Below are 71,888 nucleotides of genomic sequence, written 5' to 3' on the forward strand. Positions count from 1 at the left end.
CCACCAGGGGAGGCCCTATCCTCCTAGTTTCTAATTGTTCTGTCTTTTTGGTAGCTGTGTAGCATTCTTGGACCCAATTCCAAAGTGAAGGCAAAAGAAGACAATGTAGTGTTACAGGGCAAACCCCAATATAAAATGGGGTTGCCTGACTGTGGGTCCTCACCTGCGTGCTTAAAGGGGACTTATTAATGTTAAACTGCAGACATACACAAAAGGTTGATAGAAGGTTTATTTACAAGGGAAGGGGAAATGGGAAATGAATAACTCAGGGAGAAAAAGAGGGAGATAAGTTCATAAATGCGTCCTACCCGTTCTGCTGACCTGGAATCCCAATGACCTGTCGAACTGGCCAGAAACCTAGCATGCCTCATGGCCAAGCCTGTGGTACTCCCCTCGCCCCCAACATGGCCAGTTAAATACCCAAACTGAGAGTGTTGCTTAACTCCACCCTCAGGTCCTCACAACCTTCCCTTTGGTGATCATGGGATTTGTAGTGTGGTGGGGGTGGAGTCCACAAAGCCTGCATGGAGTTTGCTCAGGACATCCTTTCTCCCTATCAGTCGGCTGGTTGAGAATGCAACTCAATTTTGACACCATCTACCAATGATCGTGTCACAGTGTACAGGTTAAGGGCTCAGTCTCCCAGGACAGGCTTCCACTTTAGATGCCATTGGCCAACCCAGGCAGTCACCCGTGCTTCTCACCAACAGACTATAAACCAGAGTGCCCATGACACTCAGGTTTTATTAATTTGCTAGAGCAGCAAACAGGAAATCTGTTTATTCATTAGACCACTGATTTATAATAAAGGATACAACTCATAAACAGCCAGAATGGAAGAGAGGGCTAGGGCAAGTTATGGGGGGAAAGTGTGGAGCTTTCATTCCCCCCAAATCTCCACAACCTGGAAGCTCTCTGAAGTCCCTTTTTTTGGGGGGGGGGGGAGGGAGGAGAGAGAGAGAGAGAGAGAGAGAGAGAGAGAGAGAGAGACCCTTTGTTACATAAGCATGATTGATTAAATATTGACCTTTGGCAATTAATTCAACCTTAACCCCTGCTTCCTCCCCAGAGGAACCCTCTAATCACAGGCTGATCCCCCAGGCAAATGGTATTCTCAGGGGTGGGCCCAAAGTCCCCTCATTAACATAACAATAGATACCTTTATCACGCTCAACACTGGAAATTCCAAGTCTTTTAGGAGCTGTGGGTCAGAAAATGTGAAAACCAAATATATATGAGAAATATATTCTTGTTCTTTTGAATGACCAAATGTATGTATTTTCCTATAAATTGTATTACCAAAGTAGTCAGAGTCTTTTGTCTTCACTTGTCTTTAAGAACTTCCGTATTTTACTTATTCAATTTGCACAATGATACCTATTTTATTTTTGAAGTTTTTGTTCCTGAGACCTGAATTCTAGTTTGACAGATTGTATTTTAGGCCTGCTGCATAACTGTCAGGTCAGAGTTTTTCAAATCTTTTCCTGCTTCACTTCCACTGTTCCTTGTTTCCCAAATCTTTTTTTCTGGACTCCTTTATCAAACTATTGGAATACATCCTCAAGTAAATTTTTTTAGAGTGGGTACCTGAGAAATATTTGTAGTTTCTACTTGTCTTCAAATGAAGACATTTGCCTTTATTTTTGCCTTCACATTGGCTTGACAGTATAGCTGGATATGGACAAAAATAATAATCTCCATACGAGTTTTGTGTAACAAATATATTAACAACTGGCACCAGTCCTGTCAAAGAAGTCAGAAAAATACACTGATAATCAGAAAAACATATTTTTGTGGGTAGAAAGGCAGGGGTGTTTGGGAGAGACCAGGGAGAAATGTAAATCAGCCCATTATGGGATGAGGGAGGAGAGAAACTTCTGGTTTGAGAGCAGAGTGGAGGTGTCTAGTGCCTGGTATGAAATGTAATGTGTTGCTACCAAGGTGCTTTTGAAACAATTATGTCCACAAAATCTTTGATACTCCTATCTTTAAGGGCCTATTAAGTGTAGGCTATACTTAGTGACCTGCTTCTGATGAATAGAATAATGCAGAAGTAATGGCATGTGACTTTGGAGACAGGTCATAAAAAGTCTCCATGGTTTCTGTCTTGATTGCATTTAAGAGGTCAGTTTCTTACTTCTTTTTTGGAATGCTTGCTCTAGGAGGAAGCCAGCTGCTATTCTGAGAGGATGCCCAAACTAGCCACGTGGAAAGGCAGCATCTCAGAAAGATGCCCAGCCTGTCTTCGGATATCCAACTGTTCACAGGTGCCAGACTGGAAATGAGGACCCATCTTAAACATTTTTGTTCCAGAAGACACATCATGGAGAATTGAGGGCCCAGACATGTGGCCCCAGTTGAGCAGGCCCAGCCATTGTTGGCCATCCCAGGCATCCTAGCTGATGTCTGATATCCAAACACAGAATGAGACAGCCATACTGTGCCTTGTCCATTTCTAACCTACAGACTCATTAGTATATAAAATGGTTGTTGTTTGATGCTACAAAGTATTGGGGGATAGCTTGTTATGCAGCAATAAACAAGTGGAAAAATCCCATCGCTAATACATTATAAACTAGCGCAGGCATTCTTTAAAAAAAAAAAATCTACCAAGCATTATTTTCCATTGCAAAAGTAACACTTACTGGTTATATCAAATTCAAATAACAGATGTACTGTTCAGGGTTGGGACCTAGTCTTACTTATCTCCCTAGCTGCAGGACCTAGCATAGGGCTGGGACTTGCAGAGGCTCAATGAAACCCTATTGGATGAATGATTCCTGCCACCCTTATTTTATCTTCTTCCTTTGTATTCATAATGAAAAGAAGGTCAAACCCTATTAAAGTTTTGGAATAGCGCTCAAGGAGTTGAGTTTCAATTGTTGTGAAGGCCAAGGGAGAATCAGACCTCATGGGTGGTGGGTTGGCTAGGTCTCAGTTGGGGTGCTGGCTTCCTTCCATTCCAAATTCCCTGAGCATTCCCCTCAATTAGGGGTGAGGCTATGACTTATACATGAACTCTGACAATAATTCCAAGGGCAATGGCTGTGGGGATAGATCAGTTAAACTACAATGTTATGAAGAATTTGGAGGGGGGAGAAGTCTCTGGATGAAGACAGGCATCTGGCCATGGGCATGTCCTCCCCTCTCTGGCCTCAGTTTCCTCTTTATAAGTCTCTTTGCCAAAGGACAGCCTCAGGAAAAAACCTGAGGTCATTAATAGTGGGGTCTGGCAAGGTACCAAAATGCCAGAACAAAATCACCCCTCTGATGCTTCAAATTCTTTAGAAAATGTGGGCTGACACTGTGGAAAGAGCAAGTTACAAAACAGTTCGTACAGAGTGTTCTCTGTTTGTAACTTTATCCAGCTTCTCTGCGTAGAACCAAGTTGGGAAAGGCTGTTTGCCAACAAGTTTTATCTATGGTTATCTGAGGGGGTAGGAGGAAATTATTCCTGGTAATTTTAATTTTCTTTTTGGCATATCTTCAAATTTTCTACAATGAACATCTATTACTTTTCATAATCAAGAAATTAAAAAAAAAAACAAACCACTTGAAAAAAAGCCAAGCAGTTGGGCACATGCCCTTGGTCATGCTTGGTAAGCCTACAACTTGCTTCCAGGTAGAAGTGGGAAAAAAAAAAAAAGGAATTTTCATTGTTAGTGGAGATTGTAGGTTTTAGAAACATTTGTTTTTCATTGCAGAGTAACAAATTAACACTGATTTATTATCTCAGTTTTTGTGGGTTGGGTATCCAGGCATAACTTAGCCGTGTCCTTTTCTCAGGGGCTCATAAGGTGTTGGCCAGGCTGCATTCTCATCTGGGGGCACAAATGGGGAAGAATCCATTTCCAAGGTCATTCAAGTTCTTGGTGGAATTCAGTTCCTAGTGGCTGTGGGACTGAGGGACCCAGTTTCTTGTTATCCTTTGGTTGGAAGCCACACTCAGCTCCTAGAGTCTGTCTGTATTTTCTTGACATATGGTTTCTTCTAACATGGCTACTTCAACAAGCTAGCAAGGACAGCCTCTAGAGCAAGCTCGTTAGCAAGATGGAGTCTTACTTCATGCAACTAATCAAAGAATGACACCTGTGATTAGGTGTTATCACCTTTGCCAGATACTACTGGATAGAAGTAAATCCCAAATCCCACTTCAGGGCAATGTCTGACTGAAGGGGAAAGGGTAACACAAAGATGTTGCTGTGGACTGAATGTTTATGATCCTCCAAGTTCATGTTGAAGCCTTACCCTCCAGTGTAGCTTGGAGGTGGGGCCTCTACTGAAGTAATTAAGGTGAAATATAATCATAAGGGGAGGGTCCTCAATGACAGGATTAGTATCCATAAAAGAAGAGATACCAGAGAGCTAGTTTTCTCTCTGCCTTCACACGGACACTTGAGAAAGGCCCTGTGAGCAAGAAGGCAGTCATCTGCAAGCCAGGGAGAGAGCCTCTTGACCTGATCTCAAACTTCCAATCCTGGAGCTGGGAAAAGAATAAATTTCTGTGGTTCTGTTATGGTAGCCTGAGCTGACTAAGGCTGGTGTGAATGGCAGGAAGCACTGATCACAGTGGGGGTGCCAAGGAGTCTGTCTGCCTTACTTCATATTGTGAGGTCTACTTCATATTGTGAGAATTGTTTTTTAAAGATTTATTTATTGGGCTCCCTGGTGGCATAAGGGGTTAAGCACAGCACTATGAAGCTATCCTCAGCTTCTGCAGCACAAGTTCAATCCCTGCCTGGTCAGGGAGCTACCCACATGGCGCAGCAGATCTCTCTTGCCTCACCCGCTGCTCCCCTCAGGAGTGTATTTCAGTCAATCTGTCTGTTCTGTTCCTCACTCTGTCTCTGGTGAATCCTCTCACCCCCTGCACCTCTAGCCTGTACCCCAGTTCTTGTATTCAGCAGTGGAACAGTCTCTCTATAGTGATTGCCATCATCGGGCATCACAATGAGCCCATAGCTAGCAAAAGCTAGCAGACAAGTTGACTCAGGGAGATAAAGGTATGGGAAAATTCTTGCAGTAGGGCTATGGAATAGAATTCCTACCAGAAACCTGTCAAATGATGCAGATACATTGCAGAGTACAGAGACTGGCACATACTGAGATTTTGATAAACCAAAGTTATTCTATTATGTTAAAATCTCCTCACTTGAGTGTCTAAAACACTTCTGTTCTTCTTTATCCACCACCACGGGTGACATCGTTTTAGGTTGAAAGAGATCTATGGTTTAGAGGATAGGGCTTTGGCTAAGAACCTGGGTAGAAGCCCACCTATAAGCCGAGGGATTGGTTTTTCTCCTCTGTAATGAGTGTTCTATTAACTGAGTTAATAAAGGCAGAGGAATTAGTTTTATTCCTAGTCCTAGCAAATGATCTTTGTTACCACTTATGTAATGATGCCAAATGCTGGCCAGAACTGGCAGATTGGGTGACATGGGTGTGTTTTAGGTTGTCAATCAAAGGATATTTCAGTGAAATAGCCCACTCCTAGACATACTGTCATGTAGGGACCCATTCTTAAAAAGGACCCCCTGCTGAGGAGGGTTTCACATTTGGTTTTATGTCCTGCTGTTACCATCTTGAAATTTTTAATTAAGGGCCCCTGCATTTTCATTTGACACTGAGTCCCACCAAATTAGGTAGCTGGTCCTGTAATATCACATCTTGGCTCAAGTTCTTAGCAGTGATCAGCATGTTTCTAAATTTGTACAGTCCTTTATCTTGTATGAGTCTTGATGTATCTTGAGCGGCCTTTCTCCCTATGAAATTTTACAAGGCAGGGGTAGGAGAAGGTAGGCACTATAGGACTGGAAAAAGGAAGGAATCAGTGCTGGGACAAAAGTGTAAGCTTCTCTTCCATATATATCTGGCACCCACCCATGGGTAAAAATGGTTTTCTGTAAGACCCGTGTGGGAGGCACATGGAAATCTGAGTTGAGTTTTCCATGTGGGAGAAAGACTGGGGAATGAGGGAGGGAAGTAGGTTCTGCGTCTCCTTCTTAGGCTATTACGTCCAAGAACAAGCATAGAAAGTTAAGCCAAGAGTGTATAGTTGTCATAAAACAGGTCCACATAGGCGAGGCCAGGCTCTGGGGGACAGAGGCTGTTAGAGCAGGGATCTTTGCCTTAAAAGAGGGAACTGGGAAAGGTATCCAGGCAAAGAGCCATAAATACAGCCTGAGCCCTCCTTCCCTTTTTGGGTGCCCCAGGCATGAGGAAACAAGAATCCAGTTGGCCAAATGCTAAGAACAACTTGGTATCAATTTGCTTTTCCGCTGAAGCCAAGGATGCCTGTTATTATAGACTCGAGGTTTCTTGAAACTTTTCCACATTCATTTTTGATCACAGCAAGTTTTCTCATCATTAGAGATAATAAAACGTCTCAATATAGTTGGGGGACTAGCTTTGGGCCAGTAAATGATGGGAAGAAGTTGTGTAACTAACTACTCAGTCCCTGGGTTGGGCCTTCAAGGAGATGTATTTCTCTCATACCACAGGATACTTTCACCAAGACCCCAGTGAGGTCCTGCCTCTGGGGCTGGTTTCCTGGGCTGTCTAAGCTCGGTAGTTTGCAGGAATGTGTGTGTGTGTGTGTGTGTGTGTGTGCGCACACGCACGTGCGCATGTGTGTGTTTTTATTGTAGCCCTGGACTCTGGTTTATGCTTGCTTTGTCAATACGCTCTAAAATTTGTGGTGTAACTTAAATGGTCATATTGGAAAATAAATATTGCAAAACACATATAGAATATCCTGCAATATAATTGTGAGGGTCACAAGCCAACCAGAAGGTTCACTTTAAAATGTCAATTCAGGGCCTCCCTGGTGGCACAGCGGTTGAGCACTGGGTTGCGAAGCTGTCTGCAGCCTCTGCAGTGCATGTTCGATCCCTGGCCACCGGCAAGTGTCCCACATAGCGTGCAGACCTCTCCTGCCGCCCGCTGCCCCCCTCAGCAGTGTACTTCGTCAGTCTGCCTGCTCTGCTCTCCCCTCTGGCTCTGGTGAATTCTCTCACCCTCCCGTGCTTCAGACTGTACCCAGTGCTTGTATAAATAAATAAATCTTTAGGAAAAAAAAAATCAATTCAGGGCCTCCCTGGTGGTGCAAGGGGTTTAGCACAACACTGTGAAGTTATCCGCACAGTATGAGTTCGATCCCCGGCCAGCCAGGAGCTAACCCACGTTTCGCAGCAGACCTCTCCTGTCTCCCCCGCCCGCTGCTCCCCTCAACAGTGTATTTCAGTCAATCTGCCTGTTCTGCTCCCCACTCTCTCTGGTGAATACTCTCACCCCCTGCACCTCTGGTCTGTACCCCAGTTCTATTTTTTTTTTAAAGATTTATTTATTTATACAAGCACTGGGTACATTCAGAAGCGCGGGAGGGTGAGAGGATTCACCAGAGCCAGAGCGGGGAGCAGAGCAGGCAGAAGGACCGAAGTACACTGCTGAGGGGAGCAGCGGGCAGCAGGATAGGTCTGCGCACCATGTGGGACCCTTGCCCGGCGGCCAGGGTTCAAACCGGCGCTGTAGAGGCTGCAGGCAGCTTCGCAGCCCAGCACTAAACTGCTGCGCCACCAGGGAAGGGCCCCCAGTTCTATTTTTTTTAAGATTTATTTATTCACACAAGAACTGGGGTACAGGTCAGAAGCACAGAAGGGTGAGAGAATTCACCAGAGAGAGCGGGGAGCAGAACAGGCAGACAGACCGAAGACACTGTGGAGCAGTGTGAGGGGAGCAGTGGACAAGGCAGGAGAGATCTGCCAATGCCATGTGGGTTTCTCCTGGCAGGCCGGGAATTGAACCTGCACTGCAGAGGCTGCGGACAGCTTCACAGCGCAGCGTGCAACCTGCTGCGCCACCGGGAAGGCCCTGTACCAGTTCTTGTATGCATAAATAAATAAATCTTTAAAAAATGTCAATTCATAGGACATGACATCAATATGTTCTGAAGTGGGATGTAGATTGAATGCCATTTTGAGGACTATTGTCATTGTCTTTTGATCTTGTCAGCCAATCTTTGTGATGGAAGTCTGGGTTTAATAGCCCTCCTCCAAACCCTATCCTATCCTAGTCCCTTATCTATATCTGCTCCAATGACTCTGAAGTCACGATCTGTGTGTGTCTCCCAAATCTGGGACCACCTAAAACAGAGTTTGGATTTAAATACTTTCTCTAGGCAAACAACAAACACCAAACAAATCCAAGGGATCTTCTGAAACTGCGAAATCAGAGTTCCTGTCCACAAAACCAAGTGTCAAATCAGGCAAACGTGACTGGGTAGTTTTTGTTTGAGGCTGTTACCTTAGGATGGCAAGGATGACCCCAGAGGTCCCCAGGCCCTGAGTGCTCACCACATGGTGAAATCTGGTTTTGGCCCATTCCCCTGATTCTAAGGTCTAGCAGTTCTGGATGGCAACCTAGGACAGAGCCATATTCTAGGGATATTCTGAATTATACCTGAACATAAAAATACTGGTATGAAGGATCGAGACTTTGACTTAAACAAACCTGTACTGTTTTAAAACAAGGAGCAGTCTGGAGCCCTGGCCAATGCAGGGGTGACTCACTTGTCCTTCTGGAATGTGCAGCCTCCCAAATGGGCTGCCTGCTCTGATATAGATGAGAAAGGTCATATTTCTAGCAATGACAATTGGACTCCTTCCTCTACACTTGCTAACAGGCCAACTGGCATGGAGGGCATCCAAGGACGGAAGCCCACAAGAGAAACTGAACATGACATGTTTTGCTGCCACCAGCACTCCCGAGGTGATAAGGAAACCAATTTTCCTTATAAGAGATTGGAATATGTGTGTGTCATGGACACTAGCAAGTTGAGGTGAAAAGGAGGCAAGGCTGAGTTGAGAGGTCTCCAGGTATTATCGCCTTAGTAACATTATTACTAACAACTGCCATTTACTGAGGGCTTACTAGATGCCAGAACAGTTTTAGTACTATGTTTTCATTATCTCTCCTAATCCTCCCAATCTGAAAACAGCTACTAAAAAAAAAAAAAAAAAAAAAAAAAAAAATTTGAATAGACAGGCTCAGAGAGGTTAAGTAACTTGTCAGCATCCTTAGCTTTGCTAGTGCAGCAACTTCTGTGGCTCAGTCTTTTGGAGTTAAGAGACTCTGTGTTTCTGCTTCTAATAAATTTATTTCATAATATTTCTTAAGCACTTTCTATATCCTGGGTGCTGGTAATAAGATGAAATGGATGGCATAGTCAGGACTAAACATTTCATGAAAAGAGTAGACCCCTCAAACTGAATAGGCAATAGTATTGGTAAAAAATGTCCAGGATTAGTTTAGCTTCAGGCATGGATGCATCCAGGGAACAATGTGTTTAGGATTTTGTTTTCTCTCTCAGTCCCCTATGTAAGTCCCACTTTCAGATAGGCAATCTCCTTGTGATGGGAAGTTAGTTGCCAGCAGTGCCAGGTATGCAATCTTATAATTTTAAATTCAGTGGATTTAAAAAAATAATTAAAAAGAAATCTTTTTCAGTTATTTAAACTTGTCATCCACAACCTCCCAGAATTAGCTGTTTGTATAAGGTTGGTTTGGCCTAGGAGTTATACTATACCTTTATTCAAGTGCCCACACCAAAGGGCTGCAGCACTCTGGTAGATCTGCCTAGGAGATGTGCTCACTCTGGAGCCAGAGGTAGCTAGCATACAAACAGGAAGTGGAGGAGGGCTGAAACCCAGAGGAAAACGGATGTGCAAAAGAAGTGGGGGTAGATGTTGGGAAGAAAAAAGCAAGAGCAGTAGGGTCTCTGAGCATAAAAGGAAAGGTGTCTTGCTAATAAAACAAAGGGCTCATTTATTAATTTATGATGGGAGGTATATGACTGGTTCATGACCCGATCAGTCATCCACCTAGGGCACTACCTTCTTGTCAGTGAATCCGAAGGGGTAGTTTACTCCAGTACTATAAAATTAGAACAAATGTAATTAGATGTTCCTAAGACATATTTCCATGAAATTATTTGTGGGAAGATCGGGCTCAGTTGTAAGGGAGAGAAAACCTCAAACACCAATTACGTAGAGTATAGAAGCCTATCTTGTAAACAAATTCCAGAGGTAAAGAGTTCAGGCCTGATATGAGGACTCCATTCATCAGGAACCTAGGCTCCTTCTAAATTGTTGCTCCATCATTATTTCACACAGCTTTATGTTTCAGCAGTGACATGCTCAAGTTCTAGCCATTAAACCCACATCTGCCTGACAGAACAAAAGGAAGAGGAGGTAGTCATACACTCTTTAAGCACAAATTTCCTAAATTGCTTATAACCCACTGGCAGAAATTTAGTACATGCATTCTGTCTATCAGAAAGGGAGGCTGGGAAATGTGGTATTTATTCTAGGAAGAACAGAACCAGAAGACAACCAGTTTTTGTTAGCATGTGGCACCCTCAAGGACAGTACTTTCTCTGCTGTATGGAGTGGCCTATCCAAGATAGAGGGCCAGTCACTCGGAACCGAAGATCTATCACAGACAACCCTAAAAATGTATGAACTAACCAACTGTCTTTTTTTTTTTTAAAACTTAAAAAAAATTTTTTTTTTTAAATTATGCATACAAGAACTGGGATGTAGGCCAGAGGTGTGGGGAGTTAGAGGATTCACCAGAGAGACAGTAGGGAGCAGAGCAGGTGGATCTACTGAAATACACTGCTAAGGGGAGCAACAGGTGAGACAGGAGAGGTCTACTGCACCATGTGGGTCAACTCCCTGGCCAGGAGTTGATTGGAATAATCCACATTTCCATCAACAATGTATAAACATTTTCATTTACCCTAATTCTTTCCAGCACATCAATACATCATTCTTTTAAATTTTACCACATTGATAGGTGACCAATGGTACCTTTGTTATTTGTTTTGATTCATCTCTCACTGACTACATTTCCACTTTGCCCTCTTTTATGTGAATTTAAATACCAAAGAGCATAATGGTTAGAGTGAGACCAACTGATTTTGAATCATAGCTCAAAATGAGTGAGCACCTATTGTCTAACTTGGAAAGTTACTTAATTCCTTTGAGACTGTTTCCTTTGGTATACAACAGGGATATTACCTGTATCATAGGGCAAACTGGGAGGATTAAAAAAATTAATCTTGTAAATCACCTGAATCTCATATAGTAAGCACCAAGTAAATGGGTAGTCACTATTACTCTGGGTCTTTCTTCTGAGTTCTCTATTGGGTGTTCTCTATTCGTGTGATTGTTTTATAGTTGTTTGTAGGAACTTTTTGTATATTAGGGATATGAACCATGAATCTGTCACTTATGTTGGAAATATTTCCCCATGCGTCTTTTATAAAGCTATTGTTTTCTCAAAATTTGCTTTATATAGTCAAATGTCTACAATTTCCTTTATGACTTGTAGTTTTCCTGTTTTGTTGATCACCCATTATAAAATTATACATTTCCCAAGAATTCTTCCAATATTTCACTTTAACATTTAAATTTGTAGACCTTCTAATATTTATTTTTGTATTATATTGTGAGGTAGGGATTTGGTTGCCTTCTAGGCACCTGCTATGGGTGTATGAAGTTACAAATCAGATTTAATTAAAAAATTTCATGGAAAGAGAATATTCGAAGAAAACCTGGAGCTATAGCAACAGTAAGTAACACGAATAGTTCTGAATTATTAATGGGTTCTGACTTTTCCCATCTTAATGGAACCTACTTGTGTTTTTAAAAATGTGTAATTTTCAAGTGAAATATCGCAGGAAACCCCAATATACAACATTGAACTATTCCTCTTTGAAATGGTAAAAGATGAGGCTTGAAAAGCAAGATAACAGACTCAGAAAGATAAAATCTCTGAAATAGTGGGAGAACTATTGAAAGGTTTCAGGCCGGGGAGTGACAAAATCAGATCTGCGTATCAAAAACTATTCCAGCACCTCTGCAGAAAATGGACTGTAGCTGGCTAACAGTGGAGGGAGTGACACCATTAGAAGGCATCACAATAGTCCTAGCAACACTTACTGTTCCCTTGAATGAGGGAAACAGAGTGGAAGTAGTTTTTAGGTTTATTTACATGACACACCAAGAGGATCTTATAACTAACAGGAATGTCTAGGGTAAGGGAGAAGCACTAAGGGACTCATTCATGCTGCACAGTAAGGCCCTGGATTTATTTGAAACCTGCAATAGTTTCTTCGGGTCTGAGCTTGTTCTCACTAAATTATCCAATGTAATCCAAGTAACCAGCCTGCCTCAATGATCTTGATCTTAATCACTTCAAATTGTCCTATGATCAACAGCTACCTGATTATCCAAATTTTGCCTTCAATTTTGTGTTACCTCTCCTAGGATGCAAAAGGCCTGGAGGGGGATTTTTTTTTTTTTAAAGATTTATTTATGCATACAAGAACTGGGGTATAAGCCAGAGGTGAGGAAGGGTGAGAGGATTCATCAGCGTGGGGAGCAGAACAGGCAGATTTACTGAAATACAATGCTGAGGAGAGCAGCGGGTGAGGTAGGCGAGGTCTGCTGTGCCATGTGGGTTAGCTCCCTGGCCAGCCAGGGATCCAACTCGTGCTGCAGTAGCTGGTGATGGCTTGATAGCTCTGTCTTTAACCCCTGCACCACCAGGGAGGCCCCCTGGAGGGGAATTTTGATTGGACAAGCTTGATCACAAGGCCAGAATACTGAACTATTTCCAGTAAAACCACAGAATGGGATGGAGTAGCATTACCACGGAAGAGTAGGGATCTACCACTAAAGGAAAGGGAAATGATTTGGGGAAGGCAAAACTCAATAGATGATCTACTAAGCCTATATTTAACTGATGGGAGGAAACTACAACGGGTAGCAGCCAGGATATATGTAGTGGATTTATCAATAAAAAAAGGCATTGTTGACCTTGATTGCGGTGAGATCAGAAAATTCAAGGATTTCAAAGAAAATGTGACTTTCTTTTTATGTACGGTGAACTAAGGAGTAGAGGTAGGTTAACACTGGGAACTAGAATAGTAACAAACTATGAAGTTCTGATAACCAAATACAATCATGCATTTAAAGAAATGTGCTCAAAAAATTACTGAATAATTAGAGTTCTGAAAATCTCAAAGTGCAAAATCTGATCGTTTGAATGGACGATGAACATATTAATCTAAATTCACTAATATAAAGGTAGATATTTTACATTTAACAAAACAGGCTCAATGATAAGCAGCTTGTCAAGGTAAACCATTAAGCACTGAATTTTAATAATTCCTTTAAAATAAAGTTTAAAGTAATGGGTAGTGTAAAAATATTCAAATACAGAAACGTATAAAGTTGAAAGTCTGTTGAAAGTCAATACTTTTCTATGCATTATAAGCACAAATTTTGAAATGAGTTCATACTATACACTTTTCTATTGTTTCGTTTAAGATATCCTAGCCATTTTTCCATGTCCACACACAATAACTGTACTTCATTCATGTCAATAGATTTTCTTTTATGGATGAGCCTTGTGTTAATTAACCCTTTACTGATGTTTAGTTTTTCTACCATGAAAGTATTTTTTATGCTTCTGTAGCATCTTAAACATTGTTAGTTTCTTTTGCCTTTCAGTTTGGAAAATTATTTCAGGGTAGCCATTACTTCTAGCTTACTAAATTCTTGGATCTTCCAAGTTTCAATACTGGTAGATACTATATTATTGAGGACTCAATTTCAAGCAATAGAAACCCAACTCAGAGTAACTTAAGCAAAAAAGGGCATTTATTGGTTCACATAACTGAAAAGTCCAGGGGGTTTTTAGCTTCAGGCACGGTTGGATCCAGGGGCACAAACATTGCCATCAAGACTCAAGTCTCTCCATCATTTGGCTCTGCTTTCCTCTGCACTGGCTTCATTCTTTCACAGGCTTGTTTGACATGGCGGCCCTGTTGGTTTGAGTTTTTTAATCCTACAAAATAACCTCAGTAAACAGAGCTCTGAGCATCTCCTCCACAGTTCAGTATAACTCCACAGTTGAGTGTCACTGGAGCAATCTGAATCACATGACCATTCCTGAACCAGTCATTATGGTCAAGGAGATGGACTATGCAGACTGATCAGGTTTGAATTACAAGCTCATCCATGAAGTCTAAGGTTGCGGTCAGAGAGTCTGACAAATGTGGCCTGAAAGTAAGGAGGTGGCTCTGGGAAACATCAGGAAGTTGTTACAAAGAGAGAGACATCAAAAATTGATGTCAATGAGACCAGATATTTAAAAAAAAAGGTTTAATCTCTGCTCATAAAGATGAATGGTAACAGCTGGCATTACTTCCTTGACAACAAAAGTTTTTGGAAAAACATCATGAGAACTAAGTTTGTCCTGTCCTCAGGAAGTTTGTAATCCATTTGAATGGAAAAATCATGCCCAGTAGTATACTTTGGATGTTACAATGATTTTATATAAGTAAACTCAGTGGTCATGAGTCTGCGAGCCCAACTATCTTGCTGATGTGAAGGACAAGAGCCTCCCAATGGCAAACAGTTCTGTGAGGCTATTCATGTCAGTGGTAAATTTAAGCTTAATGGAAAACTTAGTGTTCCTTCAAGTCCTTTGTCAAGTCAAAGTGGTACATTTCAGATTCATTGCTTTGTTATTGCAAGAGAGGAACATACAGTGCTTTTGATCGGCTATACTCCTTTAGTTCTGCTAGACAAGAGTTCCAGAGCTGAAAATGATCATATATAGGCATAGAGGCTTATTCTGCACTTAAAAAGGGAGGAGGGATGTGCTGCTGGTCAAGGAATGTACAGCATGATCCTTTCTTTTGTGAACATTAAGTCCTGGTACGGTGAAATGCAGGCTGTCTCTGTTCAAAAGTCCTTGGTGGAACTGGGTATGTTGTAGTCTTCTCAAGGCAAAGTCAGTCTGATTGCAGCAACATGCCAAGAAAAAAAAGGCAGGCAAGAGCAGAGTCAGGTAGAGGCAAGTAGGGTTCCTTCAGCAGGGCCAGCCATACCAATAATCAGGATATGATCTGGAAGAACAGGCAGATTAATATCGAAGCTCTGTAAACAAGTTTGTACCCTGATTAATTCAGGGTTAATCCATAGGGTTTATTCTGATCTTAAAGGGCCAATCAAGTGCAGTAGCTTTCAACTTCCTGCTCTGCCCCAAAACTTTCAGCTTGGAAGAAGTCTATATTATATCCTCAATACTGAACTGAGGTTGTGTTTAGAAGCCTATGCTACACCTGGGAGCCATAGGGTTGGGAGCGCCAGGTTCATCAAGGTTAGCCCTACTTTCTTTGGTAATCAAGTCTTCATCCTCTGTAACTCAGTTCATCTGAGAATCATCTTATAGTGTTATGGTCTCAGATTGGTTGAATGGTGCTGAGAGACTTAGATGAGTTCTGAGGCATGGAGATAGTAGGTCAGATGTCAGGTTTGAGTTGTAGGCATTTTTTTTCCTTTTTAATTAAACCATCAATTCTATATACAGCATACATTAGACTCTATCAGATCATCCTCACCATAAGCCCCTCATTTTGACAGGATTAAAGAGAATGACTGGTGGTATTGATCAGTTTTTCTGGAAAGTATGGGAGAGAAAACATTGAGCTGCTATTTGAAGGTAGCAGAGAAACAGTTTGTAGATGATTTCTTCTTTACAAATAATAGTTGTATATGTAAGGAGACTAGTTATCCAGAACTTATTTTCATTTGTTGAGGGTGGACAGTGTAACCACACTTAGGCGTTGTTTGACGATTTGTAGACTGAGTCATGTAATCACGATTCGTTTAAAGGATGAGACAGAAAGAAACCATTCCTAACATTTAACCAGTGCATTCATTATACTAGTTGAGGAAAGCTGGCCCGTAATTGGACTGAGAAGGAATGTGATTTTTCTCATGACATGCATCAAAGTTTACTTGTTTAATATGATCTGGTCTGGGAATTCAAATCCTTCCTGTAGAAACAGGTAAGTTGTCTTAATGCCTGAAAGTATCTTATGGCAAGGAATGAAGTCAGCCACTCTGAATCAGTATAAAAGTTTTGAGATGGATCAAACGCCATGAAAACATCTGCAAGAACAAAGGGCTGTGATCTTGTGACATTAGGAAGCAGCAGTATGAAGCTTGAGTCTGATAAAATCCTTAGCTGTAGGCGTTGTAGATTTTTTTCCAAGTCAGTGTACATTTCCAGCGAAAAGGTAAAGGATAATGCAATTTGAGATGTTCAGCAAGGAAGCTATCACGGCCTGGTCAAAGGGCTTACATCTAAATACCTAGCCCCGACAGTCACTGGTACCAGACATCAAAAGACCCATCTTAAAAGGACACCTTCTGATGGGCTAGATGAAAAATTTCTAATTGCCGCATTTTAAGTCACATACACAAGAATGGATGTTCAAAGCTTGTCTTTTCTGGATCCAGTGTTATGTGTAGTTAGAGCTGAGTATATATAATTTTGAAGCAGAATAGGCAGATACGTCAGTGATGAAGATTTTTTAATAAAAGGTTATTCACTCATTTACTTGGAAGCAGCAGCTAAACTGAATAGAAACCAAGGGGCAGTGCAACTGCCACTGGCTGAGTCATAGTGACTTATATTTTGAGAAACAGATGATAACCAGGTACTCTTTTAAGTAATGTCGCCAGTATTTTGAATTCTTTCATAATGGTTATCCCTTGCACATGAAGTACGGTACCATGGCCGAGGATGAGCTGTCCAATGTTCAAGTTGATCTAATATGGCCTCAATGAGGCATTAGCTTCACCACTTGGTGATTCAGGTACCAAGGAGGATTGAGACTTAGAAGTCATGTATTTCAAGTACCACGATAGTATCTGAAGTGTGTGAGGGAAGCTGACTAAGGAGCGGTTGTCAGTGTATGAACTGTTCTCTGGGTATGTCCAATCCCAGGAATCACTGGAAGTCCATCTTTGTAGAAAGCTGTTAATCTATGTCCATGTGACACCACTTTCAGTCCATATAACTACTCGGGGGGGGGGGTGCAAAAATATGATCATTTTCTTGCAATCTTCTGAATTTATACACAGTAAGTATTCCTAAGAATGTTTACCATGTTAGGTAGAGGTACAGATGAGAATGTCATTCAGATCAAAATATTGTTTGCAATGGCAGTAGTTTTCAAACTGTTCTCTGAAGAATTGTGAATGTTGTAAGAAGTCTCCTGAGGTCTCACCACGGCGGTAAAGATAGATGCTTGTGATGGGTTTCAGGCCCCCCACTCCTGCTTCATCCAGAGCAGCTTCATTTTTACTCTGGGCATCCACATGGTTTTCATTCAGTGGGCTTCATGGCCACAAAGCCTTTGGAAAACCAATGATCTAAGAGTAAGTTGTTCACAAAATGCTGAAATACAAAAAATAGATCATAGAAACCAGCAACTGTGTGAATAAAGCCTATGGTAAGCCAAGGTGTTCTATTAATCCTTCTCTAAAGTGGACCACATTACAAAATGGAGAGTTGAAATTGCACTTCTTGCAATGACTATCACAGAACAAGGCCATAGGTTTAAGTGATAACAGCCTTGGGGTTTTTGCATTTAGCATATAGCTGCAAAATGCACTCATTTCTTCATAAATTATCATTCCAATAGGCCCACAGTTGGATGACTTCAAGCGAAGCTCAAGTTTTAATAAGTATCTCCTCTACCCTTTTTCCTTTTCCTCCATCCTCCTCCTCCCACACCTAAGAATCAATGCCCTTGAACTACAATAGGTTGACATTTCAATTCTAGGGACAGAAAGTAGTACATTGATAAATGTCACAGAACTCATCCAATTTGGTGGCAGAATTAACTTTCCCCCATTTCCCCCCAAATTCCTACCCCTGCCCCATATTCCCCCCCAAGTCTTCTAAAGGTTCCTTTGACAGAAAATAATGGTCAAGATTCAGGTTTCTTAATGATGAAGACATACTAATTTAAGCAGTTAATGAAAAGGTAAAAGGGGGTTTCAAAGATGCTTATTCTTGGATCTCTATGGTAATCTGCTGGCAATTGTGAAGCACTGGCTATACTGCTCTAAAGCAGTCTCCCCATTCCATTAAAAAGAATGTTGCAAAACAAATATTCTGTGCTTGATTAAAACTTAGCACATACTGGACTAAGGAGCTCAATGAGGCTCTTTGTTACAAGCCTTCTGAGATTCTTCAACGTATTACACTGCATTATGAGGGCACACATATTTTACCAACTTACTGATCTACAGAAGTTCCTGCACAATATGTGTAGCTCATATATCCATCCATACATAAAAACAATACTACTCTAGGTATATGGCTCATTTTGAGTAAATATTAGTGTGGGTATAAAGGACCATATATATTTCACCAATTAGGCCATCTCTGGAACTCCATAAAGATGGATGAAAGCTCCAAAAGCAGGTTTATTTCATGCTGGGTAGTCTAATTAGATAAACAATTGTCTTGTAGACTAGGTAATCTATCACCGTGGAGACAGTCCTTAAACCTTAGGGGTGCTGCCACGGAATTCTGGTCTAGGTGCAGCTATCACATTTATGACATCTTGTCTGACTGAGGACAACAGATCAGGAAGTTGGAAACTTTTCTGGAGTTCCCAATCTCCAGATGTTTTTAACACTGTAGGTAAAGTAGAGGTTAATTCTAAAGAGAATACTGGACTGGGAGTCAGAAGGCCTGGTCTCTACCACTTTATAGCTGTGTTACCTTGGATAACCTTTTAGATTTCCATTTCCTTATTTACAAAAAGGGATTATAATTTCATAATTGAGATTAATGCATGTAAAAAGTGCTTGAAACTGTAAAGTGCTATATAAACATAAGGGATTACCATATGGGTTCTACCTGGATATATCAAGAGGTCTTTTCTGGAATCTGATTGGAGTTTTGTGAGATGCTGTTAGGTAAAGGGATTCCTTGGTAGAATTTCTCACATGTGTGAAAAGTTCTGGTTCCTGAGTAATCCCAATGAAGATGCTAGAGTTCACTGTGCCATTGTCTTAATCCCAATGGTCAGATTATCTGCTTTCTCATTCAGTAGGCTACTGCAAATATGAAATGGAAAAACAGGGTCCAGTAACCTTGATGGGATCCTAGATACTTCATGAGCTTTGATCATTTGAGAGTGCGGGGTGTGGCCCAATGATTCTTTCAAAAAGATGTTGCCATTCTTCAGTGTTGACAACTAAAAGTCCCCTGGTCCAAATTTACGTGTCTCTGAAGACTTTAACTTAAAAATGAAATGCACACTCATGGAACAAACTGGGCCGTTGTTGTAATAAAACAGCTTCAACTATTTGGCTTGAGTTTGACTTCACTATAAAGGGCGGTGCTGAATATGGGTAGAACAGGACAGGAGTTGAGGTGAAGGCCACATCATGATGGCTAAAAAGCCTCTTGAGTCACAGTGGTCCACTGGAATGGTGTCTTCTTCAGTAGTAAGGTGGTAGGAATCACCAAGGGCAAAAATCCAGGTACCCGACGTGTAGACTGATGGAACAACACAAGGAAGGTTGTCAGGATATCCAGGTGAACACTCAGCAATCAGGAGGCACAGGACTAGAAGGGACAAAATAAGTAACAAATGCACGGAGTTACAAACAGAAGACCCTTAACACAGGTAGGTCTGCTAGCAGCACATTAGCTGCCTGACAGGTATTACAAGCCTGGTTTAGAAGCTGACAGGTGATAGATGGGGAGGAAAATGTCTTATGATTAACAATCAGTAATGGTAAGAGCAGACAGTTCTCTGCAAACACTGTTTCCTGACTCTTGAGAATAAGCTGTCTCAGGGAAGTAACAGACAGGAACACATACTTTGGGGAGTAATTTGACTGTATTCAGACTGCTGGGCAATGAGTGGTGGGGGAGAAAATGGCTTCACAGGTGATATAAGTGCTTCCCTTAAATTTTCATCCTTTTAAAAGCTGCCCTTAATTTTCTCTTTAACAAGATTATATACTGAGTGGTAGATAATAAGGTATCCTGGCCCTGGTCCTTGTACCCATCTGCATGTAACATATTGGTTTCTCTTTGTTTTAGGGCTCCCTTACTGTTTTTAAATTTACAATTAAAAAATAAGAAAATGTGAAAAAAAGGAGGACACATGGCCCACATTGAGTGACTTGACTTCTCATTAAGAGTAATTAGGTGAAAACAGAGTTTATTCCTGCTCTCTAAATTTCTATCAAGTTCTTCACCAAGTGGTAGCAGGTGTGGACAAAGACCAGGCCCCTGCTTTCAAGGGACTGGCTTTTAGGAAAAAGAGCAAATGCATGCAAGTAAGTCATTTTGCAAAGTATTATATATATTAAATACCTTTGATATTATATGTATTGAATACAAGATACAGGACAAACGAGAGCACTCAATTAAAAAAAAGACCATTTCTGGGTAAAGGCATCTGAGTTGGATAGTGAGGAAACCAGAGTTCTGACAGCGAGGCATTCTGGGTTAAGAAGAGATCATGAATAGAAGTATAGAGATCTTGAATCCTCTCACCCTCCCACACATCTGGCCTATACCCTGATTCTTGTATAAATAGATAAATTAAAAAAAAAAAAAAAGCACAGAGATGGTAGAGTAAGGCATTTTGGAAAACGACAAGTACCGTAGTTCACTTTGGATGGAGTGTCGTCCTGTTTACACCAAGGGTGTGGCAGAAACTCAGGTTTCCTAATTCCCAGTAACAGTCATTGTTGGTGGCAGTGCTTGCTCAGTCGTCGTCTCTTTTCTCAAAGCAAGGTCGACAGATCCAAAATTCAGAAATAAAAATATCCAGTGCCAGAGTTTCTGCCACATCCTGATAAATTCTTCCAGGTGCCAGGTCCAGTTCTTGAAAATCTGGAATCCACCCTCTGGCTACTTTGAGAACTGTCTGCTTCAGGAAGTGCAGAGCACTGTAGAGAAACCTCCTATCCTGGACATCTCATGTTTTTTCACAGAATTTCAAGCTTTGAGTTCCAGTTGTTTTTTCTCCTCCTTTCTCATGAGGAAAGCATCTTATCAGTCTTACGATTCTTTGAGGTACATCCAGATAAAATTACAAAAGAGCTAAATGACCAACACATATTCCTCCCAAACAGTCATTTTTCTGGAAGTGAGGTCTTTTGTCTCTGCCCTTTAGGTAAAAGGAACAGTCAATTGATTTTTCAGACATTTGTATGAAATAGCAGAACTGGCTCACACCTAACCAGACGAAATACACTTAAATGTGTTTGTGTTCACGTGTTTAGAGCTGTACCACTGGTAAGCACCACTCCACAAAATGCAAATGTTTGAACTCCAAGTGTTCAAACATTTTTATAGTGTTTGCTGGATGATGGCCTAGAATTTGATAAAAGCGGGTGACAACAAAGAAGCAAAAAGTGGCGCTTTGGCCATCTTAGTAACACTTTTGCAAGCAATTAGAATACAAGGCAGGCCAGGAAAAAGTCAAGCTTTTTAACACTTCCAAATCTACTGATTTTGAGGTTCAGCATAAGTTCTAACAAAACTTTTCAGAGAATGTTAACCTTCAATTAATACAGACAAACACCCAAATAGCTTCAGGAATTCCCCAACTGGTTCAGTCTGAGTGAGCTGGCTTGCTAAAAGTCATCTGCACCATTAACTAACTGGACTTGGCAGCACCATTAAAATAAAATAAAATAGCCTGTTCACTATCAACCATCCAGAATAGGGACATAAAGTAGGAGCAAGTAACGGATGGCAACTATGGTGGTGGGAAATGGTCAGTGAAAGTCAGAAGGTCGTCAGGCACCAGTATAAGCAGCAGAAAACAGTTGTCGGGCCAAAGATTAAAACGGTTTCTTGGTACTAGAAAACACATCCACTCCTAGTTTTAGCTGCTTTTTAGAATAGGTGCCACTATGCCATATGCATCAGCCAACCTTCAGGCACCCCATGGTGAAAGCAAAGGACTCAGAATAGAAGCCAAGCAGTGGAGTGTTGTTACCCAGAATATTCATTATGCATAGAAACAGCTCACATATCTCAGGGATTCACATGGGGGCGTCAAATTGGTTGTGAAGGGTCCCAAAGGACATGTAGGCCTCAGTTTCCTCCCTGTGGCATAAAGGACTTGTGGTTCTTAACTTTTCTGGGTGACAGCCCCTTGAGAAAACTTGCTGGCGATGGATCCTCACTCCCCTAAGATGCATATTCCCACTAGCATCTGCATACAACTTCAGGGAGTTTGGGGGATATCCAACTCCAAGGTTTCCAGGTTCAAAAATCCAAGGAATGGGCAACTGCCAGGTTTTCTTACAACTTAAAACAAACAAACAATACCATCCCTTACGTACACTGGGCGCTTTACAGTTTACAAAGCGCTTTCAATCCCACAAACATCGACGGGCAGAGGAGGAAACTGAGGCGCAGACAAATTACAGAGTGACTTGCTTAAGGTCACTCGGCCAGCTGGTGGCTAGGCCCGGAAGCAAACCCAGCTCTTCCGACTCCGGAGCTTGTCTCCCCACCCCGGAGCTGCCGCCAGAGCTCCCGCCCCTCACTAAGGCGGCATGAGAAGGAAAAGGCAAAGCAGAAAGCCCACCACCAACCATCCCCCGGCTCCTTCTTGCCCCCCCAACTGGGTCCTAGCAGGCCCCGAAGGGTGGCGCCAGGCCTCCAGGCCGGCCGCGGCCACCCCCGCCTCCCCGGCCGCGCCAAATCCCGCCGCCGCCGCCTCCCCGGGAGCGGGGCGGAGCAGCTGCCCGCCGCCGCCGACCACCCGGACGACTCCTCGTCGAATCGCAAACGCATAGGCCGCCGCCCGAGTTCTGCGTACGAGAAGAAAGACGCGGCGCGAGCGCCAACGGCCACCGGGCGCGCGCCGCGGCGGCCGGGCCTGCGCCCCAAGAGCTGGATGCCAGAGCAGGAGAAAGAGCCGCCAACCGATCGCTCGATCGACCGCGCGCCCGCTCCTTCGCCCTACCAGACCCGGGAGGGGGGGAGGGCGCGCCAGGGCTTCTTCGAGTTAGGGGCCTGACTCCCCGGCGACGAGACAAGATGGCTCCTCCGGTCCGCGCCGCAGCTACCGTCCCGGCTGCGTCGCTCGGCCCGCCCCCGGTACTGTTTCTTTAAATGGCGGAGAGGGTCAGGAAAGCAGGAAGAGAGGCGCGCGCGCTCACGTGACAGGGGCGGGTCCGGCTAAGCAAGATCCGGTCACGCGACCACCCCCGCGCCACCAATCAGGAGGCGTCGCATCAGGGCGGGGGCGGGAGGAACTGCGGCTCCGCGATTGGCCGAAAGCGCCGCGGAGGCCTCGGGGGCTTGGGGCGTCGGGGAGTGCGCGAGGCGGCCCGGGTTGCGTGCGGGAGACAAAGCGGTGGTGGCGGTGGCTGCGGGAGTAGCAGCGGTGAAGCCCTAGACGCTGACTTTCGTGGTGCTGAGTCCTGCCCTCATCGCATCCTGCACGGCGCGCAGGCTGCTGGTTTCGCGGCGGCGGCGGCGGAGGCGGCGGCGGCGGCGGCAGCACATGGTTCCAAGAGCGCGCTGCGGTTGTTGGGTTCCAATTCTGTGGGGAGGGACAAAGGCAGCGGCGAGCGCTGGGCAACGCCCGGCCGGGGGGTGCGCTCGCCACTGCCCTCCATCCGGGCCTTGAACGCTGGGACTAACTCGTCTCCGCGAGGAGGACGCCGCGGGGCTGAGGCCCGGAAGGGCCCGGAGAGGCCGAGGCCGCGCGCTGAGGCGGTGGGGGAGGGGCGCGCCCGGCCTGAGGTGATTTGGGCGGGTCAATTCAGAGGCGTTGTGGCGGCGCCGTGTGAGGTCACGTCCCGGCGCCCGGAGGGGAGCGAGGCCGCGCGGTCGGCCGGTCGGGTGTGGGCTGGGCTTGGAGACAGGAGGCGGCCGTCGACGCGCAGAGGAGCTCGCTCTTTCGGTTGGGCGTGAAGCCGGGCCCGAGGCCGGATGTGCCCCGTCGACGGCGTGGCCGCCGGGCGAGGGCCAGTTTAAGCATCCCGGGATCACTGGTGCTGGAAGACATGGGTGATGTCAGAGTTTTGTGACACAAGTGGGTGCCGTTCCGGTTGGTAAGTTTCCGGATTGGTAAATTGCCCGAGGGAAACGAACAAAAAACGCTGGAAGAATGAGAAGATGGAACAGTGATAACATCTCCTACTCGAGGACCCCACGTCGGTTCTAGGACCGTCCACGCTGAACTCATTGAACTCCCGAAAGTTAACACGGAAGCTCCTTAAGACTACAGATTTATGACGTAGTTCTCTTCAAAATATTGCGTCATAGTCCTTGAGAAGATTTAAAAAATAAAGGGGAAATCGATTGTAGCTTCTGGCGTCTCTCTTATCTATTTTGGGTAGATACTAGGTAACGAACTGTAAAGCGCACAGACGTACCAACTTTTGCTGCAAGAAATCCTGGAAAAGCTATTAAAAGTTGATCTCCCAGTTAGCGAGTAAAGGACTGGAGAACTCACTGCACTCATGGCTTTCACAAATTACAGCAGTTTGAATCGAGCTCAACTAACTTTTGAATATCTGCATACAAATTCGTAAGTATCTTGTAGGTGCCACTGAGGTCACTGATAACTCATTCCTTGATAGTGATATGGAAATACTATCTCCATAAAATTTTGCTTTTTCCTTTATGGGATGTATCAGTGGATCAGTCTTGAGCTCTATAATGAAGAAGAGATCAGTGAAGTATTTGTTGCTAATCCAGAAGAATATGAGCTTCATTTATTGCATCAAAAATTTGAGCAGATGCAACGTTTATATCTTTGGAGTCACTATGTTGCTTTTGTAGTTGTTAGGAATTGAACAAGTACTATTCGTTGGATCTCCAAAAGTTGGACTCTAATCAGCTGGTTTTTCTCTTTAGTCATAACAGCCAAAGTAGTTGGGTTATAACAAACTTCTAAGCGGCACATATAAGTCCGTTTTTTTTGTGTTTTTTTTATAATTTTTATTTTTTTATTTTTTTTTAAGATTTTATTTATTTATCCAACCACTAGGTACAGTCAGAAGCGCGGGAGGGTGAGAGAATTCACCAGAGCCAGAGCAGGGAGCAGAGCAGGCAGAAGGACCGAAGTACACTGCTGAGGGGAGCAGCGGGCGGCAGGAGAGGTCTGCGTGCCATGTGGGACCCTCCTCCAGTGGCCGGGGAGCAGCCGGGGATCGAACCGGCTCTGCAGAGGCTGCGGGCAGCTTTGCAACCCAGCGCTCAACCGCTGCGCCACCAGGGAGGCCCTATAAGTCCGTTTTTTAACAGGGAAAAAAAGAAGATACCTAAATGACAACTTGTAACAAGAAATTGAAGTTTTATTCAGCAGTTGGCTGTGTCTTCTTGGGAAATCCTTCCCTACATCCAGTATAGTTTGTATAAGCTAAGCAAGAAATGGCAACTTTTAGTTTCCCCCAGTTTTTGTGCAAATCGCAGAACACATACTGTGTTCATGAAGAAATAATCACTCCACATTTGGTCTGGAATGTTGTAGTTTTAATCCTTATGCCTTCTCTCTTAGAAGTAATCAGAAGGTTAGTGATTATTTTGTGTTTTTATATGTTCATTATCCGTTTTGAGAGGAAGGTAAGTATGCTACCGTTTTCGAACCTGGAGAGATGATTGAATAAATGAATGGCTTCAAGTTACCTGAAGAACCATCTTCCGGATTCAGAACGTGCGCGTCAATGATCCAATACAATAATTTTTAGTACAATAATTTTTCGCCATTTATGGGAAAGGACATATTATTTGTGATGCCTATAATTTTTTGTTAGCTATTTTTTTCTATCAAGGAAACTTTTTGAGTAGTCAATTGCCAAACAATGAGAGCCTGGTTTTGCTTAGGAAACTTACTGAGCTTTAGAGCACATCAGAGTACCCACCCTTAGTGTCACCTAGGTGGATTATTATGCTTTGCCTGGTGAATCTGAAATCTAGCAATCCATTGTTGATCAGAGGTTTCTCAGCTAGCTGGAGCAGCACCTTGGGCAAAACCTTGGGTATCCTTTAATAAATATTTGAACTTCCACATTGAGAACAAGCAGTTCTCAATATTTGAACTTCCACATTGAGAACAAGCTCACTTAGAAATTCACAGATCATTGTGTTTGACACATTTTGGAACAAGGAGCCAAATTTGGATTGACTGTATGATAGCATTTGAAGACCACCAGCAGGAATTCTGCCTTTTCCAAAGGCTTTGTTAAAAAAAAAAAAATAACAGCTGCATCAGTTAAACATGGTCTAAAATACTCTTTATAGCCACCCTACTGGGATAAGGATTATAGCTTTGCATTTGAGGAAACTGAGGCTCAAAGAGATTACCTTACATGCTAAAGGTTTACATAAACTGCTGCTAAATGGTGGATTTAAGGCAGATTTATCTGGCCGCAATCTTGGTTCTGTCTTTAGGCAGTAGTGACTAGTCTGTTGCACCTTCAAGAACTTCTTTCCTTGTTTATTAAGATTTCTTTCCCACTTGAAAAGTCTTTAATTTTAGTTTATCTCAATAAGCCTCCAATATGGGGGTTCTGGGATATTTCTGTTCTTTTTAAAATTTCTTTTCCCATTTTATAGTTTATTACCAATAAATAGATGGAGCCATGGCAAAGAATCAGATGTCAGTTAAGACACTTGTTTAAAGTGAAGTTGAAAATTTTTCTGTGAATTTGACTTAACCATATTGAAGTAGAATTACCTTCTTGCCTGAATATTTGAAGGTTGGATATATGATTTTGGAAGCTCTGGAATTTCTTAATGGATCACATCTTTGAAATTGTCTACTTTTGAATGTGTACAGTCCTGCTGGAAGGAAATAACGAACCCAGAACAGGATAAGTTTCTGATTTGCAACTAATTTTAAGATTTTTTTTTAATAGTGGTGCCCTGATTGAAAGTTCATTTTTAGATGAAAACACTTTCAAGTTTCAAAAGCTGTGACTCATTACTTGAAGTGATGGTAGATGTATCATGCGTTAACTGTTGCAAAGTCAAATTCAGAAAAGGAAGGATTTGTCATAATACTTCCTCTTTTGTTGCAATTTTTAAAACAAAACTATTGTAAGGTGTCTAACATTTACATTATTACCAGACTATTAATTTTGAAAGAAGTAGCCCTTTCTTACCTCCTATTTAGTGTAGATTTGCAAGTGGAACTCAGACTAGAGTGGTGGCAATCTGTGGTGCAGTGGAAAGAGCATGGGATTGGGAGCCAGTCAGGCCTTGATTAGATTGCATCTTAACTGAGAATTTTGGCCAGGTCAACTGCTCAGAGCGTCAGTTTTTCTGTCTAAAATGGGGGCTAATCTGATTATGAGGATTGTATAAGTTTATAAAGTAGTTAATATTGTATGTAACATTGACTAGATGATGGTGATTATTTTTATAGTAATAGCTTATGTAAACCAAAAGTTGGTCACTGTGTTTGTGTTGGGTGCTCGTCATTACAGAGATAAGTTCTTAGTAAATTCTGGAGCATTTGTTGGAGTAATTGAACAGTAATTTAAACTTTTTTGGTATTGGGTTTGTAGTGATGCTTATTCTCTTGGTTACATTAAGGTTTAAAACAGAAATTAAGGGAAAGTCTCATTATCTTTGTCTTTTAATACTAGATTTTGCTTAGATGACAAAAGATTTATTTTAAATAAAAAGGGCTTTTAAATAAAATAAATATAATGCTGTTGCTGCTCTTTGGTGTACTAGGTTTTGAGATTGCTAATTGGAAGTGGAGCAATCTAGGTGATTGATTCCTGAGGCAATTGTAGTCATATTGCTTTGGTAGAAGATGCAGAAATAAATTCTCTCTTTGCTAAGTGGTTTGGTAGAGCAGGATGCTTCAATAAAGGATGCCTGCTTTCTATGGGAAAGGACATTCCTGTTGGCACATTTAATAACTTACTATCTTGGCCGTATCTTTTTGGTTGTTTCATCTGTTGAGTGAATGTAAAGAAACCCGTCAAGTTGTGAGACAATATTTCTCATGACTTACATAATCCTATTGAAATGTAGGTTTACACTCTAAATATATTAAAGCCGTTTGTATGTAAACTGTATCATCGTGATGAGATTGTGAATCTATTGATTTCATTTCAGGCTGAAATAAACAGGGAGACCATTTTCTTTACAAAATGAGTAGAGTTGCACCTCAATTTATCACTGCAAACATTGAGCTGCAGAACTGTTTTGGTCATACAACAACGTTCATAAAAGCCACAATCTGTTGAAAATGAAAGTGTTTGTTAAAAATCTTTGCAGATGATTGATCTTTTTTAGATCCCATGCAAAAGATATTTAGGTCTGTGAAGAAAAGAATTTCCTTTAATATTTATCCAGATATCTCTACTGCAAGTATTAGCTAGTTACGAGCACACTTTTTTGAATGTTATTTGGGTAAAAGGGGGAAATTAAACCACTGATATGTTTTTTGGGTCTTAGGATTTTAAGAGATAATTAGAACTCTGGCTTTAGCATTTGTTAGTAGAGCCACCATTAATCAGTTGCAGGTCTGGAGAAGATTCTGAGTATTATCTCTCCAAGAGTTGTCACAAAAGGCCCCTTTTATGATGTGTCAGTACATATCACAAAAGTACCACTTAGCAACATCTTGAAGATATTTGTTAATTTATATTTGTGGTACAGCATCAATACTGTGTGGAACAATAGAGACCATTGGGATATTTTCTTTAGTTTTTAAATGTACAGGCACATTTCTAAATATTGTGTAGAAACACTGAACATGGAGGTGTTTTTGTCCTTTCGAGATCTTACTAAATTCTGAATGTCTTTGGCTATGTGAAGCAGTTATAAATATATATTGCTGAGTAGTCGTCTGTATTTCTGCTTTTCATATCTTTGCCCTGATGGCAACGGGTATCAGAATTGGTTTTCCAGATTATTCATAGTCACCATTTTCTTCCAAATGCCAGATATTTCCTTCTTTCCTTTTACTATTCCAAACACACTGCATTCTGCATTCATGTTGTAGCCTCAGTTATGTTCTTTTTTTTTCCTGAGCTATAATTTCTGAGCATACTTCTGAAATTCCTTGGCAAGTTGAAGTACAGATGTTGAAATGAGAAGTAGTACAAAAAATTGGTTTATATTTGTACATAATAGTCCTAAAAATTAAAAAATACTATAGTATGGAAAACTAAATTCTCTAAGTTTCCAAGTCACTTCTAAGTCAAACAGAAAATGACTGGCTGAAAATTTGAGAGCAAATGTTTGTAACTTCAGCAAATCACATTAATTTTTAAACTTATTATTCCTTATTTCATGGAATAATCACAGGATACATTTCTTGTTTCTTTGGATGATAATCTAAAGAATTTAAGATGATTAAAAATATGGGTAGTTTTTTTTCCTTAATTGTTCTATTCCTTATAAACTGAGGATTGGATTTTGGTCAGAAGAATTTGAGCTTTATTTCCTAGACTAATTGCATGTAAAATTTCTACTTTTTGTTAAAATACTTAGGTGCTGCTTTTGGATTAGCAACAGACACATTCACTGATCTCATGGGGAAAAGTTCTTCCTAAAATTCCAAAAAGCTTGTCATTTTAATTCTAAATTTCCATTTTGAGGAGGAAAAACTGGTGTTCCTGAACAGTTCATTGTTGGGCATTCATTTTATAAAACGTTTTATAGTTTTAAACAGTAGTAGTAAGTGCTACTTATTTAATAAGTAGTTATTTAATATTGCTAGTTATTTAATATTGATATTTTTCATTCTAAATTTGCAGACATTTTCACTTTACTGGCTGAAACTTTATATACCAAAAAAAGATTAAGTTTTTTAAATTTGTTTAAAATTTTTTTTAAATTGATGGTAATATATGGGTTAATGATTTTATATTTATTTAGAAGTTAATGTTTCTAGGTAGACACATCCTGCTTTTATATTTGATGAAGACTGTTAGAGGAAATAGCACAAATTAAAGAGAATTTAAAGGATGTATCTTAAGCATAAATAACATTTTTATTTAGAGTTCTGAACAACATGGTAATTTGTGTTTTCACCCAGCCCAAACTTTGAGCAGCCTCACAGAAGAGATAATTGACTTCTTAACAGGGGCCTTAGGAGACCACTCCCAAGTTTTTGTGGAAAAAAATTGTTCAAGAGGAGTTTGGAATTCCTTTTTTTTTAAAGATTGATTTATTTATTTATACAAGCACTGGGTACAGTCAGAAGCGCAGGAAGGTGAGAGAATTCACCAGAGCCAGAGCGGGTAACAGAAGAGGCAGACCGATGAAGTACACTGCTGAGGGGAACAGCAGGCGGCAGGAGAGGTCTGCGTGCCATGTGGGACCCTCGTCAGGTGGCCGGGGATCGAACCAGTGCTGCAGAGGCTGCAGGCAGCTTCACAACTCAGCACAACTGCTGCGCCACCGGGGAGGCCTGGATTTCCTTTTTTTAATGTGGAAAATGTTCTGCTTTTAGCCAGAATTGGAGAAAGTTAGAGAAAGTTAATAGGTTATTCTTTTTTGTCTCACTTTGAAATGGAATGTTTTTGTTTATAAATTGCAAAAAGTGAATAGGTTTTCTTTCTTCATAGGTACATCACACACAAGATAATGGTAAAACAAATGCTAACAAATTATTCAGTAAGCATGCTTAGAGATTCGCAGAAACTGACAGCTGGTTACAGGCAATGAAAAGTAAAATACAGCATTTTTCCTAAGCAGAATGAGAATATTGCTCTTAGTACTTCTGAGAGGAATCTTCTAATGCTTTATAGTAGGTTTACTCACATAGTAAGAGTAAACATTTCTGAGTAGATAGGACTTGATTATTACTTGAGGATTAGTAAACTGTGGAAGGACTTGAATTGTGAAGTTTAAATTTCTGTAAATTGATAATGCAAATCTCACTTTCTGATTTTTTTTTCCTAAAAACTTTTTAGTATTTTATAACCTTGAATTTTATTAGAATTTGTCATTCAATTACATAATTCTTTGCTGATTCTTAGTATTATTTATCATTTCAGAACTACTCATGAATTCTTGTTTGGTGCTCTTGCTGAACTGGTTGATAATGCAAGGTAGGTAGTCTTAGGTATATAGTCTGTTCTTGAAACTTTTTGGGTAGCTGTGACCTTTGGTTTCTGAAGACCAGGAGGAAGCTAGCTCTGTAGTAGCTGCAACGCCTGAGAGGCTGCTTATCCAAAAAGTATTATTTTAATAAAAGCATATTAAATGATACTTGATGAACTGTAATTCATTCATTGCTCTGTGTTCTAGCCTAAAAATAGTGAACTTAGGCCCTCCAAAGCTACCTTCCCTTGTGTATTGTTATAACAAGATAATTATAGTGAAACAGAGGGAATTAATATAGACACTTAGGAATCAAATTAATAGGACAAATTGATTTAATTTGTGCTACCAGGACAGTACACCACCTCCTATTCTGCGTCTCCCCCCAAAATGTATTTTCTATTGTCAAATGACTCCAGTTCATCAAAACATCTTTGATTGTTGGCATCTGTGCTTGAAGAAATCCTTCAGCAATGTCTTATACAGTTCTTAGTGATGGAAGCTTTTAAATGTTACTGTGCAAGACAGAATAGAACTTAGGGTTGCTTTGGGGGTAAACAAATAGTGAAGTCCAAAACAAGATTCTGTAATTGTATTATGTTTGCAATTTTATTATGAAAATGCAGATAAAAGTCATAAAATTGAATGCAAATATAAAATTTTTTATTAACCAGGTGTTGGTGATTAGAAGAGGTTAAGAGTTAACAACTGAAGTATTTCTAAACAGATTCTCAGTAATGAGCTTGCTGATAATTTTCTGTCTATGTTAATACAAACCTATAGTAGTATTACTTTTATTATTATTAACTGGATTGCTTATGAGAGTGTGCTGCTTAATAAGCTCAACAAGACAATTCCCATTTTATTTCAATCCTGTTTGACTCATAATTTTTACATTCAAATTAAATATGTAGCTTAATGGAACTCTGAATTTGTTACTTGTTACCTTAGTGAGACCATAGTTTGCTGTGGCAGGCTGCTCTTTTGTGCACAGTATTGTAGACTAGAGATTCCTGGGAGTGTGTATATATGTGCAGATGCTCAAATTTTGCCAGCGTTCATACTTGAAAAAGATTTTTATAAGACTACATACCTCTAGAGCTATGTGGATTTGAGTGGGTTTTTGCATTTAAAAACTATTGAAAATCTCCATTCCTCATTTCCTTGACTGTAGTTAGCAGAATTGGATTAGTTACTTCCAATCCTTCACTGATGACTGAATTTCTGTTTCAGCTTATTGCTGGAGTCTAATGGGGAACCCCAACTTTTAAGGTTTGAGAGGATAAGATTATGTATAGGCTTGTGAGTCAGACTGCCGACTGTGATGTGTATACCACAAGACTTGATTTTTTTTATAGGCTTTGTGGCTTTTTTTTCCATTTAATAACTTTGTGAGAAAGATGATGGACAAGTTATTGGAAGATATTTTATGATTGCATTGAGCGGATGTTTTCACTATGACATCTCTATTAAAAAAAAAAAAAAGTTCATACCCCGTATGGCATGTGATTATTTTAAATTGAAACCTTAAAAGTGTTTCATAGATATATAAGGAAAATTGTGTTGCAAGGAAGTATAGCTTTAATGTACATAATTTTTGTGTGACTTCCTAAAATACACATTTTGATATTTCATATTCTTATTTGGATCTTGATTTTTCCCTTTTAATTTTGCAGAGATGCTGATGCCACAAGAATAGATATTTATGCAGGTAAGTCAGGTGTTAGTTCTTTTAATGTCCTGTTCCTTTCAATGCCTTTAGTGCTGTGTCTAAAAAGAAATGAGTGGGAAATAACTGGTTTCTGTAGCCTGGTTACTCAAGACACAATTACTTAAGCTCATAGGTAGAAATTGAGCATCCCTGGTCAGGCATGTAATAGAAATGAAGAATACTGGTGTAAATAAACTAACAGGGGTGCTGAGATCTATAGATCTGCGAAAATAGTATTTAGGAGATTTACGGGCATGATGGAGTAGTTAGGGAATGAATTATTATTGGCCTTGTAAAAAAGTTTGCCTTCTCCCTGTTCAATATTTGTGCCAGTATGGGTTTTTTTTTTTGTTTTTTTGTTTTTTTTTGTCATTTGAATGCTAAAATTTTGGAAGAAAAATAGAGGAGGATGGCTTTTGAATACCGTGTGACTAGCATGATCTGTTTTTCTGAAAAACTTTTCCTAAAGTCTTCTAAAGGTTTGAGGTGACTAACATTGACTGGCTTCTGAGAAGACTGGGGTATATTTTGTGGGGACTATGTAGTTATCAGTCCCCTCTTCATGGACCTATGTCATTTGATAGATTGGAACAAGGGTACAACTAAGAAGTAACTCAGAACCTCCAATGTCATAGTTACAAAAAAGTCTCCCCAGATACGATGAATTTCTCATGCCTGATAGACTTTGGAGCAAATAACAGCTAGAAGTCAGCTAAACTGCTTAAATTTTGAAAGCCTTCTGTTCAAAAGACTGCAAAAGCAATGAAAATAAGGCCTTTTTTATTTTTAGAAGAAAGTACAGGGAAAAGAGGGACTCCAGAAGAATGTTAGAAGAGGCTGTAAACCTTCAGGCCAGATGGAGATACCATTCCTAAAGCACAGTGACTTGCAGCTCAGTGTGCTTTAGTGGTAACAGCTCCTCTGAAGAAAATGGTGGCTGTTGTAATTATTGCACAGATGGCAAAGCAAGAGAATGGATTTCTACTCCAAATGACATGGAAGAGAGAAATCATAGACTTGTCTGTCTGGAAGAAGTTTTTAAAAAAGATCATCTGTGTTCCCTCTTACCACCTTTGTTCGGCGAATTTCAGCAAGGAAATTTAGTTTTTGACAATTAGAATACAGCAGAACAGTTGGATTTCAATTTAAGTGGAAAGGGTTCAGTGTGCATTCATTATGTGTGTAGCAGTTATTTTTGTGCTTTGGGAGGAATGAGAGGATAGATGTGACCTTTGCTCCAAGAATTTGGTCTCTAATTGGGAAGACAGTTACGGATGATTAGAGAACAATAATGTGCTCGTGTGGGAACTTTCAAGGCAATTAAGGATTAGATGGTGTGATAGAAGCACTAAACACTGTTGGATTTTGGTAAAAGACTTGATTTACTCCAGTTAACTTGATTGGGAGTCTTGACTGAGGTGTTCTTAACTTCATACATTTAGATCTCAATAAGATGAATAACAGAATCAGTAATATCTTAATATTGTGAAATTCTTGTTGGTGTATGGGAGAAAGTATTTTCCTTTCTCCAATTCTGAACTTGGTCTCCCCAAACATCAGATATATTGATACTTTGCAATCATCACAAAGTCACATTTGAAAAGGTTGTATTTAAACCTATGAAGGGTAAGAAAGGAACCAGACAACCAGTCTGGAGGTGATCATGTAACCAAACCAGTCCTACTAAATGGGTCCAGATCGTGATATGCCTGTCAGAAGTAGACTTTGGGTTCTTTTGACTTTCTTTAGTTCTTTGTATAGAAAGTGCCATCTCCTCAAAGAAAGATCTCTTTTGTGATGCCAACTTAATGTAAATAAATGGAAAATGAGAACAGTTGTAATGGAAATAAATACTGCTCAGATTATGAAGTATGATGAAAAACTTTTGGATATCATTTTATTATAGCTTTGAAAATGACATTTTAACACTGCTGACTTTTTACTTCTAGCTCCATTTTGCATCTTCACTCTCCCCACTTCTTTTCATTTCCCCAGTGGGAGTTGAATGGAGGAATGTCTTGTTAATTTGGAGAAGCGAGACTTGGGGGAAGCTTAAATCTGCAGGCTTCCAAGTTGGTTCTTTCATAGCCGTTAGCAGTATCTGAAGAACAACTTCAAAGAAGGCAGTTTGGTTTTGCCCTTTGGCTTTGCCCTCCCTCTAGCTTCCATGATGTGTCATGGGAAGGATGCACACAACCTGCAGCTGCTTAGACACTCTTCTCTAGAACGTCCCGCCTTTATCAAAATCCTTTTCTTGGAGTCTTCAGATAGCGCTTCTGGACTGATTAAAGTAATTATCAGGTGCTAGGAATGTATCTCTTAACTGGTAAAATGTCCGGGGAAATAGTTTTGACCAGGGAAGCCTTCTGGTTCTTGTGTGCTGTGACTCAGTTCTTCTCAGGAGTGGTTCACCAATGGATCACATGAGCATCACCTGGGAGCTTATTTGAAATGCAAATTCTCAGACCAATATTATTAGACCTCCCAGGATGGAGTCCAGAATCTGTATTTTAACAAGTTCTTCAGGTGATTTCTTATGCACTACATTTTTCTCTACCCAGTAATTCTTCTCAATCTCATTCTGCTTAAATAAATCTTCCTGGTTACCTGATTTGCTATAGATAGTCGTATCAACTGGACCGTAAGCTTCATGAAGGCAGTTATTTATGTTATCCTTATTACAGACCCAGGCATGCAGGAAATGGTCAGTAAATATTCATCAAGTAAACATGTGATTGGGATAAGTGTTCTAGCCAGCTGATGATGCCACAATACCTGTATGTAAAGTTGAAGAAGATTTTGTTGTGTCAACTTGTCTTTCTTTGGCCCTGAGACAATTACCATGGACCTAGATTCCACTGGTTATTTACAGGCTGTAGGACTGTGTGTCCAGGACACATCCCTCTTACGCCTCTTTAAATCACATAAAAAAGCTTTGAAATGAAGTCCTTGAGCTGAAAGTGATTCCAGACCCAGTGTTAAGTGATGATTGTGTTTTAAAACAACTTGTGAGTCCTGTTCTAACACAAGGGCCTAGAAGTAGTTCCTAGGTAGTATACAGGAATTGGTGGTAATTCTTGGGAACTTTTCAAATGCTCATACCAACTTCTAGATCTCAAAGCAGAATCTTCATGTACATTTTATGGCTGTTGTGTACAGCAAATAGCTCTTACCTAGAATTAGAATCGTTTACCATATCCTTTACCTGACCTCCTTTGTCTCCATGTGACACTTCCTCCAGATAGAAACTTTGAAACCCTTTTGCATTTTTCTTGTACTTACTCCTGCTTGCCAGATCTCATTTGGATTCTCTAGACTCAGGCATTGCCACAAAGAGAAATTTTCTTGTCTACCAGTAATACCCCCAGGAAGATCCTTGACCTTGAACTTTCAAGAAGCATGTGTTAATAAAAAAGTTCCAGCAAAGTTCATTTTCCTGAACACTGATACTTGAAAATCTTTGTGGTTTATAGTACTTCTGAAATAGCATTTTTTTTTTTAATAGAGGCATGTTTTTCTTTATTTGTTTGCTTGTTTGTTTTTTTTTGTTTTGTTTATACATGCACTGGGTACAGTCAGAGGCGCGGGAGGGTGAGAGAATTCACCAGAGCCAGAGCGGGGAGCAGAGCAGGCAGAAGGACTGAAGTACACTGCTGAGGGGAGCAGCGGGCGGCAGGAGAGGTCTGCGCACCATGTGGGACCCTCCTCCGGTGGCCAAGGAGCAGCCGGGGATTGAACCGGCGCCGCAGAGGCCGCGGGCAGCTTCGCAACCCAGCGCTCTACCGCTGCGCCACCGGGGAGGCCCTGAAATAGCATTTTATTTTATTTTATTTTTTTATTTTTTTTTTTTTAGAGGCATGTTTTATTTATTTATTTATTCATCTGTTTGTTTTGTTTATACATGCACTGGGTACAGTCAGAAGCACGGGAGGGTGAGAGGATTCACCAGAGCCAGAGCGGGGAGCAGAGCAGGCAGAAGGACTGAAGTACACTGCTGAGGGGAGCAGCGGGCGGCAGGAGAGGTCTGCGCGCCATGTGGGACCCCCCTCCGGTGGCCGGGGAGCAGCCGGGGATCGAACCGGCGCTGCAGAGGCTGCTGGCAGCTTCGCAACCCAGCGCTCAACCGCTGCGCCACCGGGGAGGCCCAGAAATAGCATTTTAAATTACATTAACTAGTTCAGTTAACAGAAGGTAGTCATGACTCACATGAATCTTTAGGCCAAGGGGAGGACAAAGAGATTGCCTAGATTTGTATAAACTTGGTGAGCTACAACTTGGAGGAGACTAAAAAGTCCTTTGGGGCCTCCCCGGTGGAGCAGCGGTTGAGCGCTGGGTTACGAAGCTGCCCACAGCCTCTGCAGCACTGGTTTGATCCCTGGCTGCTCCCTGGCCACCGGACGAGGGTCCCACATTTTGCATAGACCTCTCCTGCCTCCCGCTGCTCCCCTCGGCAGTGCCTGCTCTGCTCCCCGCTCTGGCTGTGGTGAATTCTCTCACCCTTCCGCGCTTCTGACGGTACCCAGTGCTTGTATAAATAAATCTTTGGGGGTGGGGGGGGAAGTCCTTTGACTAAAAAAGTCAAAGCAGTCTTGGGCTTGTCCCTTAGTACCTTACACAGATCTTCTTTTAGTAGAAGTGCTCTTCTAAGACCTGTATTGTTCCTCCTTTGCTTGCCTAGTCCTCAATATTGTGTCAAAAGGCACCTTGAAACTCCATTATCTCCCCGTCCCTGTTTGGGAGTCTCTTCTCCATTGCCTGTGACATGCTTGTATGAGGCAACCATGAGGTACCACTTGGTGCTGCAGGAGATATCCACTAGAATGCTGTAATCAGTTATGTTCCCTTCAGTTTTCTTTTAAAGATTTGTTTTTATTTTATTTATTTATTTATGAGAACTAGGGTTCTAGACCAGAGGTGCAAAGGGTGAGAGGATTCACCAGAGACAGAGTGGGGAGCAGAACAGGTGGATCTACTGAAATACACTGCTGAGGGGATCAGTGTGTGAGACAGGAGAGATCTGTTGCGCCATTTGTGGGTTAGCTCCCTGACTGGGGATTGAACTCAGGCCGCAGTGGTGACAGTGCTGAGACTTAATACCCTAAACCTCCAGGAAGGCCCTATGTTCCCTTCTAGATAGCAGCTGCCACCTCTTTGTTCATAGCCTGTCTTATTTTATTGCTTCGTCTGAAGGCTACCTCAGACTTAACCCACAGAGTAGATTTCCTTTTGAATTTGAGCACTAGTTGGAGTATTGTAGTAGCTTGTGGTTCATGGCAGAGAGCAGAGGTAGAAGAGGAGGTAGAGAAAGGCAGAAAAATGATTGTGGTATATATGAAATATATGCATATTCAGTGTGTTATGCATGGGTGTGATTAGATGCTGGTCAGTCTTCCCTGCCTCTCTTACAAATTCTCTCATGCTTTATCATGAACTGAAAAGCACTGGAGTATTTTTGATGGGAATTCCACCCCATAAGGGTCCTGATGTCTAACTCATCAACTAGGTCTAGAAGGAAAAGCTAGGTGTGACCTGACCTTTTTGAATCAAGCTTTACATTGGTTTACCTTGTGATCATAACCATGTTACCACCCTCTGGTGGGTAGTACTCTAGTAATGGCAGTTCTCTCTTTTTTTTTTTTTTTAACAGAAAGGCGAGATGACCTTCGAGGAGGATTTATGCTTTGCTTTTTGGATGATGGAGCAGGAATGGATCCAAGTAAGTGATGAGATGATTGTGTTGCTTTTGGGAAGATGTAATCATTTTTATAAAATAGTTATTGTATAACATTTTTCTGATCCCTCACTACTGTCTTTAGAAAATCCACCTGGGGAGAGTGCAGTCTCTTGCAACATCACAGGCTTAATTCCATTGGTGTATTTAGTGGGTCTTGTCCTAGTATGGGAGATTGGAAGATAGGCAACCAGAAGTAAATCAGTATACCTGTCTCTTGATATTGTATTTATTAACTTGTACAACTTCCTGGGGACAGAATGACAGAGGCCTCCACCAGCTTTATGGTATTCTAGTAACAGAACAAGATCATAATTAAGTCAGTACTGAGAGGCCAATCAGCGGTTGCCTCATTTGCCTCATGCTTGTGAATTTCCTTGAACAGAGGTAGCTGCACAGCCCTGCTTTAACAAGGGTATATCAAGACCTTTGATTTTTGAGGAGGCTGGAAAAGAAATGTAAATTTTTCACTTTTTCTTGTGCCCAACACTTCAGGTGATGCTGCCAGTGTGATCCAATTTGGGAAGTCAGCCAAACGAACACCTGAGTCCACTCAGATTGGGCAGTATGGGAATGGGTTAAAATCGTAAGTATACTAGAAACCTGTCATGGGGCCCAAAACAAAAATTAAGTGATGCTGGCCTACTTTTGTTTGTGAAAACATTCCTCCTCCTTGATCCTCCACTGTATGACTGAAACAGGAGGGAAGTCAGAAAAAAGTAGTGGCTTGGGGGCTTACTAGCTATTTTGCATCCTAAACTACTTGACAGATTGAAATATATGAATGTCTAAAGCCAGTTAGGGTGGAGAAGCTGTTGGTTTCTGTTGGCACTGTATTCTGGAACTTTACCTCTCCTACTGAAGATTTTTATTTTTCACCCTGTATTTGAGGGTGTTAGTGATTGTTTTGTGGTGTTAGGATTGAGAGGGTGAAGAGGGTATTTTCACAGCATAACAGTATTCCCTGAGCACCTGCCACCTGTCATACTTTGTGCCAGCTGTCGGGGACCCAGTGTGAGTAAGAGGCCTGTATGTGGTCTCCACATATGTCCTGTTAGCCCCTGTAGCAGAGACCTACCTAATGTCTTCAGATCTCTTGGGATTTCTTTCTCTGCCCTTGGTTCCCACTTGTTTGGTGTTTGGAATGTGTTGTTGTGGTTTTTAGTGAAGCCCCATGAGAAAGGTTTCTATTTCTGAAATGCTCACTTCCAGCTGTACATACCTTTGAATGGAATAAGATTTAGTGGAATTGGAGTTTGTACAAATGGAATTCTGAGTCAAGTTTCCAGTCTTGCTGTGGAAATGTCGTTTTCTTTTCACGAGGGGGGTGGTTTGGTAGTAACATCAGCAGTTAGGTTATTGTCTCAGGTGCAGAGTGCTTTGGGTGTGTGGGCAAGAAAGAGTTTTTCCAAAAACTTTTAAGGATCTGGTACCTGAATATTATGATTTGTCTGCAGGGCAGGAATGAAATCATAAGAACAAGCACTTATGTGTCAGGTGCACTGTGCTAAAAACCCATATAATCCTCACTGTAGCTCTATGAGGTATGAATATTGCTATTTTCATTTTGGAATGAAGAAATTGAGGTTTACTAACTGTTGACATCTGACTGCAAAATTGAGGCAACCAGAAAGGGGAGGGGCACGGTGGGAGTTGGGGAGGAAGGGACCCAATGGAGCATGGTAGAGGATTATTGGGGCTTGAAGGTGGGCATGGTCTGAAAACATATTTGTAGAGGTTTGAGCCTGTAGCCCCTAAAACAAATAAAATGATGTAAACCAACTTTGCCTCAATAAACATAATTGGGAGAGCAATGAGGATTATTAGGGTGAAATGACTAAGGTGTAAAAATGTGCAAATGTGGAGCTGACACATGAACCCTACATCATTTTGATTGCAGAGTCGGAGCTGTTGCCCATCTCATTTGAGTCAGACAAATTAAAGTTCAAATCTCACCTTAGCTACTTTGTTAGTTCCCTCTTAGCTTCCTCTTTTGTAGATTGGAAGTGTAATACATGCCAAGTAGATTCAAGAATAAATGCTCTCATTGCTGTGAGAAGTCTTGTTTGGTTTCTGACTTCTTATTTCTTTGATCTTTCTGTGGCAAATTCTTGTTCTAATTCAGTGAGTATGGAATAGGGCCTAGGAATTCTGTGTTTTTCATAGGTTCCCCCAGATAATTCTGGTGCAGGTGATCTCAGTCCTCAATAACTGAGGTTAGTGTGAGGTAAGAAGCCCTTATTTCCCATGTAAGGTCTCCTACCTGGTTTTAGCAATTCTGTAGCTCAGGTAAGCCATTTCACCTCTCTGAATATATGTTTTCTTTTTTTAAGATTATTTTCATACAAGAACTGGGATACAGGCTAGATGCGCAGGAGGGTGGGAGGATTCACCAGAGACAGAGCAGGGAACAGAACAGGCAGACTGACGAAATACACTGCTGAGGGGAGCAGCGGGCGAGACAGGAGAGGTCTGCTTTGCCATGTGGGATTCTTGCCGGCTGGCCAGGATCTAACCCATGCTGCCCAGGCTGCTGACAGCTTCACAGTGTGGTGCTCAACCACCTGCGCTGCCAGGGAGGCCCCTGAATATATGTTTTCTAAGCTAGAAAAGGGGGTTCTAATCTCTGACAAAGGGCTTGAAATGTAGCTCTAAAAATGCTTAGAAGATGGGGCAAGAAAATTTATAGAAGTTGAGAGTGTTATTAATACACTTCAGCAGAATGTCTTTTGTAAAGTACCTGTTGAGATGGAGCCATCTAGTGTTCAGAGTATAATCATCTTGAAATCAATGCTGATGTTGAAAAAGAGTTCCAGGAGAAAGTTATTGGTAGTGGAATAGAATTAAAAGGCAGGGAAGCCAGCTAAGAGAGGTGGTGTTTTTCATTTGTTGCCATTGAGCCTCCAAGGTCAGGATTAAAGACAAGGAAGAAAGAGGTACAATGTGAAAGTGTTTGCCAAATTAGGGCAAGAGTAACCTTTGACAGAGGCAAGATAATAAGGTGCCTTGTTTTGCCACCCGTAAGCTTCAGGGAAGAAAGAGGAAGACTGTGAAATTGTCAGGAGAAGGAGCATTGCCAGCATCTTGGGAAGTGGAAGAAGAGAAACAGGATTTAGCAGCCCCCAGGGTGTCTCTGGAGAGTATGCTGGGAGTTTTCCTGAGCATTGGGGAAATAGGACATGGCATTTATTTGGCATTCCTTTCTGGTTTGTATTTGAACACAGAACAAAGTACTAAGATTTCTCAGTGCCATCACTTCTGTGGGCTATTATGAAGACTAATGAGATAATATCCATAAAGCCCCAGAAGTTGTTCAGAAGAAAAGAGCTAAGCAGCCCCATTCATTGTTCAGTGGGCAGACTTTCCAGTGGTGCTTCGTCCTGTCTGGAAAGGCCTGTTCTTGCCTGATTCTCAGAAGGCTTAACTATGACCAAACAGGGAGGATGCATTTCATTCATTCAGACTTTTGATTCGTGGAAGTCAGCCTTGAGGCACATTTCCCAGAAATCCCTTGCACTCAAAAACAGGGACATGCCTGTATCATAATGAACTTGAAGTATAAACAATCCTGAGAGAAAAGATGGCTGTATGTAGTTACAGGATGTGAACTAATTAGATAGACCTCTTTGAAATTGGAGGCTTTGGGTTGCCCCTCATACTGCCCACTAATAAAAATTATGATCAAGAATTTTAATTTGTATGGTTAGTCCCTAAGTTTGGCTGAGCCTTGGGTTCATACTGTTTTTTTTGTGAGCATAACGGTGCTGCCGTTTGATGAGAGGGCAGGAGAAGGAATTTTTATCAGTGAAAGAAAGATAGGATGGGAACTGGAGATACAGTGAGCATGGAGGTGATGTTTTGAAGGCATCAGTTACTAGAGTGAAACCTGATAGTGGCACAGTCAGGGGCTTGTAATGGTTGCACAGCTGGAATGAACCCAGGGCACAGGCTGCAGAGTTAACTTGTTACTGCCGTGGCAACAGACAGGCAGTGAGACTGACCTGAGCTGGAGATAGGTGGTGCATGTGCCTTAGAAAGGTTGTGGCAGCCCAGTGTGGTGGATAAGTGTGGTAAGAAGGTGATAAGAAAGGACTAAGGCCCACGGAAGAGCAAAGGGAGGAATGTCAATTAAGCGGGCTGTGGAACTCAGCTCAGGATCCTGAGACACAGAGAGGCCTTTAGCAGAGCCTCCCCCCCCCCCCCCAGGCAATTTTAGTCGTATCTAGAGGGTGCAATTGTTCGTTTTTCAGAATGAATTTATGAATCCCTGGGAAAATAATCTGTTTTTGCTTTTCTCTCAGGGGCTCAATGCGCATTGGGAAGGATTTCATCCTCTTCACCAAGAAGGACGACACCATGACCTGCCTCTTTCTGTCTCGTACCTTTCACGAGGAGGAAGGCATTGATGAAGTAAATCCCATTTCTGTGATCTGAGTCACCATTCCACATTTCCTGGGTCTGAATTGGTTGATGCAGATATCTTAATCTGAGAGGAAGAGAAATCTCAAAAAGCACTTCAGAGTAGTTGCCTTATTTCTGAGAATCAGACTGTAACTAGCAGAAACCAAGAACTGGCTTTGTAGCTCCCCTAGAGCTATAGCTTGAATTTAGTCTGAGGTATGGGGGTGTCACCATGGAAAGTTATTTTATCAGAAGTATTTTGGGCCTCCTTGAGTATGGATGGAGACCACAGCTGGCAATAATAATAGGAACAACACTGTCTTTCCCATATTATGGTGATTTTGTGGAATGTGCTATGACTGCATTTTCTTCTTGAGAAAATATATTATTCTAACTGCCTGTATCAGAAGCTACAAGCCAGAAATCTACAAAGCCCCAGGTGGGTGGTAAAACAGGTGATCATATGGAAAATATCACTGTAAACTTGTAATTAAATGACAGCTGATACTCAGGATTATCGCTATGCTAGAAGGAAGCCCTAATGAACTTAGAATATTCTAATTTTAAAATATTTTGGTAATTAACCATTTAAATGAACCGCATGCTTAAATGGTTGTCTTTGTGTACTGATAGCTTTGTTATTTGCAGAACTAGTCTGATGAGGTTTGTGGCCTCTCTTTTGCTGGGGTGGGGGCGGGGGAGGGGGAAGCAGGGAACAAGGCCCAACCTCAAACTAAACTTTTCCTTTTATGTGTAAGAAATAGAGGCCAGAACTTGAGAGAGGGAACTCTGAGGGTCTGTAGAGAGAGGTCCACACTGGTCACAAAAGCATATAGTTGAATTCAAAGATTTAGTCTGATTCATCTCTGTTGCTTAATTGTGATTAACTTGTACTAGCTGCCTTTAGATGTGCACCTAAATCATTGCAAATTAGTTCATGTTGGGAATGAAAGGCTATCTTTTTCTACTATCTTTATTTAGCAAATTAGTGAGTTTTGTTTGCCTTTGTGATGCAATATGTCAGTTCAGTCAATGTTTTTGGAGGAAAAGAAGTGCTGCAGCTGGGGAGGGCAGGCTCCTGGGAGGAGATAGGGCAAGAGAACTCAGCCCAGGCTGGGCTATTCAGAAATGTTTCCTGATGGCCTGAATGTGGCAGGAGGCGGGGTTCAAGTCAATAGAAACAGTCTGTTCAAGATCTTGAGAGCTGGTAAAGTAGTAGGAAGGGACTTGGCAGAGTCTGCCAGGTGGCAGTCTCTGGAGAGCAGGAAGGGCCAGGTTAGACTTGACCCTAGGACCTTAGTGCATATGACACTTTATTAAAAGTGACTAAAGGAAATTTAAGCAAGGATGTGACATCAGATTCTCATTAAATAGATCGATACGGTTATCATGTAGTGATTGGTTTGGGAAGATTGGGGTCTTAGTGGACCAGTGGAGAGGCCCTGGCTATTTGTAGTCTAGGGGGACTCATAGTAGGGAGATGAGAGAAATTGGGGGAGTCATCTCTTTAGGAAATGGATCCACAGATTTGGTTCTTGATCAGTGTATAACAATTCCTGCCTATGGGGCTGTCTGGAGCAGGAGAAAAATGAAAGGAATTTGGAGGAAAGAATATAAGTTCTGTTCTGATCTCGTCAAGTTAAGCCTGAGCCTGGAGCTTGGAGGAGGTCCATGCTCAGGGATTCTTGATGTAGTAAGTGAACTCACCTAAAGGAGTGAATACAGTGAGAAGAGGATATGGAACCTCAGGCATGCCAGCAGTTAAAGGTTGGGGGAGGAAAAAGTGGTAAAGGAGATAAAATGCCAGAAGTATAGGAGGAAAACCAGAAGAATGGTAACATTGACTCTAAAGGAGAAGTGTTCGATGGCAGGAATGGGTCCTGATGGAAGTAGACCATGGATTAAACTAATGCCACTGTCACCTGGGAGGCCTGTGAAGAATGAGAGGTGCAGAGTGGGGTATAATTTCACAGAACACAAATGGAACTCAATTCCCCTGGTGATAAAGCTAGGTTGAAGTTTTTTCCATACTTGGTTCTGGAAGGTCACTATTTTGGATTGTACTCTAGTGTGAACTCAGCCAAGATTTCAAAATAAGATCATTTTCAGCTGGGGAGGAATGTGTCCAAACCAGCCCTAGGGTTGAATACTATAGACAGGAAGTTCCTTAGAAACCAGTTAAATGTCTCAACTCTTTATCAACCTCACAGTTGTTAAAATACAAAATCCTTTTTCCAGTCTGTGTATCTGAAGTGCCTCAATTAGTTTGCTGTACAGAGGTTCTCCTCTACCATCTGCTCTGAAAGCCTCTGGCTCAGAGCATGGGGAGGACATTGAGGTCTCTGGGGAAGTGGCATTTGAAGTACAGTTTGTGAAGAAAGACTAGGATTTTCCCCCACCCCCCAGCTTCATTTAGGTACAACTAGGACCTCAATGATAGAATTTTTGAAAACATTATTTAGTCATAAAATACCATACATATGCAAGAGTGTGTTTAAATATATGTACACTTGAGGGAGTAATTAGAAAGTAAACGCCTATGTAGCCACCATCATAGAAGTCCCCAGTATGCTCCTCACTGGTCATATTCCTTATTGCACCCCTGGAGGAACGACCTTCAGGTAACTTTTGTCATGATCATTTCCTTGTTTTTCTTTATAGTTTGACACCTGTGTGTAATTCTTGAATAATAGGTTAATTTTGTTTGTGAATTTTATGTAAATGGATTTATACTATAGAATTGGTTTATTGTATTTTGCTTTTATTGTATTTGTGAGATTCATCCATTGTTAAACTATGTTAGTAGCTAGTAGCTTGTTCATTTTCATCACTGTGTAGTATTACATTACATAAATATACTGTGGTTTAATGTAATTACTCTGTAGTGGATATTTGCGTTATTCTTACATAAATTTGCTGGTACATATGTAGAGATGTTTCTTCTAGGTTATATACCTGGGAGTGAAATTGCTGAGTTTTGATTATGTTTGTGTGTATCTTCAGATTTACCAGATAATTGCAAGTAAATTTTCCTTAGTGGAAAGAGTAGTATTATTACCAAATTAGGAAAATGACCAGAGACATCCCAAGCAAAGAACTGTCGTGCAGAGATCCTCAGGACATAAACAGCAATGTGAGGCTGTTTTGGGAAAGGGCAGAAGCCACAGTGCCTCTGGTTCCAGGCTGCAGAGCTTGGACCCAGCCTCTGGGGCAGTGTGGCACTACTGTGGGGAGGGACAAGATGGATGTACATTTTGGTGGAACATTCTTCTGGGACCTCCCTCAAAGTGCCTGCCTGTGCTTGCTCCAAAGGTGATAGTCCCTTTGCCCACCTGGCATGCTCGGACCCGGGATCCTGTCACAGACAATGTGGAGAAGTTTTCCATTGAGACAGAACTCATTTATAAGTATTCTCCCTTTCGCAATGAGGAAGAAGTGATGACCCAGTTCATGAAGATTCCTGGGGGCAGTGGTGAGTAGGATGTGAGCCCGTAGCCCCTAAAATGCAGCAGCCATGAGTAGTATGGGGAAGCAGGGCAGAGGGTTGGTCTGTGGGTGCTGGCAAACAAAAGGAGGGCTTCTGTTCCCAGGAACGCTGGTGATCATTTTCAATCTCAAACTCATGGATAATGGAGAACCAGAGCTAGACATAATCTCAAATCCACGAGATATCCAAATGGCAGAGACTTCTCCAGAGGGCACGTGAGTGTGGCTGGGAAGACAAGAAAGCCCTGGAACTGGTGTTTATTCTGTCAGGGAGGTAAAACTCAGGAGGGAGAGGGGAAAAGCTCATTCCCCAGATTTCCCAGTATTCAGTTGAGAATGCCACATGTTCTTGCTCTAAGGCAGAAGTGATAAATCTGATCTTTAAGCCAAAAGAGAAGGCTAATGATCCCTTGCTCCAACTCCTTGATGGAACAAAAGAAACAGACCTGATGAGGAGAGCGCAATTCCTGGATTCTGCATTGGGGCAGTGATAGAGCCCAGTCAGTTGCCTGTGGGTTACCTACCTGTGCTGGGGAAGTGAGGGGCCAGGGTGTGATGCCCACACTGAGGGAGCACGTCTTCAGAGTGGCAAGAGTAGCTGAGATATGAGGTGGAAAGGAGCAGGGCCTGCAGCGAGGTTGTCCTCCCATGGGTACATGGTTAGACTCGTGGGGTGAGTGACAGCATTCCTGCCTTCCTGCTTTTTTAGGAAGCCAGAGCGACGCTCATTCCGTGCCTATGCTGCTGTGCTCTACATTGATCCCCGAATGAGGATCTTTATCCATGGGCACAAAGTGCAAACCAAGAGGCTTTCCTGCTGCCTGTACAAGCCCAGGTAGGGCTCTGGACACATTTCTCTGGGGCATTGTTGGAGTGATGCTGGTTGAAAGGCTCTGACAGAGTTGACTTTGGGCATTTAAGCTGGTTGTGATTTACTGAGGTTCCCAAGAGAGGGGTGGGGGTGTCTGATAGGCTGTGGAGGGAGGCTAGCAAAGCATACTGAGTGTGAGTGCCTTTGTGGTATGGAGGGTACCCTGCCTGACACAGTGAGCAGAACATCTTGGCTTCAGGAATCTTGAGACATTGTATTGGGAAGCAAAGGCTCTGGCTGATGACTGAGGTGTGTTACTGTGGACACCTGGGGAGTAGTAACGTTGCTTATCAAAGATGGAGCCAGGAGGTAAGGGGCCAGTGGAATGAGTAATTGGTTTTTATCTCTGAATGAACATGCCTTTGTCTCATCTTGGGGAAAGGTGAGGGTGGGACAGTACAGTTTGGAAGGAGGTAGGAAGGCTACAAGGCAAGGTGTTTTCTCAGCTGCGCAGGTTGCTGTACTGCCCCATTGCTAGTTCAGCCCTTAAGTTGTTTTTCCCCTGTTCAGGATGTACAAGTACACGTCAAGCCGCTTCAAGACCCGTGCAGAGCAGGAGGTGAAGAAAGCTGAGCACGTAGCCCGGATTGGTAATGCCCCCACACCCCTATCCCACACTGGCCCTGTGCAGAAGGGAATGCTGGGGTGGGGGTTGTCTGAGAGATGTTGCTTATAGCCTAAGTTAAAGCTGACACCCAGGGATCGCACTGTCCTCCCGAATTACTGGTCCACCTCTTTGTACACCTTTCTCTGTTACCAGTTCCCCTCAGCACTTTCCCCCCCAAATTCTGTTTTCTCTTCAGCCATTTATAGGGACTTACCTAAAACAATAGCAATTCCTTGGCTTGCCTGGAGTGAACTCTGACCCATATACTTGTGAAATTGGATCCTGACTCCAGGGCAGAAATCTTCATGCTGAGTAGGACTTACCAGCAGCTTGATGGAGAGTGATTAACTGAGGACTGGATAGCTTCCAGCTCATGCTGAGGGTTTAACTCTGGTTGCCTTGGGTGATTTTTGACATGTTCTAATTCATTTGTAAAAATTGAAAAGCATATTTCAGGTATAAATAGTGCCTGTTTCTTGGGACCTCTTGGTTTTTTGAACTTATTGCTGTCCAAGCAGGGGAGTTGCTCTTCCAGCTCCCCTGTTCCTTGACCGTGTACATGCTTCTTATCCATCGGAGATTGCTTCGGTGTGGGATTCAAGAGAGGTGATTAAGAGTTGTGAACCTTTGAGTTCCTTATCACGGTTTTTTCTGGGTTTCAGCTGAAGAAAAGGCACGGGAAGCGGAGAGCAAAGCCCGAACATTAGAACTACGCCTAGGTGGAGACCTCACACGGGACTCGAGGGTAAGGCCTTAGGCCGCTGGCCATTCCCTAGCATTAGCATCTCAGAGCTGACCTGGCTTAGCCCTAGGCTAGTTGTGTGCTCCTTGCCCTAAAGCCCAAAATGGTATGTTAAGATGGTCCCATAATCACCGGTAAGCATAATATTTTCCAAAATCTTGGCTAATCATTTCATTATGTTAACAACCATATGAGAAGAACACTGTATCTTAGTTTGTAGAAAGATATTTTGAAGTGAAGAGGGTCACTTACCCCAAGTCACACGTAGTAGTCAGGGTCAGAGTAGTTCTCTGTCCTCTATCTTGTTATGGCAATTTCCCAGAGAAATCAGACGGCACTCAGAGGTGGTGAGAGAGAAATTTGTCACACTGGCAGACTCAGTGGGATAGCTACCAAAAGTCTGAGCTTGGGATTGCAGGAATGGTAAGGTTTTATACAGTTTGTATGAGGAAGCTTGTTACCCCATCTGTGATAGACTTTCTTTATTGTTTGGGAAGGGGGTCAAGGTAGCCATGGCTACTACTGTTGGCAAGCAGCACACCATGGGAACTTTCCACTCCAGCAATCAGCAGAATGTAAGCTGCAGACTTAGCGACTTCCTGCTTCAGCAATCCAGCACATAACTCTGTAATGGTCTGTTGTTTCATTTGGGGGGTGTTTCCTCTATGTTATCAGACCTGGGCAAGTGAAACACAGCTTTTGAGTTTGCTCCTAGTTATGTCTTTTCTGTAGAAAGGAAATCTCCAGGTATGTTTTTGCACCTGTGTGATTTTAAGTGAGAAGTTTCAGATGTAGTATTATTTACCTGTTGTGGCCCAGAGCACAGTCTTCCTCACGTGGTGCTGATGTACATTTCCAGGTGATGTTGCGACAGGTCCAGAACACAGCCATTACCCTGCGCAGAGAAGCTGATGTCAAGAAGCGCATCAAAGAGGCCAAGCAGCGGTGAGTACCAAAGGCTGACATTGTGTCTTTTTAAAATAACGTAGCTTTTGTACCTATTATTGACAATAACAATCTTGAGGAATCCCTTACCAGGAATGGGAAGGTTGACGTTCCTGGAAGGTTGACATTCCATCACAAAGATTGCTTTGAGGGAATCATTAATGTTGTGATCTCAAATGCTTGTGAAATGCCCACTAGTGAGAGAGGTCTTAGGTTCTTTCTGAGGCCAGGAAGTGGCAGGGCAGGGCCAGTACCTTGAATTGAACACCGAACTTTCTTCACTGGCAACAATCTCATCTCTTTTTTCCTTCTCTACTATTTTCTTGTTCTTTTCATTTGGAGGATATATAAATTCTTCATTCTATAAAACTTGAAAAATTTGGAACATTTGAAATAAAAATTCAAATCTCTTCTTTACTACTTAGTGATAGCTACTGGGTGACTATTGATATATTAGGACAAATAATATACTTACTCTGGATAGATGGGATAATGCTGAGATTGAGATCTGGAGCCTCTTTCATCTACATCCAGAAAGGGCAGTTGTCCTGCCCAGATCATTAAATTATGTGTCCTACCTTCATGTCAGGAGCCACCCTAGTTGCTGGGCCTTGAGTTCCTGCCTGGCTTCTTGTTGACTGCCTTACCATGGTAGCCGTAGGTTCCTGGTTTCTTCCATCTCAGTCAAACCTCTGTTTGCTCATCTGCTTTTCAACTTTCTACAATTTTGTTGACATTTTGTTGGCCTCTTTTCTTACATGTTCATTGTTCTTGTGAACTTTTGTCTTTAAAATTAACTACTGTCACATTAGTGTGGTGTAAATATGCAAAAAACCTTGTGTTTATTCCACCATGCAATTATCTTTTCAAGACTTGCAGCAGCTTCGGTGTATCCCATTCAGACTTAAATCCATCCTTGTTTTATTATCAAAAGCCAGCCAAGTTATTTATATATGTTTAATTAGGGATGCTTAGAGTTGCTGCTTGACACATATCCCCTATCAAGTCCAACAGGTTATACATTGAATGGAAATGCACAACTTTTGTTTAGCTTGCCTCAAGTTTAAGCTGAAGTTTAGCACATCTTAAACACCGTGGTGCTTGTGAGCTAATTGCTAGATCTTGAATTTGTTTTTTGTTTTCTCAGAGCACTTAAAGAACCTAAGGAACTGAATTTTGTTTTTGGGGTTAATATTGAACACCGGGACCTGGATGGCATGTTTATCTACAACTGTAGCCGGTTGATCAAAATGTATGAGAAAGTGGGCCCACAGCTGGAAGGGGGCATGTGAGTACTGCCCAAGGAGAGGTTTCCAGCCCAGGGTAGATGACAAGGAATCTCTGAACAGTGGAGTGACAAAACTGTGTCTTCTCTCTCCCTGCAGGGCATGTGGCGGGGTTGTTGGGGTGGTTGATGTGCCCTATCTGGTCTTGGAGCCTACACACAACAAGCAGGACTTTGCTGATGCCAAGGAGTACCGGCATCTGCTGCGGGCAATGGGGGAACACCTGGCACAGTACTGGAAAGACATTGCCATTGGTAATGGGTTGGCCCTTGCCTCTTTTCTTCACTTCTAGCCTTAGAATGCTCTCATTACCTAACAAGGATGAATTTAGGAGGAGCAGGAGACTGGTGTCTAATGTGCTGTGTGGGTATTTGTCTTCCAGCCCAGCGGGGAATCATCAAGTTTTGGGATGAGTTTGGTTACCTCTCTGCCAATTGGAACCAGCCACCATCCAGTGAGCTTCGATACAAACGCAGGAGAGCTATGGAAATCCCAACCACCATCCAGTGTGGTGAGTCAGTGGTGGGAACCCCCACCCGACCCCTTTACAATGTAGTCCATCACCCTCTTCTCTCCATCCCCATGCCTGCCTCCTGACCATACTGACGTTCAGGGACTTAGGTTCTCACAAGGGATATGAGTGTGTTTGGTGATGGCTCTGAGCTCGGTCTTGGAACCCAAATATACTGTCCTTGCTGAATGAGGCAGAAAGTCATCTAACCTGCCAGATCTTACTTGGTTTGATGCCACACTGTTTATAGTGTGAGTGATGACTGAGCCAGGATCCTGCCACAAGAGGCAGTGGGGCAGGGTCTAAGGGGGTGTTGAGAGTCCACCATATAGTTTCCATCCTTGCTGGAATCCCTATCTCTGAGAATAATTACTTTCTGTAAGGAACACAGAGTTGGAACCAGTGTGAAGACACTTGTATGGAAAGGCTGAAGCATCTTTGCCTTGGGCTTGACTGGGAGGAGCCAGATTATAGATATTGTTGGTGGGTATAGCTCATGCTTGGGTGGGATGTTTTCTGTATTGCAGATTTGTGTCTTAAGTGGCGTACCCTCCCCTTCCAGCTGAGTAGCGTGGAAAAAGATTACCCTGACACCTGGGTTTGCTCCATGAACCCTGATCCTGAGCAGGACCGGTGAGCACTTTCTCACAAAGAGATTGTGGGTGCCCCTCACACACACCCATATTCTCTTCTCTCTTTGGGGTAAATAACTCACTATGCTTCTTGAGGTCAGTGTTCACATCCTTACATCTCTGTCTTGATACACGTAATAAGTGCTCTGGAAGTAAGGGCAGGTTGTGTTCTACAGTGAGTGTTAATTCAGTGTACTTGGAGAACTCTGAGTTGGTTGCTCTGGTGAGAGACAGCATGGTTGGCTGAGGAAGAAGGACCTGCCTACCTGGAGCCCTGTTTTGCCAAAATGTCCCTAACATCTTCTCTGTATAGGTGTGAAGCTTCTGAACAGAAGCAGAAGGTTCCCCTGGGAACATTCAAAAAGGACCTGAAGACACAGGAAGAGAAGCAGAAACAGCTGACAGAGAAAATACGCCAACAGCAGGAGAAGCTGGAGGCCCTTCAGGTATGTGGGTTATTGGATAGCAGGCAGAGCCAGCCTGTGTCAGTAGAATGACCCCTGCTTACTCACGCTCTCCACTCACCTGTGTGTGTTGTCAGAACTTTTTAATCCCAACCTCCAGCTACAGTGATTATGTAGTATGCCTTGATTTTTTTTTTTTTTTTTAAAAACCAAAAAACTTTTGTTTATATATTATGAAGTGGTCCAGTTCATGTAGAATGTCTTAGAATTTGGCAAATAAATGTCTTACATATTTATGGTATCAGCCAAATGTATTTATTACAAAAGCTTTTCCCTGTCTGGGAATGTCTTAGGTATGACTCCCTGTCCTGAATCCCACCTGTCCTTTCTGTCCTAATCCATCAGTATTTACACATCTTTTGTTGGTTCCTTCTATATAGGAATTTAGTCCATTTACACTTTTTCCCAGTGTCTCAATTGCTGGATTAACCACATGGAATCTCATAATTTGCTGATGGTCTATATATTTTTTCTCTTACATATGTGCAGATATACTTTATGTGCAATAACTAGTTCTTTCACATAATAACAAGGTGTTCTATTTAATCTTCTCTAAAAGAGATCCAAGTAAAATGATATTTGTGAAGTTTATAATTTGTGAAAACTTTTTTTTTTTTAAAAGATTTATTTATGCATATAAGAGCTGGGGTACAGGCCAGAGATGCGGGAGGGTGAGAGGATTCACCAGAGACAGAGTGGGGAGCAGACTGACTGACAAACACTGCTGAGGGGAGCAGTGGGCGGGACAGGAGAGGTCTGCTTTGCCATATGGGTTGCACCCTGGCTGGCCGGGGATTGAACTTGTGCTGCAAAGACTGCGGATTGCTTCATAGTGCAGTGCTTAACCCCTTGCGCCACCAGGGAGGCCCTAGTCTGTTAAAACTTTTGAGACTTTACTCATTTCAGTTTTGAGGCCACGCAGTTCAAATATAATGAACTGGGTTAAGACCATAGAAGTGGGCTGAATGAAACCATAGGATTCAGAACAACAGAATTGTGTATTTTTCTTGCATGAGAACCATGATTCGACAGCAGATGTGCACATCTCATAGTGTGATGGGCTTTTTTTTTTTTTTTTTACCAGCATGAGGAGCTTCTGAACATCTGTACTTGCACGTCAGGAGGCCAAATAGCATGTCACCTTTTGGGGGCTTTACCAAAGCTCATTTCTTCTCCTCCTCTCCTGTCTTGGGTCTTATTACAGTTTGCATTCAGCCAGGGTGGCCTTGATTGCCTCTTTCGCCAGCTTGGAGCAGTGCATTTTCACAGGAAGAAGGCAGAGTTCCTTGGCGAGATATGTTTTTTTGATGGTCAAGGCTTCCTCTACCACCTTTCTCTTCCATTGCAGAACCACAGCCAAATGTTTTAAACCTGGCATCCATAACCTTCCCTTTTCATCCACTAGACTGTAATTCATCACATCACATGCCACCACCAAGCCAGCATTTTTAGATGTCAAGGGAACCCATGTTTCTAGGATTTTCATAGTTATTAACCCCTGATAAAGCCAGACTGGAGCTGATAGTTGCTGGAAGGCTCCAGAGCAGCAGCACTGAAACAGCCTGCGTCACATGGCTGCCACAGATGAGCGTTCTCCATTCTCCATCATGTTTGGGCTTTTACCTGTGCAGTCCACATTCAAGACTGACCGTATTTTTTGTCTCCCCAGTGAGAATAGGAAATGCACAATAACCCTTACTTTTTATTTGCTCACTCTCCCAGACACATAGTGGGAGTCCAAAAAAATTTGCTTACATGTACCAAGATATGCAAACAACCTCATAATTGTTTTCCTTGCAGAAAACCACACCCATCCGCTCCCAGGCTGACCTGAAGAAATTGCCCTTGGAAGTGACCACCAGACCTTCCACAGAGGTAAAGCCCAAGGACAGGAGAGGGGCTTTTCTTTAGGTGTCTCAAGCTAGGATCAAGTTTTTACTGTCTCTGGGCCTCTTTTAGGAACCAGCACGTAGACCTCAGCGTCCTCGGTCACCCCCATTACCTGCTGTGATCAAGAATGCCCCAAGCAGACCCCCTTCCCTGCATACTCCTAGGCCAACCAACCAGCCCCGAAAGGCTCCTGTTATCAGCAGTACCCCAAAGCCCCCTGCCCTGGCAGCTCGGGAAGAGGCCAGTACTTCCAGACTGCTGCAGCCACCTGAGGTACCCCGAAAGCCTGCTAATAATCCAGTCAAGACATCACCTCGGATTGCCTCTTTGGTGCAGCCACTGTCACCATCTCCACTTCCTAATTCCAAAAGTCCTCGGGAGGTCCCTGTCCCCAGAGCCATCAAGACTCCAGTGGTCAAGAAGCCAGAGCCACCCAGTAAACCCTCTCCGGTGAGATGTTTTTCCTCCAGCCTCTAGCTCATTCTCAGTGGTGTAAAATTGGAATTGAGCAGTGACAAAGCTATACTGGGGGATCCTCAGGGGAGATTATGGAATCTAAAGTGTCCCTGCGATCTATGGAAAGATGACATCTATATAATTGAGAGGACTTGGTTAGGGGTATAGAGGGAATTGGTTTCCTGTCCAGAGAGATCGTCTTCATTGCCCCCATGTTTTAAGTTGCCTCTGTTGGCTTCTCATGCTATAGCATAAGTTGTTGGCCTCATGACAGTCTTGGATGGCTATAGCACTGGTTTACATGTTTCAGGGTGGTCACAGCTGGCTAGACAGGTAGGCTGACAGGGAAAGCTTTTCCCATTCCAGTTTTTAGCAAACATCCTAATGGACATAGGGGCCAGGAGATTGCTGTATATTGAGTAATAATTGGATGGGACTTGTTCCTGAAGGGGACTGGGGAATAGTTAAGTCCTCTTCTGAAGATTCTTTGGACCATATAGAATCTTCCTGCACTTCAAGGGCTACTAACCCCTCATTATCTTTCCTTACTCTAGGCTACTCCTAGTCGTAAGCGAACTCTTGCGGTCTCTGATGAGGAAGAAGCTGAGGAGGAGGCTGATAGGAGGAAGGAAAGGTCCAAGCGGGGCAAGTTTATTGTGAAGGAGGAAAAGAAGGACTCAAATGAGGTAGGTGGTGGTGATGAGGCTCTCAGCTCCCTCTGCAGGGTCTCCATCTGCCACCTGCAGTCTTCACCAGTTCTGTTTGTGTTCTGTGACTTGAGGCCCAGTTCGTCTTGGAAGTACTCTCAGTCACACAGGATGGCACCAGGTACGCTTTTCAATGAGACTGGCTTCTCACTCTAATCACGGTCCCGAGATTACACTGACAAAGATCAGAGAGGCCTTGAAACCCTTTACTGTCCATTTATGACGTTCTGCCCTTACCTGCTCTCTTGTTTATGACAGTGGCAAAGGGTAGATAATACTGCCTAAAGATGGTGATTTAGAGAGTGGTTGTCGGCGAGGCATGGTGATTTAAGTTGCCATATAAGACAACATGAGATGACGGCAGATCATGCGATCATACACTTCTGGGCGACACTGGAGATACCTCTAACAGAGTCTGTTCTCCTTGCAGCTCTCAGACAGTGCTGGGGAAGAGGACCCAGCTGATCTCAAGAGGGCTCAGAAAGGTGAGGTTGGGGGAGGTACCTGACAGCCAGTGCAGAAGTGGAAAGTGACATCCCTTGGCCATTAGCAGCTTACCCTGAAGTGTTTCTGGGCTCTCATGTAATACAGGTTTCAGATCTAATCCAGAGAGAATTCTATAGATAACAGGCCCTCGTGTTTAGCATAAATTCCTTGGCATTTTTCTCTGGTAGTTATTCATCCTAGTGCTCCTTAGCACCCTTGTTGCAGATGGGAAAGGAGACCAGGGTGGCTGGGCTCCATGTCCCTGGCATAGCAGGGGCAAGCATTTAGGGGTTTTTGTCCCTGTGAATCCTGGGATAAATATGGTTCTGGCTGAGTCAAGAGTCTGGGGACTATAGTTTAGTTTCCTGACTAGTACCCTGTCCCCATTTTCAGATAAAGGATTGCATGTGGAGGTGCGTGTGAACAGGGAGTGGTACACGGGCCGTGTCACAGCAGTGGAGGTGGGCAAGCATGTGGTGAGGTGGAAGGTGAAGTTTGACTACGTGCCCACAGATACAACACCAAGAGACCGCTGGTAATGCCCCTTCCGAGAGGTTGACAATGCTGGCTAGGGCAGGGGGAGGCGGTATCCCCGAACCCTTCTGCAGGAAGCTCATCCTGGGAGCCCAGGACACACGACACATGCCCTGTGTCCTCCTTAGGGTGGAGAAAGGCAGCGAGGATGTGCGGCTGATGAAACCCCCTTCTCCGGAGCATCAGACCCCTGATACACAGCAGGAGGGTGGGGGGGAGGAGGAGGCAGTGGTGGCCCAGCAGGCTGTAGCCATGGCAGAGCCCTCCACTTCTGACTGCATTCGCATCGAGCCTGACACCACTGCCCCGAGCACCAACCATGAGACCATTGACCTGCTCGTCCAGATCCTCCGGTGCGTGTCTCCCCACTGTGGGACTGGCAGTATCTCTCCACTCCTTCCATGCCATTCTGAATTCCTGACCCCACCTTCTTTCTTGTTTAGGAATTGTTTACGGTATTTCCTGCCTCCAAGTTTCCCCATCTCCAAGAAGGAGCTGAGTGCTATGAATTCAGATGAGCTAATATCATTTCCTTTGGTGAGTCTGGCCTGACCTCTGATTTTGTACTCTGCAAGACCCCTTTGGTGTTGTGATAGTCAGTTTTCAGCCATGTCCAACCCCACTCCCAAGCCAGCTTCCCTTTCTTCTACTTAGAGGAGACTTGATGTGGAAAAAGAAGTGGCTTAGTTTGACATGACTCTGGTATGCAGAAAGCTGTAAGATGCTGGGGCTTAGTTATCGTTTAGGAACAGCATTTTGATCTGACATTTTATAATGTCATTCTTATCTGACATTTTATAATGTATATATCCTTTTTTCTCTTAGCAGAGGGAATAAAACTTGTCCCAGGCAACAGTGAAGAGCTTAGGCTCAAAGTGCCTACTAACTCTTAGAAAGAGGTGTAGAGCTGCTCATGACGTGTAGAAGTAAGCACTGGGTCTTATTTAACCCAGAAAATGCTGATGTGTGATGCCTCCCCTGAACTGACTCTCTTTGGACCTCAGTAGTGAGCATCTAAGAGAGGCCTGCCTTCAAGTGGCAAGTGAGAATTCTCAGTTCTCAGTCCTGTGAGAATTGAGGTTGATCACAAAGCTGTTGGCTGAGAGAGAAAACTTTGGGGTGAGGGTAAGGAAGATGATTTTGATTTGCTGTGTAGAGCTAAGTATTAGCACTACATTTTTAGTGATGTGCAGTGGGCAGGTAGAGACTGGCATGTGAAGAGGGTGGGAAGGCCAGGGCTGGAGATGGATCTGGAAGCTATCCACGGCAAATAGGGGTGCATTTATGGTAGAAATAGCTAGGGGTCAGTCTCTGGAGAAGAGAATTGGAATTAAAAATTGTGCATTAGCATATATATTCAAGATAGAGGACCGTTGTGTGACAACTATATTCTTGCTAAAAGCCTGTCAGAGAAAGAAATTTGGGGTTTTATCACCTTGTAAAAAGGGAAATGAGGCTAGGAGTTAAAGAAGTTTAGTCTCAGGGAGAGGAAGTCAATTGAATGCAGGTGCTTCTTAGCACAATGGTCTTGCTCTTTTCACGGTGCCGCTCTGCTTCCCTGTAAGATGGGAGAACTCAGGGAGTCATATTAATAAGGTCCATGCCACAACTCTTGCCCTCGTTTAGGCTGCAGGTATGCTTTGTAGATCCCAGGAATTAATGGCTTATAGGTTGGCTAGGTCAACCTGGCATCCTTGTGTCAGATTTATTACTTTTGGCCTACATTTTTTGCCAGACTCAGAATAAAGCCTGAGTGCAGTGGACTAAAGTGCTCAGACCAAAATATAGTGAGCAGTAGCAGCTTAGCTTATTTTCGGAAATGGAGTTATACCACTAATGTGTCAATTTTATAGTCTCTTAAATTGTAATGTTTAAAGTAACTCAGGCTTTACTTGAATATAATGAATATATACTTTTTCCTCTGTCGCATACACACAATGGACTCTAATGTTCATTATTCTGTGAATGAGGTCCTTTTCCCCATTATGCTGGACTAGGAATTCCATAGCCCTTAGTAATTGCCAATTAACATTAATATCCCACCTCTTGGACATTTTAACTACTTAGGAAAGACAGTAAAAATCTGATGCTCCATAAATATATTATGCAAATTTAGAGGTATCTGTGGTTTCTGGGTATTTGATAAATATTGGTGGAAGAGAATTTTGGGTCTTGACATTGTTGGGTGTGACTGGAAACAGATTGCTGAAAGGACTGTTCTGATGTTAGAAAGGTATGATTGAGCTGGGAGAGTGATTGCTGTTCTTTCATGTCACCTGGGTTACCACAGCTTTCTGTCTGCCAAAGCTGAGTGTGCGCTCCCATTTTTGTTCTCATGGCAGTCCCCCGAGATTGGCATCAAGATCTCTCTACTCTAGAGCCAGAATTACTACTAGTCTTGGGTTTAGCATCCCTTCAGATCAATTGTCTTTGTGCTCAGCTAGTTTGGGGCACCAGTGCCCATCTAGAAGGGTTGTGGGGGAACCTCTAGTAGCTCATGTATTCACCCTCTGCCTCTCTCCCTACAGAAAGAGTACTTCAAGCAGTATGAAGTGGGGCTCCAGAATCTGTGCCATTCCTACCAGAGCCGCGCTGACTCACGAGCTAAGGCCTCTGAGGAGAGCCTGCGGACCTCTGAGAGAAAGCTCCGTGAAACAGAGGAGAAGCTGCAGAAGCTGAGGACCAACATCGTGGCGCTCCTGCAAAAGGTGCAGGAGGTGAGCCAGGCAGCCCTCTCATTGCAGCTGGACCACCTGGTGTCTAAGGGAGGGGGGCCTGGGCACCTCCTGTTCCCTTCTCCCCACTCACAGGAATCTGTGGTTCCAACTCTGGCTGCACAGCATCCTGACCAGGAGGGCTGGAGGTGGTGCGGCTGCCTGGGCCTCATCCCAGCCAGACCCACGGTATCAGACTTTTGCCCTTGTTTAGATATTTTCCTGTACAACCTGGTTTGAGAGCCCTCCAAGCCATAAAACAGAAGTTCTCACTTTTCCAGATGACGCCCAGATGGAATTGGGTAACCCAGAAGCTGGTAGTGCCCCATAGGGTCTCAGTTCTTCATCTAGGTAGTAAATACTGAGGGCTTGCTCTATGCTTGTCCTGTGGATACCAAGTGAACTAGACAAGTGAGATAAGTTGCCTGGCTTTCACAGCCCAACAGTTCTTTGAAGAGACAGTTGTTGAAGGTGGGAAGTGCTGTGAAGTAATAGGAGATAAATCAGGGAGGCCACTTTACTAGGGTATTTAGGGGAAGCCTATCTGAGGAGCTGTTTGAAGTGAGAGCAGAACCAATCCTGCAAGATCAGTATGTGAGAATTTTGGTTAGAGGGAAGAGCAGGACCCATGTCCCATGGTGGGTAGTTGTGGGTGATACTAGGAGAGAAAGGGCCTGTTCCAGGTGAGAAGTCACTGGAGGGGTGTGCATGGTCTAGCTTGCAATCTAAGATATTTACTCCGGGTGGTGTTGGAGGGCCTGGAAGAGCATGGAGGTTAGAATCTGGGACACTGGTGAGGAAGTTCCATAGTTGTCTGGGGTGAGAGATTCTGGTGGCCTGAACCTTAAGTGGTGGCAGGGAGAGAAGTGGGAAGACTTGCAGTAACTGAGGGAAAGGAGAAAATGGTGATTTTTCTGGTTTGTCTTGAATCCCTGGGAGAGGGAAAGGGGTGGCTTGTATTGAGATGGGAACAACGTGGGGTGGGCTGGTGCGGGTAAGCTGTTTTGGATGCATATGGAGTCTGAGAAGCCTGAGCACATCTAAGGCAGCTGGGAACTTGGGTTAAGGCAGTGCAGGAGAAAGAAATCTGGGCGTCATCTGTGCACAGAGGATGGGGAAGGGGAGCATGATCGAGATGGGACAGCCCTTATATGGGGGGAGGTGGGGTGGGAGGGAAGTAGGGTGACTCTGGGTCAGTCCCCATGGGCTGCAAAGAGGGTGGAGAGGTGGGCCTCCCACTGCCTTTTGGCCCCCTAGCTGATTCTGCTGCTTTCTATTCCAGGACATTGACATCAACACAGATGATGAGCTGGATGCCTACATTGAGGACCTGATCACCAAGGGGGACTAAAGGATTGACAGCCAGAGATCAGCTCCCCTGCCCCTAAAGGCAGAGTCCCTGGGGGGTGGTATTTCATTCATGGGATGATTGTCTTGCCTTGGTTTGACTCATGTGGGACATTTGTGCTTTTGGAGGAAAAGATCTCTGATTCTTTGAATCTTCTTCCCTAAGTTTATAAATATTTATTTTTTAAAAGAAACAAGATGCTGTGCCTGCTGTGAGACCATACTTTTTTTTTGGTAATACTTGGGCAAAGGACAGAGAACCAGGATGCCAACGAAGCCTGAGCTGCTGCTTTTCACTCCTGGCCTCATTAGATGCGGCAAATCCAGCACCATCCAGTGGTTGGAGAGGTTTCAGGGGTAGGGTTGGTCTTTCTTCTAGAGAATGAACAAGTTGCGATCTGAGGGATGGGGCTGGGAAAGAAGCCCCCAGAGTGGTGCTCCCCCTAGGGGCTTTGATCCAGGGACCCCCAAGGGGACTTTGATCTGGAGGAGGCTCAGCATTTAGTGGCTGTCCCTCTCATGGCTCACATCTCAGGTTAGAGATTTGAGTGGTGGCCCAAGCAGCTGTCAATCATCTTGTTTGTAATGTTGTCTAAACACTTGGGGAAAGAAAAGTCCTTCAGCTCACCTGTCCATTCCCCAAGTTCTCCCTGCAGGAGTGATTTTCTGGTAACTGTGGACAGTGAGGTTTTCAGCCTCAAATTATTTGAATCCAGGTGGAGAAGCAGAGAGATGAGACTGTGGTCTGACTGTGGACTTGGGTAGCACACCAAATGTCTGAATGCAGTAGGACCCTGCATTTCAGAACCCCTGGTGCTGATCTGGTGGTCTCTGAATGTGGCAGGGTCCTGAGGAGGCACAGCTGCCACATACGTGCTAGCTGATCTGCAGTTTGATGCTGGTTTTTTTTTTTTTTTTTTTTTTTACTGCTTCCCCTCTTCTTGGTCCCACTGTGCCCAGTCAGTGTCCCTGCTCTGGGGCAGACGGGGAGGAGGTCACTGAGCCACAGGTATGGGAGGTTGGGCTGCAGGGATTCCAGAGGCAGCCCTGTAGGAAGCACACTATGCCTTCCCTCCCTGTCCATTCAAACGCGTATGATTGTATTCCTCCAGCAACTTCTCAGGGTAAAAGACAAAGGCAAGAATTGCTGAGTTTTCTTTTGAATGGCCATTGGAAAATTTTTGGTTTGATTTCTCCCAGCTCTCTTCTCTATACTCTTTATTTGGGGACATTGGATTTCTGAAGGCACAAGAACTATGGTACTATATTACTGGTCTGTGATTCTGGTGTCCACCCACCCCAGGCCAGCATGGCTCACATGCCACCCCATTTTGTCTGCAGAGACTGGGCATACTGGTGAGGAAATTAAGCCACACTGGAATCAAAAGTTCTTACCCGCCTGCGTACATGCACAGCACCTATTGACTTTAGGGTTTCCCTGAACCACAGTCCTCAGGGAGGGCAGTTTGGGGAAATAACTGCTCATATACCTGGCCTCTTCCTCTGAGGTCTTGGGGTTTCTTGAGCTGATGATTCCCCTCCCGTCCAGCTCTCTCCACACCAGTCCATATACAGTTAATTTTGTCCCCTAACCTACTGTTTTAATCTAAAAGGAAGTTGGTTTTGCATTTTTACCAGAGGGTAATACTCAAGTTTTTTATTGACACATCTGTAATCAAAATGCAATACTATAAACTTGCTGGCAACTCCGGAACTCAGTCTCTTTTCTTCTCTTGTAAAATCCAGCACATTCCTCTTCATTCTTTCTACCGCTGTGGCTTTGAATTCTTCATTCTCATCTCCACCATCTTCATTGTTTTTGTCTTCACCCTCAACACCTACAGAAGCTGAAATACTGCACATTCTAAATACTCACTTCCGAGTGTGCCCACCTTGACTAAATCCACAGCTAGGCTGAATGCCTATGCTGTTCCACAGGCACAGCTTCTGCTATTCTGGTTAGAAAAGCAAATGCAGAGAATCTCTTCCCTTCCCTAGCATGAGACCAATCTTGGAACTGTGATGACTTGGGAGGAGGAAGATGGTTTGGTTGGTCTATGGCAGGAAAGTTCTTGGTACAAGGCCACAAGAAGGTGAATGCGTGCAGAAACCCTTGTTTTCAAGGAATCGGATGGATGTGAATTTTTTTTTAAAGTGATACATGTACATGGTAAAAATAAACAGTATAAAAGATTAGATGATAAAAAGCAAGGGCATCTCCTCCCACCCAACACCTGTTTTTCTCTCTCAGAGAGTATCCAAACACACATCTACTCTGTTCTGCTTCCGTCTCCCACCTGTTTCAGAATAGCTTATATGGGTCTACTTAATTCTGGACAACCACATAGCATTTCAATGTTTTGGATGTACTGTCATTTAACAATCATACAAACATTTGGATTTCTAATATCTCTGAAAATGCTGTGGTGTGTCTTGATTAAGTCAGACCTGTGTATATATAGTGTAAAATCTGAAGGAGATGGCTGGTAAGTGATGGATGCATTAATTCTAAGATATGTTACAGAAACTAGTTCCAGTTCAGCTACTAATAGTGTGTTTCCTCCATTCACTTGGCAGTATGCAGTCTCTTCCATCTTAACTGTTTACTAGTTGGAAAGAAAAATGGATTAACATGAAATGGGCATCTTCATTGGCCAGTTGTTTCTCTTCTGGTAGAGGGCTATAGTTCTGAATCTTGGGTTGTCAGGGACTCTTGTGAATCAGATGAAAAACAGGGGTGAACAACTCAGAGGAATGTTCACTGTTTACAAGCCCCTTTACCCCAGAACTGTCCCATGGTTAGAATTAAAAACACCCCTTTAGGATCAATTCCAGGTCAGGACATGAGTTTGACATTTTTGTTTACCAAAGAAAGAAATGGATTGATAACAGGCTGAGAAAAATTTCTCTGGGTCCTCCTGTATATCCATGTGTGACACTGCCTTTTGGCTCTTCTTGTTGGGTCCACTGGCCTACAAGAAGTAGACTGTCTTTCAGACCTGTGGTTCAAGCAGTGTTGGCCAAGAGTTCACAGTTGTAAGGACTGATAAATGAAAAAGCTCAAAGTTATTTGCCGTTTACATAGAACACAAGGCTTGACCTGAGTTGTTGGTGCCTTCACAGCTACCTGTTGCTAGGCTGTAATGGACTGGATGGTGGATGCCACATGTCTGAAATAGCCTCAGAATTCCACTGGAGGGTTCTGCCCTTTGTTTAAGATGGAACCTCTGAGGCTTCCCTTGCAACAGCCACACTGCTCTTGGTTCTCTGAGCAGCTGAACAGCCAGCTTTGGTCAAGGCTTGTAGCGCTCCAAAGGAACTACAATCCTGTCCAAAAGAATGAGGCACTGCTGGGGTACCCTCTCCACAGGGTCTGAACAGTGGAAGGGCCTAGGAAGCACAGGACTCAGCAATGAGCCAAAATGTTGCCAGGCCTGTTTTTCAGTCTGGCGATTTTCATCCAGTAATGTGGAATGTGCTTGGCCCAAGGAGGGTTCTTGGGTCCAGCAAGGCCTCAGACAAATCACTGTCCACCCATAACTCCCCATTCTTCTAAAATAAAGGCGCTTGGATGACAATAAAGGTTTTCTGGCTCAGACTGCCAATAATCTGGAGCTGGTCCTGACTGATGTTGGAACTGGCTCCAAAGCTGCTTTGTTTCCCTGACCCCCGATCTTTGTTTCCAAGATTCACTGCTTGTCACCTGCTTGCTTGCAGGTCTTGGCGGATTGCTCAGTGGTGCACATGGGATGTTAGCTTCTGTCCTAACCATCTGGCCAGTTTCAGTATCCCCTAAAGATGCGACGGGAAAGGCTTCCAATCCAGCCTTCCTGGGGCTGTAGGATTTTCAGCTGCCAGTCAAGGGTGGTGGAGCTCATACCACTGGGGCAAAGCTGGACCTGAGGGAAGAGCTGACAGATCCCTCCTCCTTGCTTGTCCTTTCTGGGTTCTGCTGAGATGCTTCCATGGGCTATTTTAGGGCCCCATCCTGCTGGGCAACATGTTTCTTGGGAAGCTGTGACTAGCGTTAATCCACTAAAGTTTTACTGCCCTTCCTCCCCCACTTCTTTCTGCCCCTCTACTGAAGCTCTGGGTTCCTACTCCCCTCCCCAGTGTGCCACCATCTTAAGCAAGCTGCTGGGTGTGAGCGGCTGTGGTGGAGAGATGCTACTTAAGAGAATCTTAGTTCCTCACACTAAATCACAAGTTGCCTAGATACAACTCGAGCCCGAGGGCTGCCTGCAAATTCTCACCTGGCCCAGAAGACGCAGCCAGAACCTGGCAGTCTCCAGAGGCTTCGGTGGCCAAGGCACAGCCCTGAGTGAGGATCGGCAAACCCCCAGCCAGCCGACGGTTGCTGTCCGCCGAGGGCGCCCCCTGCGGCCAGTTCGGAACCTCGAGGCACGGCGACTGCCTGCCCAGCTCGTGCCCCTCTGCTCGGTGCTTGCGCCCAGGAAGCGCCCAGCGCCAGGGGAGGGGGGCGCGGGCGCGGGCGCCCCGACTAGAGTCTGTGCAGGGCTGCGACATCTAACTTGGGTGTGCGAGGTGGCCCGTGGGGCCTACAGGTCGGGTTGCGGCGACCTGGTTGCATGTGACCAGGGGCACCTCTTAGCGAAAGACCTTGGGGAGTCAGTGGAGCCGCGTTCCGCCCTTTGGGGAATTTTTTTCTGGTGGTCTCATAATTAAAGCCGGAGAAACCTCTTTTTTCGGTGGTTTTCCGACTTCTTTTGATCACTATAGAAAACATTTTGTTGGTGTAAACATCCTTAGAGTGTGGAGCTTTTGTATCTACAAGACAGCTGGAGAGGAAGCTGCAGGTTTTAAAGTAGCCACATGCAGGTAATTTTCTGGCGGGTCCTGCCCCCTTGCAGACCGCCGCCCCCCTGCACCCGGGCCTCCTGGGTTTCACGGCTTTGGTCCTTTTCCTGCTCGGTTATCCTCGGCTTGGAGTATGAAAGGCAAACATTTTTAGTTTGGGGGGTTTCCTATCAACCTGGAATAACCCCCTAACCCACCCCCCAATCTTACATATTGTTGCAGTAATTTTTTATTTTTGTTTCAACCTCCACTCCTTGTGGAGTGTATTTCAATACAAGCAGTGAGGCAGGATGGTCGGTCTTCTTGTTTTCCCCAAATGGAAATTCACGTATGCTGGCCTCGCTCGTGAAATTGTTAGGGGGAAAAGGCTGTCCTAAAGCTAATTCCACACAGGCTTTGTGGACTCCACCCCCACCCCAGGCCAAAGCCAGACACTGGGAACTCGAAATCCCATCACCACCCAAGGGAAGGTGGCTGGGACCTGAGGGTGGGGTTAAGCAGCCAGGTGGATATAAAAGGCAGACAGGTGGGCTTTGGGGGTCCCCCATTTTGGCTCTCCACCAGCTCCCAGCATCCGGCCAGCTCGGAGAGTGCCTTTGGGTTTCCAGGTCAGCGGATCGGGTAGGACGCATTAAAGACTTTATTTCCCTATTTTCTCCCTGAGTTGTACATGTTCCTTATTTCCTTTTCCCTTGTAAATAAACCTTTTATTAACCTTTTGTGTGTGCCTGCAGTGGAGTATTCATAAATCCCTTTTAAGCGTGCAGGTGAGGACCCACAGCCAGGCAACCCGTTCTATATCGGGGCTGCTCTAACAGCTGGCGCCCAACGTGGTTTCCAAGCTTCACCCGTGGTTGGCCAGCCCAAAGTAATTTTTCTTGCGTTGGTCACCATAAAGCGCACTAGGTCTAAATGAGCCCCTTGCTCTTTATTTATATTTCACAGTTTGGCTTGGGGACTGTTGGTCTTGAGATGCCCCCCTAAGCATAGCAGTGACAGCATCGCAAGCTGTTCCCATGCGAGTGAGGGCCTAGCCAGACTTACATTTTGTACGTCATCAGCTTTTCGATGGCTGTCTCGTGTTTTTTTTTAAACACGCTTCCAGGTTATTCTTAGAATTTGTCCTTACTTGAAATTTAAAATCACTCTATATTCCTAAATGTTTGGTGGTTGTCACTATTGTGGATGGGATAGCCCTGATAGAATATCCAGCTGTATTCCTGATTATTAATCTATAGAAAGATTCAGTAGTTTTATTTTCTATTTTATGAACTCTGGTAATTAAATACACTTACTTTTTTTTTTAGATATAGTGTCCAAATTTGCTGGTACCCTAATATAGCAATACTTTCCATTTTGTTTTAGCTAGGCCCTCTGAAATGATGAAAAATATATGTACTTTTAAAAAATTGTATGTATTTTTTACATCATTTTTCATTTTTGCACAATGTATGCACTTTCATCTTGGTTATATTCCCCATACAATTCCCACCCCCCTTATTTTGATTGTAATCCCTCTCCCCCCACATCCCGCCCCTCCCAGTGTGTCTCTGGTTTATAGTTGCTTGTTGATTTTGATTTTATTATAATTAGTCTTTTTCCTGGTCCCTTATTTAGGTTTTCTAAATTCCTGCTATGAGGGAGACCATCCGAAAAAGAAAAATACTTTTAATGATGAGTGTCCTGGTCTTGTCTCTGATGTGGATGGAAATCCACATTATCACTGGTCGGGATTTTGGCTGTTGGTTTTGGTAAATCACCTTTAAAATGCATGAAAGGAGTTTCCTCCTGGTTTTTGTTTTGGTTTGTTTTTAACTTGGGGCCTCTGGAATGGAGCCAAGGCTGCCAGTTCTGCCCCACCCATGTGGCATAGGGGCACCAGTCCTACAGAATGAAATGTGGGTTGTGGTCTACCCCACCCCACCCCCGACTAGATTGTCAAATACATTTTCAGGATTTAGTGGTAAAACTCTATGGGTTTGTTTTTGTTTTTTTTTAAGATACTGTTTTAACAGTTATTTTTTTTCTTTTTTTTTAAAGATTGATTTATTTATACAAGAACTGGGGTACAGGTCAGAGGTGTGGGAGGGAGAGAGAATTCACCAAAGAACAGAGTAGGGTGCAGAACAGGCAGATGGGCCAAAGACACTGCTGAGGGGAGCAGCAGGCGAGGCAGGAGAGGTCTGCCGCGCCATGTGGGTTTCTCCCTGGCTGGTCAGGATTGAACCCGCGCTGCAGAGGCTGCAGACAGCTCCACAGCACGGCGTTCAACCCGCTGCGCCACCGGGGAGGCCCCAGTTACTTTTTTTTTTTTATTAGACAGTGGCTACAAGAGAATACTGTAAAAATATAAAATACTTGAAAGAATATACAGTGTGCATATCCATCGCCTGGTTTAAGAAAACACATTATTTTACTATATAAATTCCTGTGTCCACTTCTTGGATCCTCTCCCCTTTGCTCCCTGCTCAGTAGTAACCACCATCCTGAATTCTGTGTTCATCTTTCTTTTGCTCTTTTTGTACTTTTTATATTCAGCTTGTATTCCTAAATAAATTTGTCTGTTTTTGGACTTAACTATACATAATGTATTATTTACTACTATCTCCTTGCTTTTTCTTATCAGTATGTTTCAGAAATTCATCCGTGCTATTGGATGTAGCTGTAATGTATTCATCGCCACTGCTGTATAGCCCGTCACTACTGAATACTATATAGTGATGAAAATGAGTGAATTGTGAACAGCACAATTATTTATCTGTGCCTCTGTGACTCACATTTGGGTTGTTTCTAGTTTTTTTAATATTGCACTACATCTTGTGGACATTTCTGTCTCCTGTTGCCTGCATGCTGGGCTTTCTCCCTAGAATCCTTGGAATTGCCAAATCATAGGTCATACCTGTTTTAACTTTACTAGGTGATAGTAAATTGTCTTTGAAAACAGTTTTATCAATTTACATGAACAGGGACACAAAGTGTTGCTTTATCCTGCTTCCTCAGTTACACTTCTATTGGTATACTTGATTTTTTTTTTTTTTTGCCAGTCTGATGCATGTGTAGTGGTTTAACTTCTTTTTCCCTGATTTCTAATGTGATTGAACATCTTTTCTTTCTTAATACAGGGCTTTGCTTAAAACTTTTAACCACTTTTCTATTCTTTTGTCTTCTTGTTACTGATTTGGTTTTTTTTTTTTATTAAATATTCTGGATACAAGTTCTTTATAAGTTATCTGTGTTCCAATCCTTTTTCACTCCTTGTCATACCCTTTTTTTTTTAAACTCTTGCATCTTTTGATGAATAGACATTCTTAATTTTAATGTAGACTAATTTAACAATCTTTTATATTGTTTCCATTTCATATAAGTTGTTTAAGAAATCCTTCCCTACCGTGAGGTCATGAAGATAGTATTTTATATTATCATCTAAAACATTTATAGTTTGTCTTTCACATATAGATCTTTATATTAAATATAGATTTAATATAGAATTGACTTTAATATGGAATTGACTTTTTTTTGGTATGTGAGATAGAACTTCAGTTCCTTTCCCTTCTGATTGGCCCTGCATTCCTTACTGAAGTCTCTTCTCCATTAACTACAGTGTTACTTCTCTTATCAGATGTTCTTATGTGTATGAGTCTGTTTCTGGATTTTTATTTAATTCTGTTGGGCTATTGTCTCTTTCTCTGTGTCAACACCACACTGACTGACTTTGAGTTTTGTTTTTTTTTTTTTTTTAAAGATTTACTTATGCATACAAGAGCTGGGGGACAGGCCAGAGATGCGGGGGGTGAGAGGATCCACCAGAGAGAGTGGGGAACAGAACAGGCAGACTGATTGAAATACACTGCTGAGGGGAGTAGTGGGTGAAACAGGAGAGGTCTGCCTAGCCATGTGGGTAGCTTCCCTGGCCAGCCTGGGGATCGAACTCATGCTTCAGAGGCTGTGGATTGCTTCATAGTGCGGTGTTTAACCCCTTGCACCACCAGGGAGGCCCTTAAGTATAAGTTTTGATATCTAATAGAGACAGACCTACTTTTTCTGCTTCAAGAGTATCTGACTAGTTTTTGGTCCTTTGCATTTAACATGTATATTATAGAATCACTTCATCAAGCTCCCTGAGAATTAAAGTATTTGTCATCAGTTTGAGAATTGATATTATGTCTTCCAAACCATGCAGATGATGTAACTTCATTAATTTAGATATTTCATTAGTCTCTGAAGAAAGTATTACGCTTTCCTTTAGAGGTCTTAAGTCCTTTGTTAGATGTATATCAGGTACCCGATGGTTTCTGATGCTATTGTAAATATCTTTAAAACTTCATTTTCTATAAAATTTATAAAAAAAAAAAAAAAGCTAAGCTTTGGAAACAACCCAAATGCCCAAAAATAGATGACTGGATCAAGAAGATGTGGTGCATATACACCATGGAATATTACTCAGCCTTCAAAAAAGATAAACACATGCCATTTGCAGCAACATGGATGGCGCTGGAAGGGATCATGCTCAGCGAAATAAGCCAAAAAGAAAAAGAAAAATACCGGATGGTCTCACTCATAGCAGGAATCTAGAAAACTTAAATAAGGGACCAGGAAAATGAATAACTATAAGAAAGTGAAAATCAAAATCAACAAAAAACTATGAACCAGAGACACTTTTAGGGGGGCGGGGGCGGGAGGGGAGGGATTGGGGTCAGAATGGGGGGGCTGCAATTGTATGGGGAATATAACAATAAAATTTATAAAAAAAAAAACAAAAAAAAAAACTTCATTTTCTGACACTTTACTGCTAGTATATAAAATGTAATTGACTTTTACATTATCCTAATTTATCTTTACGGTCCTCAGCTCTACCAGCTGAGCTATCCAAGGACCTTCTAATTTAGATTCTTTTGGATTTTCTATGATCTTTGAACAACATTAATTTTGCCAATTCTCATACTTCATATATCTTTCTTGCCTCTATTGCAGTGGCCAGGACTGCCAGTACAATGTTGAATGTTAAGGGTGAAAGCAGGTATCTTTTTGTTGTTGTTGTTCCCTAACTCACAGAGAAAGATTGTTTTGGGGGGTAAACTAATGTTGCATTTCAGATAATTTTTTTATTTGCTAGATTTGTTAGTATTTTGTTTTGAATTGTACCATCATCATGTGAGTGATGCCTGTTTATAATTTTTCCTTCTCTTGTCCTTGTTTGGTTTTGGTGACCAGGTTATACTAGCCTCAAGCAATGAGTTGGGGAGTCGTCCCTTTCCCCCTCTACTCTTAGTTCCTATGAGACTGGCTCTTCAGGATCCAGAGTTTTGAGTGTATATGTGGAAGAGGAGATTTTTAACTGAATTTTTAAGGTCGCTTCTACTTTGTTTTGATTAGATACATATGAGACTGTCTCACTTTATTCTCTCTCGTCTTTATAATTTTTTCCTATATGTGTATCTGTTGCATTTTGGATACTTTTTTCAGATCTCACTTCCATGTCACTAATACTTTCTTCAGTTGTGTAGTGTTAGAAAATTATTTTTAGTGCTTTTCAATTTCTGGTAACTCCTTAGAATTTTTTCAAGCCACTTTTCTGTTTCTAGAAATATATTAAACATGATTTTGTATTTGCTGACAATTTCACTATAAAGAGGAGTTTTATCGCTGTTATTTCTCTTGAACATGGGCCAACTTGTATTTCCTTGTGTGATCAGAGATGTTGTGCTGGGAGTTGCTCATTTTCTGTGCAGCCTCATGCGTGGGGTTCCAAAAGGCCTGGAATGAGGGAAGATCCTCCAGGGAGGTTTTGTTTGTTTCTCTCATGTGACTGGAGCATTGCCAGTTTGGGGCCACGCAAGATTTGCAGAACTGGGCTGAGGGTAGTCTCCTGATTACAATTCTTAGGGGATTTTTTCCTGCTCTTAGGCCTTAAGATTACCAACGTTCCTTGTATTTTATCTTGGATTCACCATAATATTGAAAGTACAGGCTTTTGGGGGCCCAGCTTTATGGGGACATCTCCTTTTAGCTGCCCTACTTTGGGGAAGTCGTTTGAGGCGGTGAAGAACTTGGTGAGCTCACAGGGCTCAGTAAACGTGAGGACAGAGCACGCTTGTCCCTTTCCCAGGTCTCCACATCCACTTAGTTTTTGGCCTGAGTATTCCTGACGTTCTTTCCCAGCTCATGGAAGCAATTAAGCTGTTTCAAAATCTTATCTAGCATGGCTAGTTTTCCACAAAGGAGGATTATCGAGGAGCCAAGTCTGCCATGTTGCCAAAAAGAGAAGTCCTTCTTGATCTACCTGAGAGCATGCATGATTTCTTCTGCAGAGCTTCTCAACGCTGACTTACACTTGTGTTTCGGTGGTAAATCTGCTTGCATGTGGGCTTCTCAGCTTAGGGTATCAGTCTTTTGTATGTGGCTGGATTCTAGTTGCTATTATTATATTTGGATTTATGCAAATTCTTAAGTGAATTATATATTTTTAATATTTTATATATTTCTTACATTTTAATGTGGTTTCAGGTTTTGTTGTTGAAGTTTTGCTGGTTAGCTTCATAAGTGAAAAAGCTTTGTGATTGTCTGTTGTTGCCTGTGTTGCACTTCGAAAGTTTTCTCTCTA

The 71,888-nt window shown here is 42.8% G+C and overlaps 2 protein-coding genes across 4 annotated transcripts; one reads left to right on the plus strand and one right to left on the minus strand.

Annotated features, from left to right (window-relative positions):
* Positions 1-22,465: 22,465 nt before the first annotated feature.
* Positions 22,466-23,433, minus strand: TUG1 (taurine up-regulated 1; the record flags this gene model as incomplete). Its single annotated transcript, XM_084253213.1, has 3 exons — positions 22,466-22,923; positions 22,992-23,031; positions 23,332-23,433. 3 exons carry the CDS (start codon positions 23,431-23,433, stop codon positions 22,466-22,468), a joined length of 600 nt encoding a protein of 199 aa, XP_084109339.1.
* Positions 23,434-24,395: 962 nt separating this feature from the next.
* Positions 24,396-60,473, plus strand: MORC2 (MORC family CW-type zinc finger 2; the record flags this gene model as incomplete). 3 transcript variants are annotated; one of them, XM_084253768.1, is made up of 26 exons in its annotated part: positions 24,396-24,463; positions 30,903-30,956; positions 32,625-32,659; positions 38,307-38,375; positions 38,886-38,976; positions 42,692-42,800; positions 46,104-46,263; positions 46,382-46,493; positions 46,987-47,112; positions 47,659-47,738; positions 48,418-48,500; positions 49,357-49,442; positions 50,590-50,730; positions 50,828-50,982; positions 51,111-51,239; positions 51,767-51,872; positions 52,185-52,317; positions 54,136-54,210; positions 54,295-54,675; positions 55,236-55,367; positions 55,801-55,873; positions 56,268-56,409; positions 56,537-56,761; positions 56,852-56,945; positions 58,937-59,125; positions 60,405-60,473. In XM_084253768.1, 26 exons carry the CDS (start codon positions 24,396-24,398, stop codon positions 60,471-60,473), a joined length of 3,117 nt encoding a protein of 1,038 aa, XP_084109894.1. The 3 variants fall into 3 exon arrangements, with proteins under 3 accessions (XP_084109894.1, XP_084109895.1, XP_084109896.1); XM_084253769.1 differs by having other exon boundaries at positions 55,819-55,873; XM_084253770.1 differs by having other exon boundaries at positions 55,819-55,873; positions 58,937-59,116.
* Positions 60,474-71,888: the final 11,415 nt, after the last annotated feature.

Source organism: Talpa europaea, assembly GCF_964194135.1.
Source record: "Talpa europaea genome assembly, chromosome: 14".
NCBI classification, from domain to species: domain Eukaryota; kingdom Metazoa; phylum Chordata; class Mammalia; order Eulipotyphla; family Talpidae; genus Talpa; species Talpa europaea.